This window comes from Dermacentor albipictus, chromosome 8 (assembly GCF_038994185.2).
Source record: "Dermacentor albipictus isolate Rhodes 1998 colony chromosome 8, USDA_Dalb.pri_finalv2, whole genome shotgun sequence".
Taxonomy (NCBI): domain Eukaryota; kingdom Metazoa; phylum Arthropoda; class Arachnida; order Ixodida; family Ixodidae; genus Dermacentor; species Dermacentor albipictus.
The window spans coordinates 85,147,659-85,219,747 of NC_091828.1; the positions used below are offsets into that span (position 1 = coordinate 85,147,659).

General features: G+C 44.3%; 1 protein-coding gene across 1 annotated transcript; it reads right to left on the reverse strand.

The window, feature by feature from the left end:
* Positions 1-9,653: 9,653 nt before the first annotated feature.
* On the reverse strand, positions 9,654-38,383 carry LOC135898587 (A disintegrin and metalloproteinase with thrombospondin motifs like). Its single transcript, XM_070522881.1, has 7 exons — positions 38,258-38,383; positions 30,571-30,620; positions 27,367-27,475; positions 20,430-20,567; positions 13,958-14,096; positions 10,658-10,774; positions 9,654-9,773 (listed from the first exon to the last, which is right to left on the reverse strand). The coding sequence occupies exons 2-7, from the start codon at positions 30,611-30,613 to the stop codon at positions 9,738-9,740; spliced, it is 582 nt and encodes a 193-aa protein (XP_070378982.1). The 5' UTR covers positions 30,614-30,620; positions 38,258-38,383; the 3' UTR covers positions 9,654-9,737.
* Positions 38,384-72,089: the final 33,706 nt, after the last annotated feature.

Sequence of the window (72,089 nt, forward strand, 5' to 3'; positions counted from 1 at the left end):
GGAGGGCTCGTGCCAGTTGAGAGTCCCGTGTACTCAACAGACACTACTGGGTCGAGTGCGGCCACGTGATGTATAAGCCATTGCAACGAAGTAGCAGCCAGGACACTTGGAATTGTGTGGGACGGTATGAGGTTCGCAGTTCGGTGCTTCAAATACACACTTTATGCTATCATTGGCTATGTGGTTGGCAGCGTATCGGTCACTTCGTGCCTCTGCTGATGCACCCTTAAGGTTTCGTGAATCTCGGATAGCCTAGTGACATGCAGAAACTGAATGCAAATAATCACATATAATGTTCTCTTTGATGATTGCTGCCGCGTTTTTTTTATAATAAACAATGGTAGCCATTTAAGTAATGCGGCGCCTGCCTAGTGTAGTCTAAAACCCTTTTAGATACATAGAAAATTTCTGGGTACCTCAAATACGGCATAAAGATAATTAAGCTGCTCCGGTTGATTCGGTGGTTTTATGGACAACCAAAAGTAATTACCTTCTACAGAGAAAGCTTGATTGAATTATTAGTCAAAACGTTCTAGCGTGAACGGGCATGCAATTGTCTGTAACGGTATCTTAGTAATTGGTATTTATCTGAAAATAAAAGCACTCGATGGTTTCGAAATCCATTTCTTAGTTGCACGTAAAGGGGTACAAAAGTTATTGTAACGGAATCCGCTCATATGCTTGCATGCTTCAATTTGAATCGGTTGGCTTTGTAGCTGATGTGTCAATTTATAATGAAATAGTACTCAACTTTCACAAGCACCTTTCCTGTTTCTTTCTTCGAAACCTCGTACGAAAAATGCGAGGAGATTGAACTGCGCATTCCTGTTGTATAATATTCGCGAAATTGGGCGTTTTCTATAAGAAGTGAGATTTTCGAAAGGTATTCATATTATTTTTATATACATGCCTTTTGGAAATTAACATAATTAATAAGTTATTCTTTTCCGAAAGGGAAATATTTAAATAGGCAGTTTTGGGCACAGTCTAGTGAAGGGCTTTGTATATATGTGGACCAATTAGAGTTTTTCAACGCGCACGGAATGCACGGTGCCCGATCGCCTTCCGTGCAAATCGGAAGGCGATCGCCGTGGCCGCAACGGGATTCGCCGCCTCAGGCTCAGCATCCAAAGCCATAGCCATTGAGCTGCTGCGGCGTGTGAAAAGATTAGTTTTCATGCAGATTGTAGTAGCTTCCTGAATCGTAGCTCCGTCTTTGAAGTAGAATTCGCCCTGATTCAGGAATTCAACCAGGGACAAACGCCTACGCAGCGAGGACCCCCCACATTTTAGGTTAACGAGCACGCTAGCAGATAGCGGAACGCCACCGAAGCAAACCAATTTCTGTTTTCATAAACCATCCTTCAAATCGCGGATTTGCTTGAAACTGATTTGTCATATCAGTGTCCCTGCGCTTACAGCTCCAAATAACTTGCCCTCGCACTGCAGTCATCGAGGTATCTGGTTAACCTGAATCCTACAGTCATGCCCCAAAAATGTCCCGATCCCGGGTTCAAATGCTCGACCAGGACAAATTTTGCATCAACTATGACACTTCCTTCTTGAGCAACCCTTGCGTGTTTATTTTGTAGCTTCGTGCAGCTGTAAAGTACTTTATCTTTCGTATTTGTTTCATATTACCCTTTCATATTATATATTTTATATTACCCTTTCATCAGGATTTCTACACGTTCGGCATGTGGGTAGAACTAATTTTCTAACGTTGTGTAAAGTAGCCAGAAAGAATGTAGGTATATGATTGACGAGGACAATTTGTAGTTCTGCGCGCTATCATTGTTATATGCTCAATATAATGAAGAGCCAACTAGCTGTGGTGCAAGTGCTTACTGGCATCATGCCTCGTACATGTTCTAAATGAAGCCTTCGGTGTTTTTCTGTGCAGCACAATATAACTGCGAGCTTCATGTATGGGACAACAAATTGATAGCGGCTTACAAGGTACCATACGGCGGCTCAGATGCTGTTGCCTGCGACCAACGTTTTCACGATATTTGCGGACATAACGCAACAGAGATCGTATTCTATCCTGAGGAATGTCGAAATGCCTGAATAACATAGCAGGTGCAAGTACGGCTTCTGGAATCTGAAATATGACGTGACACGCAGATATCTTTTGTAGTGCTCATGTGTGTATGAGCAGGTAAGAGAAATAAAGCTTACTCTAACGATATATGTGGCGATGTTATCTCTAATTTCTTGCTCTTAACACTGATAAGTATAGTATGAAACGCTGAAGAACGTATTTCTTTGTTTCCTTTTTAGTAACTGCGTGGTATCCACGGATGAGGAGCCACATCAAGGTGAAGGTGCCATTTTTCTATTATGTTTTCTCTACTTTTCCGCTAAAATGGCAACCTTACCATATGCATCTGCATTGTGTGATAACACTTTCAATAGGAGAACAGTAAGATATCGCGCTTGCTAATTAACTCTCAACCTTGTAAGTTATTTTGACTCAGACAAGATCTACCTTCTCTTTGTGCGTAAAAGTAAACCAGTAATTTCCCCTCTTTCACATTCTTCAATGGCTAGGCTGCAAACGATGATGCTAATTGAGATAAAAATTTATTTTTTCCCGTGTGTTTTATGGCGACCAATGGCCACCTAGCCTATGTGAGATATTTCGGTGTTGTCACATACAAGCGATCCTCCTAGCTATCTCTTCGTTATATTAAAAATTTCCGTATGCTACTAACAATATCGTGCGAATTTCGCCAATGCTTTCATCATCTTTTGGATGCCCCTACTGAATAACAGTTGACATGGGCGTCAGCTTCGAACACCACCGCTTCTGGAAGGTGAATGCTTCCTACTATTCGAGTAGGGTGAACATCTTTCCGTTGTCCTGCTTGAGCTGTGACAACTACAGATTTCTTCTGGATATGATAGCCTCATAATGTTGGGAATATTTTCTCTGTAGTGGGAAAGATAGTCAGGAGCTATTGAGAGAAGCCGATGAAGTCCGGCAGTCCGGAGATCGCGGGCTAGTGGCTAATGCTCTCGGGCCAAGGCTGTTGTTGCGTAGCCCTGCTTCTAAATAAAGCCCCTTATAGGTTGGTTGAGGTGCTGGGTAATCTCCCAGTCTCTCAATTTGGAACTGTGAAGCCATACCTTACCTTCAGCCTCAGCAATGCCGTAAGAAACCACGACACAAGGTTCCCAGACTCAAGTCACCGTATGTCCTTGCCTACTGCTTCAGCGTCACCAAAGGATATTCAGGTGGACTGACGACCAAGACGTCGATGACTGGTTAGCAGCTTAACATAGCGTGAGTGCAGTCAACAAATGAACGATATGACTGGGCTGACCAGCGAAACAGTTTACTTGCCTGGCGTCGCCAGTCTCTGGTTCCAAAATCAAAAAGAGGATATTTATAATGGTTTCTTTCAAGGCAACTTCTTAGGAAATCTTCGGTGGCACCTGGGCGACTAAGCTCCGCGCAGAGCAGCAGCGTTGTGAACGCATTCAACCTCCCGGTGAGAACTTCACCAGTTACTGAAGACGTCGCCGGTTTGTCTAAAGCTCTAATCTCGTCTATGCATGAGTAGGATAAGATGAAGCACATCCTCAAAGGAAGACCCGATGGCGCATTTCAAATGTTATTGGCCAAAAACCCACAAACCATCACAGATGTTGTCAGCTTGAGCCAGAGGTTTGACGAATTGCGCAAGCAACGCCCCCAAACTTGAGGGCTTCTGCAACAAAATGACTCGATCGCAGCCTTCACTCTGGGCGGCCAGAATACTCTGTTCACTCAGATCAAGCATTCTGCACATGAGGAGGTCGCCCAGCAGAACTCTATTTTAGGAAGCACGCCCGAACCAGCACAGGCTCAACATCTGGCCCTAGTCAGGAGACAAGTGATACAGGATGAACTCACAACCACTTTGGATTTCGCTCGAAATGACCATCGTGGTTCAATCATGCGCCGTACCCAGAGGAAAGCGTATAGGTAACGCAGGAGCGAGGGCTGGGACGGCTTCGACTCCACCAACAAGTGTGCACTTTGCACAGCCGGGCGCGGTGTCCTGCGCTTTATGTTGACAAGGATCTGCAGAAGGGTCATACCTCACTGCGCGCTGTGACCTCACCGCTTTTTTGTTGAAGCGATAGAGTGCACGAACGTCCATTCGTTTGCTGCTGTTGCCGCACTTGCTCACAGCAAGTGTTTTGACAGCAAGTCTTCCCGCTCAACAAGTGTGATGTATTCATGTTTGCTTCTGCGCGCTGACATCATGCTTGTTAGTTCAGTTAGCAAGTGAATGTTTCTAAATTTACATGGCCCCTTATACTACAATCTTTAATTCCTATAGCTGTCTCCTGATTTCCTATCGCAATCGATGCTTCGTCTTTCGGTAGAAACTGCGCCGAAAGATGACCCAATTGTCCTGCGGATGTAGAAGAAAATGATGAAGTGCTCAGCATACAAGAGGAGGACGAAGGGAGGTCAATCGTCCGCCATCTTTATTGTTGCCGCCTAATTTTTAGTTTGCTTGTACATAGTGTAACTAAACTCGTTTTTCTGTAGATGTCCCTGGAACATCTTGGTGTAGGTGCGGCGTACATCACGATCCCATCACGGAACTTCGCAGATGACACTTTCTGGGCCATTCGACCATGTCGAATGTAAAATGTGAATCTGAAATAATAATGCGAAATTAATTATCGTTTATGTGCATGCTCACGAAACCATTAATTAGAACCACTCGCTGCTCCCGATGTGGGAGTAATGAGCAGCGCCTTTAATTGTGTACACAATGGTACGCATCATACGTCTTAATTAGAAGCCAGAGATTCTCTTGCAATTAAAAAATTATTTGGCACATTTATTATTGTGTTTTTTTCCTTCTGTGAAGCACTCATTGGAGCGCTTTTGGGAGCTATTTGAGATGTTGATTAGGCGGACTACTTGCCAGCCAAGAATACAGTGCAGGCAGGGATTTGTTAAATGCAAAGAACTGAGAGCCTCTGCGTGGAATACTTGTTCATCAACTGGCGGATGTGAACGTATAAAGTTAATCAAGCAAAAGCCCCTTACTTTGATGGCTTCAGCAAGCATAATATTTATAAGGCAAAACAAAAAGTATTTTTGCATATAGTAAATTTCTGGACTTAGGATAGGTGCACAAGGAGGCACTGTCTTAGTCTTCCCAGACGCATATCTACTTATTTTGAGACGAACACAAGGTCCTGTGAAGCGCGAAAATTTTTCTTACTTTAGCGTACCTTAACTACTTCAGCAGGAAAAAAGGTTGAGTTTCATGTGGTTGCTTCATTGTGCAAGTATATGCACAGCCGCATACAAAATACACATGCATGGAAGGGATATGTAAAACAGGAGAGTGCCTTTCCCAATTTATGATTTGCTTCTTTGTCTTTTTCGTGCACTGCTCTACCTGTGCTTATGCTTATATCAATTTTGATGCATCATATTTATCGCACCGGATTTTTGGTTTACATCCGAAGCCATGCTATGGTTTATTTAGATTGCATTTCCAGCAATCACAATAACTGATCATGTAATTATGGAAGCTGCTCCTCAGAAGTATAGTGTTCATACCGTAATGCGGAATGAAAAGTTGCATATATGACAATGAATTTGATGCGCAAGATTTTAATGCCTATCGCCGTTGCAGTTTTGTACTCATTTGCCACATACTAGATAATATCAGATAAATTTTATTTATTTGTGAGAAAGTGTAACGGATCCATTCCAACGGCACCAGGAAACTATTTTCGTGAGGACGCCAACAAAATAGGAAGTATAATACGCCTCTGCAGTGCTTGGAGACCGGGCTGGGTATTGCTGCAGAACGACGACAAGACACGCTTAGAAACAATGGGGTGCCGCGGATACGTGAATATGTTTATGCGGAATATGTATAACCAAAGCTAGACCTACGGCCTCACATGATAATATACGACACATTTCTAAATGCACTGTCATCTCAGTCAGAAACATCCATGCGTTGTACATGAGGTTGTGAAATGAAGTGCTGACTTAGAAAATGGCACAAAAAGTTTCTTGCACATTTTATCTACTTTACTAGAGCCATGCTTGGCGGCTCATCTGGTAACCTCTGCCATAAAAGTGCATGCGTTTTGTGCTAGAAATTCCTTTGCCGGGAAGTAATGTGGCGTATGTTTCTCTTCAATCGTAGTGTCAGCACTTCGTGAGTTTGCGTGCGTTCGTTCTATGTTTAACTTTCCATTGTATACTTTATTTCTGAGAAGATGGAGCCTATTACTTAAAACCTAACTCTACACTGATACTGATGAAACTTAAGTGAATATACTTACGTTTTATTACAAGATGTGCTGTAAAGTTTGTGGGCATCATTGCAAACTGGGTTTATGTGTGTCAGCAAGTTTTCAAATTGTTATTCAGTTTGTTGTGTGACTCACCAATAAACATTCTGACCTTTTAAGCGAAAAATGGTATATTTGAGTAACTAACCGACTACAGATGACACCACATTCACTAAGCATACGTGCAGGAGCTGCCTATGAAGGTAACAAATATTCCCCACATGTAAGTATTGCGAATCCCTTCTAGCGTGACCATGGCGCTGTACCATGAGCACTTTGACGTCCAAGTGGGTAGACAAAAACGGATTTAAAATCAACCCCTACAAAAGTTCTTGTGTTGTTTTGACAAGAAATAGAGGCCCGCTTCCAGATCCATGTGTTCAACTGCATGGACATCAAATAACTATCAATAAAGAACAGACATTTCGAGGTATTATACTTGACTCCAGGCTTGTTTTCATTTCACACATTAAATATCCTAAACAAAAATATCTAAGCACAATGAACTTACCTAAATTCTTTACCACGCAACATGGGCTAGTGACAGGAAGTGTCTGATGAATGTATGTAAGAGCATAATTCGATTTGATAACTCTGTTGCTCCGAGCGCACTAAATATTTTAGAGCCTTAGCACAATCTAGCTATCGGCGTAGCAACTGCTGCTTTTAGGACAAGCCCCATTGAAACCTTATATGCAGTATCAAATGAGTGGTCACCGCATGTGCAGAGAACTCAGAGCCTCACATAATTTCTAAAAATATACTCTAACCACGAACATACAAGCCCCGCACTTGGAGCTTCGCTTAATGCATGCCACTAAGCTATTACCACCTTGTGAGTCGCAGGTGGTAGAATGTGACATATCCTTATTAGAAGTTACAAAGCCCGCACCAGAAATTTAAACCCGAATGCATGTCCTAGAACTCCCGCACAAGCACTCCTGCACAGAGTTTTACAAAAACGCTTTGAAGTCGGAGGCCGGGGGGTCCTATGCAACCAAAGAAGAGGTGAAGTGGTGCAAACAGGACAAAAGAGTAGAGAAGTGGACAACACGTGCGAGCACCGTCCAAAAGGCGGAAGTAGACGTTTCAGAGCTACGATTTGTCCTCCCATTCATTGAACTACGCAACACCTTCGAAATCTACCAGCCATGCAGTCTTCCACGTCTTCAAGAAGGTCACCATGAAATTAACTTGGCAGGCGTGGTTTTTGCAGCATTTAATGAGGAGATACCGGAGCAGCCGTCATAGGGTTAGTCGTGGCAGTATGGGATGAAGCATCCATACCTGCCGTCTTTGTCGTTGTCCTTTCAGGTAAACGCTCAAACTCAGAGGCCAATCTCAGGATCCTCCGGATGGCGCGGTGTACTGGCGTGAGATCCTGCATCGGTCTAGCGTTCCTGCTGCGAGAAGGGGTCTGTTGCATGGGTCAAGATTGCGCAGCACCTTCTCCAGAAAAATTAAATATACAGACCTCCTTCAGGCGCTGTGGGATAATAATGAACACTTGTGCTGCCAACCATACTGTCAGCATAGGGAGAAAGAAAATGAACTGCAAGCACAAAAATGCACGCGGATCCCAATGACCAACTTTTCATTTAGTGTGGCTTTTACCAGTGCAAAGCAATTTCCTAATCATTGGCTTGAGTATTACGTGTCTAGTTCTGTAAGCATGTCCACAATATGCAAGCGACACGGTGATAGAGTGAACTATTCATACTTCCGCACTGTGAGATTGCTTAGCGGTTTCATATATTGTCAAGCCAGCAAACACCGCTTTCTTGCACAGCTCTTGGTGCTGCTTCGAATAAAGAAAGCTCTAATAGCCGTGCGTGTGCGATTTATTTTCTACCAGATCTTATGTGGGTGTTGGAAAGCACAGCTGGAAAATGATGGGTAACAAGAGGCTTCAATAAAGCAAGCCTCATAACTTCGTGACAAAAATGCGCTATCTATTTCAAATTGTTGGTTTCTTTATTCACAAATAACATTTTGTTTATTTACTAACAGGAGCATATATATGTAAGATCAATCTGATGAACAAAAATCCAAGCCATCCACTTGCATAAAGATGGCCTTATACGGCTTGTCATCAAAAGTTTGAGCAACACTCACCCGATCAAACATTATTTCTAATTTACGACAATGGCTGTCGAAACACCCATATTGTGAATAGCTGTGGGGGAAATCCACCTGCTAGCAGCTGAAATACAGGATACAAGGCAATAAATTCATGTGTAATGTATGTGTATACTTCAGGCAGGTAGTAGACAAAGTTTCTTCGGAAAATTGTTACAACATTGTCTTCAATGCCTCTTCTGAATAATATTAGCCTCGCAGCTTTCTCGCTACCAACCACATTGACGAATTCTGTCATGACACAGTACATCTTATAGTTACTGCAGTTCCTTTGCAGCTCCTTAGTACCCGCAGTATCCTGGCTGCAACTTAATTGTAATGGCTCGCCGTCAAGCGGCCATGCTCGACGCGGAGGTGTCCGTTTTTAATGGGACGGTGTCGCTTCTATATTACATGCTCTACATACTTATTTTGTCATACAAAGTGCCACATATTCAGTGACCCCAATTGTCTACTATGTCAAGCAGCAGCAACGGGTATGTTGCCTATTAAGGCGCATACGAATTGACCTGAGCTATCTGGGTGGCAACAAGGCAGCTAGCGCATACCTAGTGAGCCAGGTTAGTTGACAACGGGGGTGAAAATGGTTAAATACGTCCACCAGGGGCCTCATCTCAACGAAAGGCTTCGAGAGTACAATTGTATTTCGTTGAGCTTGGTGTTCTATACCCTGGGTATTTATTTGCGTGATTGTTGGTGCAGCGGGGGGCCGCCGTAAGGATGTAAGCGTGGCTCGCTACATTCCGAAAGGTATCAAGGGCACAGAGACAGGGAGGTGGGGCTGGGCTACTTTCGTAAGCACGTCTCTGGTAAACACTATCGACGAATTCCTCTCACTTATTCCGAGATGAGGAAGACTCGACAGTAAAAGAATGGGCATGTTGGAAAATGTTATTAGCGCCATTTCTTCGTTTTCGATGCTTTCTAAGTATTTTTTTCACGCTTGTTCACTGAGATGGTTTAGCAGTTCCACTTTACCCGAGCCATAGCGCCGTTATCTGTTACCATGCATGCGGCTGGTGGGTAGTACTCGTAATACTTTTCGATCAATGAGTTTTTATGAAGTATCAGTTGTGCTTTGGTACAATTAAAGTGAAATGAATGAGGTGCCAATGCTGCCACAAAACAAACAACAAATATAGGAACTTCCAAGCGCAGATGAGAAAGTAATGCAAGAAAAAATATCACCATCAATATGTGTTTATTTTATCCAAATCATCGCAGCACCGGGCAATATTCCGAAGGTTCCTGAAACTCAGGGGCATGTTTCACACGATAAATTTACACATTCCTCTTTGGCATTCCTGGAAGAAAGAAAAAAAGGAATACTTTGCACGAAGACATTTCGCAGTGCTATACAATGCAGTTATGAAAATCACAAGAACATACTTCAAACATGATGTTACTTGTAATCACAATAGTATGTTCAAGGATAACAATTCAAGTTTATTCAGCTAAAAGGACCATGCACCAAAGCGCAGAAAAAGAATAGAAGGAATAGTGTTACGAGGAAATTGAACAGCATTAAATATTACAGAGCAAGCGCTTGTACTGTACGTTGAAAATTATAAAATAAATCTTGAAATGGCACGTTTAGGGGCACGTTTCTGACTTCAGTATAAGTCGCACAAATGCGTGGACACTTAGCACTTTTTATCAGTAGTGAATGTGACAATATTATTCTCAAATTGAACGCCGTTACGCGGTCCTTGGAAGTTTTATGCTGTGCTTAACGTACCACAGGGGTACGTGCTGCCTGGGGCAACATGTACTAGCAGCCTGCGTTGCCAGCGTTGCATGCCACTGACGTCCTGTGCGAAAGGAGACCGAGAACACAAGAGCGACCACAAGGCCGGCAGGCGTGAGCAGCATCTAAACTCAGGGGGGTGAGACAGATAAAAAGAGAGGGAGGGGAGAGAGAGATGGAGAGAGAGAGAGTGATGCGGACCACGTACTGGTTTCCTTGAGCGAGACGGCAGTACCGGGACGTGCGCATCACGGGACTCCCTCGCCCACGATAACCCCTCTTTCCCCATGGCGTCACGTCACCGTATCTGCTCCGTGGAGGCACTCACGTGATGTGGCGTCGCAGCCAATGGGAATTTAGGTGCCGTTTCGCTGCCACAGACGACGGCTCTTTCGCTGAACGGGCCGTTTGATCATTTCACATATATGCTGAAAAAATTACCTTACAATCTCCGTTTTGGTTGCAGCCCATTCCATCTGGAGCACTTGTTTCGAACGATGCCACCTCTTGCGTTTCGTGCAGGATTACGTAGCAACTCAGCGTGCACCAGTAAATCACCTGCGTCAAAAATAGATTTCATCTAACAAGCTGAACTCTGTATGAACACGGTGAATCTTTCAGAACACACTATCTGAGAGTGGCATCGAAATAATTTTTAAATACACCTTTTTTTTCAAAAAGAAGGCTATGAGCCGTATAGTTTGCCCTTCAATTCAAAACAATGCACTATGCTATGGTCATACAAAAAATGAAAAGGGCACTATCGACCCTATGCCTATAGCCCAATATCACATTGCCCTTATGCAACCTTCTAATCTCTTCATGAAATGTGAAAGAATATTTTGTCGCCAATTTTCTTGGGGCAAGGTGGTATTAAGGGCATTTGTACTTGAGGCAGGGCCACAAAGATAACCTGGATATTGAAGTAGAATAAATGACATATTTATTCAACTATCAAGGTTTGAATGCTTCACTGTCTTCACTGTAAAACGCGCAACTTTGGGTATTACAGAAGGGCTTTATTTTCACATATAAAACGAGGTGCAACAATCACTAGTAGTTTTCATTCAAAATATTCCTGGTTTAAGGCCAAAAATTCTTTTCCACACTGCAAGATCATCCTCATCATCAACATTGGTCCATATTTATTTACACTACCAGAACGAAGGCCGCTCCCACGCCCCCAATCATACTTGTCTTGCTCTAGCTGATTCCTACTTGTGCCAGAAATTTTTGTTAATTTTATTACCCCACCCAATTGTCTGTCATCGTAGACTGTGCTTACCTTCATTTGGCACCCATTCTGTGACTCTAATGGCCCAGTCGTTATCTGCGCTACTCAGTACGTGCCCTCCCCAGCTCCAATTCTTTTCTCTCAATGTCAACTAAAATGTCGACTATACTCGTTTGCTATCTGATCAGGACACCTTTATACCTGTCTCTTAAGGTTGCGGCAAACATTTTTAATGCCATCTTTGCTTGCGCGGTCCCTAACTTCTGGAGTCACTGCAATATGCTAATGACCGAAGGCTTGTGCTACCTCGTATTTACTGCGGTAAAGGGCTTTTGCGTCATAGCAGAAGTGAGGACGTTAGTCGAGACATATCCTTTGAGTAATTTCATCGTCTTGCGCAGAAGGTTCGCCGTAGTTGTTGCTAATTATTCTTAATCTAGTTGTGAATACGAAGATGGTGGCCACGCGCGCTTCAGAACTGTAAGAAACTTTCTCGCAGACAAGTGAATTGCCGAAAAAGGACGTGCTAGTTCCTTTATTCTGACGCGTTCTAAGTGCACCTAAATCTTGGAGTGATAATGCTGTTGTGATTCTTATTGCAAGACATCAACATCGCTAAGCACCCCCCCCCCATGGGTAATCAGAAGTTAAGTGCTGACTTCGAAGACATCTACAACGTAATTATTATGCATAATTTCAAAAACTATTAGCCTAAATATGCTACCATACTTGCCGCTTGTGAATTAAAAGCATAGAAGTTGTGTGAACTGTGAATAGATTGCGCAAGCTGTACACAATATCCTGAAATGCAGAAAGCACTTCGTGGGAAGTTCGTTTCGAAACAAGAAAAACACTCTCGTACACAAAGAAGCGCGCTAGTCACCCAGCAATGTAGATTGGAACATCCCGAATGACTTCATCCCATTTAATTACTATGGAAATCGCATACAAGCTTAACCCTGCCTTTGAAGTGCGGAAAATAAAATTAAAATTTTGTTATGGTTTCCATGTCACTAGAAATGCCCGTACTTGGAATTCGCTTTTACCTGTTTGAAACATATGAACGCGCAAAAGCCAGTAAGCACACTGAAAAATAATTTCACGCCAGCACAAATATGAAGGTAGTTCCGTTACGAATCTCATGCCTTCGTCAAAGGTAATACTTTGCTGCCAAACAAAGCAGTGACGTCATCGTCATCGCATAGTCGTTTTTGTTGTTGTACCCACGTCATCAGGCAAGCCCCTCAGCTTCACTTTCCCGAAGGGGTGAACAGACCCAGATTGCTCACCATTAGGACCATTAGAAGAGGAACTGATAGGTTCTTGAAGCTATGTGCATGCCAGCGTTTTGTTCCCTCATGAAGCCCACAACAAATTTCCCGCGCTATTCTCAATGCCGATATCCTCCATCAAGCAGATCACAGTCGTAGGTCATTCAACCTATTCTCGAAGGAAACACGTAAAAGCGCTTTTAGCCCATGCGCCCTCGCTAACCTTTTGTGCTTGGTAACTTGTGCGTTGTATTGCATGGCCCACCGTATCGGAAAGTGGTGACGTCTGTTCATGTATTTTGATTGCAATGTCAGATGATGATCTGTCGGACTACTACGATGTTGTGTGCAACCCCAAAAAGAAACATTGTGGTTTAAACATGTGTGTGTCGCAGTAGAAGAGCTCCTCAGAAACGCAAATATTGCTCAAGTATTGAGATTCTTGTAAACTTATGTTTGATATGGCATGCATAGCTTGGTCATGTGTGGCCCAGAACTACCCAGATAGTTAGACATGCGTGCCTGATACAATAGTTACCATTTGTGTACGAATAATAGAAAGGAAATTAAAAAGAAGAAAGGAAAAGCCCCGGTCATGCGGCTCGTTTTTATGACTTCGGTTTCAACGAGTTCGTATACTGCATTGAATTCTCACTCTTTTTGTCTAGTAATATGAGGCTAACTTCGCCTTACGCAGTAATACATTATGTCATATAAATGCATATTGGTTGCATTTTAAACGTTATTAGATGAACGCGGCACTAAAAACAAATGAGTGCTTTCCTTCTTGCGGATCCTTTACTCTTAATAAGAAAGCCCATCGAAAGTTGGAATAGAATTCCCTGTCCACTCACACATAGTGAGAAATTCCTCACATAAATTAACATCAAAGACTAGCAAAATAAGCTGACTTTCTCAATGACCGCTTATTGGCGCCACACGTCTGCATACTGACTCGCTTAAACCGAATTTTTCGAAAACTAAGGAAACTTGCAGCACACTTTCAATGCGAAAGTCAAGACATGTTGAACAGGTTTTTTTAATATCAACGCATTCCTCAGTGTTGCTCCGTCTTCGCGGTGCCTTCTCTTCTCGGTTGGACATACAAGCATATGGTAGAATGTGTAAGTGTTGCCTTCGAAAACGTTGTCATCAATAGGCACACGCTGCTACTTCGTTTGATAATGGCTATATTATATTCATCAATGGTAGTAGAACGCAGAAATGGATTCATACCGTAGCATTCAAAAAGTCCTCGTTTTCCCGCTTTTTCCTCACGCACTGGTCTTTTCTCAGCTGCTCGTCTCGTTCCTGAGCAGCAGGACTGGCAGGTTCAGGACATCTACGGCGGAATAGACAGCTGGCAGCGGATGTGCTGCGCGATGGTAACTTGTGAAACAGTGTGTAGCAGGATACAAACAATCAGACATACGATGTACATTGTATTTGAACGTGTGAATCGTGACACATATTTAAAACCAATTTCTGAAGTGATTCATATTTTCATGCACAATTGCAAGCATCGGGCTGAAAATTTTGAGCCTGAAATGTTATGACGAAGCTCACTTTGCCTACTTTCACTACTTTGGAGAGGTGTGCGTCAGGTCTCCCGCAATTTCGACGGATATATTTGGGGATCCACGATGTGGTTTAGATATCTGTTTCTCTTATACTCATCATGTGAGCGTATTTGCCACGTTTGTACTGCGTAACAAAAAGTTAATTTCTGATTAGAACCTGAACATATAATATTGGCTGACTCATATTTCTAATCACAGAAATCCGTTATTAGGATGCTGAGTCGCAGTATGAACATATTCCTATTTACTCCATTTTCTTTGATTTAGCCACTGACTAAATGCCTTATTGAGCATACTCCTTCATGTCCTCTCAAGAATGTTCATGCGTCACTAGGATTTCTCCATAGAATCTGAACCTTTATAGCCTCTCACAGATACGTGTAGAGACACGGTTCTGCTAAAAGAACCGTGAATTATATTTGACAGATTATTTATGTTTCTTTACTTCATATCACGTTGGCAATTGGTATGTGTGGGGCACAGAGGGATTTGCCAGATCTTGTGCAGTCTTCTAGTTTGCGCAAGTCCCACAATAACACAGGCGGGCTCACAATACGCAAACACTGCTTGGAAGTTGTCAAGTAAACTACATTACTTTAATACTAGGGTCGTTGCTACGCATGCTTCTCACACTGTGCATTCACATGAGTTTGAATTACGGCTAAACCTGTGAATGCATTGCATAAACATAAAGAATGCATGGCAATAAAGTTGTAATATTCATGGTCGATAAACGGACATTCCATGAGAAAACTGTTGCACATGACGAAAGCAAGCAAATCGGTGCAAATTGCCATTACTTCTAAACCATTAAATGAAGTGCTTTATTTTAACTATGCTTCACAAATATTCCACGTTGTGCGTTCGATGTTCACAACTTTTTCGAGTATCTGTCGGCAGTTTAGTGTTCAGGGAAAAGCACGAATTGTTTTCTTCCTCTGCTATCAGTCAGAGAATGTGCTACATACAGCACTTATGGTGAAGAGAAATGTTTCAAATGCAGCTACAAAATCACCTAAAAGGAAACATGTTTCTTGTTCATTCTGGAAGGACAAGATTGGCTGGGCGATTCAGACGGGAGCATGATTCCGCCCAGTTTAGCTTACAGCTTATTGGTAGTAGCTTGTGAAAATTATGGACTGGCAAGCACTTTCGCAATCTGTGAACTACTATTTTTGTTCTTGCACCTGCATGAGCACTGTCATGCGAAGCACGAAGGGAAAATGTGATTAGAAGATACTAGCATAGGTAACACCATGTTTTTTTTTTTGCAGTGTCTCACTACACACATGCACATTCCCGTATACCGTACCGTACATTAGCAATGGTTACGTGCCAAGACCGATATACGCAAAAAATTTATATATATATATATATATATATATATATATATATGCAACCATGCTGCCGCTCCGCGTTGCAAAAAAAATGAATAAGACAAATTGCTAGTATTCACAAGAAAAATTCGCACACGTTAACCGCACATGCGATAATGGCAAAGTTCGATCAAAATGATACCTGAACAGTTTTACCCAATGGATGGGCAGCGCCAATGGTCGCTTGTAGAGGTGCGCAAACATTTAAAACTTTCTAATAGTCAGTATATTATTCTCTGTTGGATTCGAACCTCGAATTGAGTAGTCACATTTAGGAAATGCGAGTTTTTCGAACATTTTTTATACTCCATGTCGACTCTACATGACCAAACGTGAAATTAAAGGGAAAATTTATTAACTGTATTTTATAAGTCGCAGACACAAGCTACTAACACACCCTCGGTTGCGCAAGGAGCAGCAGGTTTCCGGCTAAGAAAATATCACAATCGAGAGACGGCATTTGGCTCTGAAGCACTTCTGTCCTCTTATTGGACCAAGTGTGAGTTCGTTTCGTTGCAATGTGCTTTTTTAATATTTCATCGTCATCGAGAAATATATTGCGACAGCAATTATTTGGACATACCAGACGTTTTTATGTTGTCGCCGTCGGCGTCGCCGTGATATGTCGTAAAAAGTGCAAGGGCGATAACACCGTCGCCGCGCGCCCTACGCTGTTTGGGCGAGTGAAAGCGTGCGAGAGGAGCTGACGATCGCGGCTCAACTACCCCGCGCGAAAGGGAGGAGAGCGGGGAGGAAGTGCACCGTCTTCCGTCGCGGGTGGGGAAGCCAACGCTGCGAGGCACCGGGTGTAGGGGAGAGAGGGGAGTGGCGTTCTACTCCGGCTGTAACTGCGTTTGTGGCGGCTTCTCGCAGTCGCGCGGCCGTATCTTGAGGGCGTTCTGCGTTGGGGGATAAGGGCACATTCACACCGGCGACTGACAGTGGTCGCGCGACCAAGTTGGTCGCAAAGCGACCAGTCGCAAATGGTCGCAAACGGTCGCCTTCCGTGAAAAGCGACCATTTTGGGCCAGTCACTCTCTGCGCGATTTTTCAGTCGCGCGACCATGGTCGCAAAACTGATAAACCAATCAGCGGCGCACCGGAAGTGATCTTTCGTGTGTCTACATCCGGCCTTCTGCGGTGTCGCGTTCAAATTCCGCGTAGATTCCGAGAGTTCTCGCTGAGAACGATAATCACCGGGATTGCGACTTGCGGGTCGCGCTCAGCCGGGCTTGCCAGTGTGAACATCCGTCGCCTTCGGTCGCATTTTGATTGCGAGTCGCAAATGGTCGCGCGACCTCCTCAAGTCGCCGGTGTGAATGAGACCTAAGTCTAGCAGTGTCGACGGCTTGTAGCTTTGTATGTGATCTCGGCGCTGAGTTTGCATTGAAGCGATGCGTAGCACGAAGGTCACTTCGCTCGCTGCTGCTTTTCGATTGCTCATGCCCGTGTCTCGGCAGCGAGTGTCCAAGGTCATCAAGAGTGATTTGGTCGTAGTTGCTATGCGCGCTGGCACCATGCTTGTTAATTTAGATAGAAAGTGAATGTTTACGTGTATACGACCGAGAAAAGTGTCACCTTTACTTCGTATGGCTTTCAACAAGTTTGCTATCACAATGGACGCTTCGCCTTTCTGGCGAAACTGCGAGTTTTTACCTACTGCCCCTACCTGTCAAACTTTAGGAATAGTGCTTTTTTGTTGAATATGCCATCACTGCAGATAATAAGCATTCCCTGTTTAGTCATAATGGTCTACTTCTATGTTTAATGGCCTAGACACTTATTGTTAACACACAAGCGCATTAGCTTCGAGGGGGCGTGTGGTTGCTAACAAATTGTGTACTTGTTCCAAACACTCCCTTAGTACTTCTTAAAGCATGCTTATGAAGTCCACTAAAATTATGGAAACTTTCTAGGGATATACACGGATGTGAAAAATGTCTGGTTTCAATTGTGAGAAGAATGAATTATTCAGAGCCATGTGCGAAATCTCCAATACTCAATTTGGTTGCACTTGTTTCTGGTATAATTTTATTCGTATTTGATTCAGTGGTAAAAATGGCTGTTCGCGGTGTCATATATTCTGGAACTATTTATTTTGTTAATAATACCATCAACGTTAGGCATAGTGGCCGTTTATTTATATCTTTACGTCCTCACATTAGGCTCTACGAAAATACCCCTGGGCTATTTGTTGTTATGTACTGGAGCATTGTTGGATATATTTATTATCTGGTGTTTATGTAAACACGTGCTTTAAGGAGCACTAAAGTGGGCTAGGCTACAGCGGCACCGGCACCATGTTTAATCACTGCTTGTTCTTCAGCAGTTCTTCGGCTTCCTTGCTGGACCCCCCCCCCCCCCCTTTGCGGCGTCACATGGCTTGGAATGATCATGAGATATGATCATGCTTCCATTGACAAAGTTCGTTATAACTGGGATGACAGTTCAAACTCATCAGTAATGGCACCCACTCAACGTGTTTCTTCAGAGTCTGGCCATTTGACTTCCGTTCCATTCACTTCCTGAATTCATCCTGGTCGTTTTGAGAACCTTGTTGTCTTGAATATAAATGCTCGTAGTATAGTTAAAAATTTCCTGATTTATTGTCCCTTATATCTATTCATTCCCCCCATGTATCGGCATCACAGAGACTTGGCTGCACAATGGTGTTTACGAATCTGAGTTTACTCCACCCGGTTTTGTTGCCGTGCGCTTAGACATGATTAGCGGTAGTGGTGGTGGCGTGGCACTGCTTATCTGTTTGGATCTACAATTCTCAGTCTTGCCTTCTCCTCCAGAAACAGAATCCGTGTGGCGTAAATTTACCTTCATAATCGGAGTATTGTGATTAGTGTTATATATCGTCCCCCTGGTTCTACTCTTGATGTTTTTCATGCTGCTGAAAATTTCATGAGTGAGATCAACATTGCTTCGTGGAGTTTTATCTGTATGGGTGACTTCAACACCCCTGGCATCCACTGGCCATCATTGTCTGCAGTCGATCGTGACACGGCTATTCTAAATCTAATCAACAGAACATCAAGAACTAATCAACATTTCCTTGTCCTTCGGTCTCAACCAGATTGATCCTAGTGCAACCAGAATAAATAGATTAAATTCCGTCCTTTACTTAGTTTCTCTAAGCGCTAACCTAGCAGAACGTGACCTTTCTTGCGAGGTAATTGATGGTATTTCAGACCATAAAGGCGTTTTAGTGACCCTCGCCTGTCCAATTTCTAAATCCCCCTACACGTTTACTAGTTTTCCTGATTTCACTCGTGCGGATGACAACTCAATTACTGATGCCTTATCTCATCATTTCGATACGTTTAGTGCACTTGCAGACAATCAGGACGTCAACTGCCTTGCTAACTACTTTGAGCGTCTTGTCAAATTATGTATCGAACCTTCTATGCACGTTAAAACTTAGAAAAAAAATTCTAACACTCCATGGATGATTCGGGATATCTTGCATTTGTCTCGTCGCGTTCGGAGGTTAAGGCGTTCCAGAAGAGGCACTGATCCCACGGTGTTGTATAGATTTGTTAAGGCAAAGAAAGAACTGAATCTTAAGTTGCAAAATGCCAAGCATTTCTTTTTTCACGTTCGCCTGCACAATTTCTTAAGAACTAACCCACGAAAATTTTGGTCTTCTATTTTACCTCGCGATGCTTCATCCAATTCTTTCAGAGTAGATAATGACGTCGCCGACGACCCGGCGGCGATATCCGATGCATTCAACAAGTATTTCCAATCCGTGCTTGTTTCCGATAACAACTTTATCCCGACACTTACCAATATAGTTTCTTCTGACCGTTTGACTAGGGTCTGCAGGCAACGCTGCGGGTCACCGCAGCGTTGCCGGCCTGCTTGCGTCGTCCGGGACGTAAATTTGAGGTTAGGAGATTGGAATGAAAATGTATTGGAATATTTTTACGTTATAGCGCCCCAGCTAAATTTATCTAATTCATCAAAGCAAAACTGGTCATAAAAATGAGCTTACTGGGGAGATCATCATTGTGTGTGGCATGTTATTCTTACAAGCTGCCTATATTAAAATGCGGCAGTCTTGTTTTTAAGACCAGAGTGTAAGCTTCATCAGTAATGACTGCAAACAACGCGGCGCACTACGTCACGATTCCCTTGTAGGGATTTCTGGCTATTATCGTGGTATTACTATCAGAAAATGCTACTCCCATCGGCCTAAAGAGATAATTTTTTCAGCTGTCATACCCAAGCTCAATAATTGAGTGTAATAAGTCACTTCTTCTGTATTCAGTGTAATTATTGTATTTCAAGTTGATCCATAAGTTCTTTATTGGCGAAATCGCTGTGTTAGCGGCGCACTCTTTGGCTCTCGGTGTATTTAGTAGGATCTTCCACGAGCGATGTATATGCACAGGGATTCCGAGCATACAGTAAGTAATAGGTTAGCATAAGTGTGGCATGTGCATGTTAGCACGAAGAAAAAACAGCTAAATGCTTAGACTAGTAATTGGAGCTAAGAGGCACACACTGAAGCGTTTTAGCAACACTCAATATGGCATGCTTACCGTCTGACCAGGCATACCGTATTTATAGGGTGCTTTAAGAAAAGCTATGCTTGGACTTGTTGGTGTTTACCAAAGGAGAAGGCTAAAAACATAGACTAAACAGTAACAGCAACAGAGCAGTTTCAAGGCAAAAGACACAAAGCAAAGAATTCTTGAATATGTACCGCGTACGCCAGTTTGTATTGAGACAACTCACGCCAAAAATGTCTTCATTGCTGCCTTGCTGCATGCTGAGTACACATGTCTTTGTTTATAAAGATAAGGATTCATTATATATCCACCACCTGCCGGGCAACTTGTTGAGGTCTCGCTGCCATCATGAGGGGAGCCTAGGCTGAAAAAGTGTTTTTTTAGCACAATTGGAAGATTGCCATACGTATTTGAGGCATATTTTCAGTGTTCGCGCTGCGCTCCTTGTCACAGGTACATTTTTTAAAATAGGTTGACTAAAGCAGAGCGCAGCTAATGATTGTCTAGTTATTAGACGGTGGGCCATGTGGAACCCCTCTACTGCAACGAAGGTAAGTGGAGGTGGGACAAATGGTTGGGAAATGTCGCACTTTGTTAATAAAGTGCAAATAAAGGTAAACACATAAGTCTAACTTGAAGAATCAGAGGACCCAAATAAATGTGCTTGCTACAGAAACTGCACGAAAATAATACAGCTATTTATGACGGCAAGATGCTGCTTTTCGCTAACTTCATGATGGCATCAAGGGACACGCATGAGAAGGTAGGTGGTTGTCATCCAGTTTGGCTGAGCGACTTGAGGTTTCTGTCATTTCGTATTTACGTCAAAGGGTCGTCGGTCGCCAGTTAAGCCTTTATATTCAAAACAATGGCTCCTACGTAAAGCTTTGCTTGCACTGCCGCTTTTCAAGTTTCAAACTTTTCAAGTTTCAGTGTGACAGAAACATGGGCCAGAGCGTTTCGTTAACGCTGCAAATGCTGTTATTTTGAACGTACACAGAACAGATCAGTCTCCTAAACAAGCATTTGTACATATCATGAACTGCCATATTGACTGAACTACTGACCGCGCATGGTGAATTGAAAAAAAAACTATTACAAATATAATAGTATTGACGCGCAAACGAAGACGTTCTCATTAGGACCAGCTTAGGGAATATTGAGAAGTCTAGAACGTAAAAAGAACTACATTGTCTTTAAAAGGCCACATAAATATGAAGGTACGTGAGTGGCTAACCTTTCAAGCATAACCAAATGGAATTTTTGCAGCAGAACCTATTTTTGTAAGACTTTATAGAAAAAAAAGTTATTTAAGATTTATCAATATATCAGCGCATTTATTTTTGTTCATAAAGATGCATTGTTTTATCAATAAAAGCGTTATTCTAAATATTGCTCTGTAAACTATCCAATGATATGCTCAAATTATGCGTAAGTTTAAAAGTTATCCCAATTTATATGATACCCAGGGACGACAGCAAAATTGTTCAGCAATGTGAGATGAAGTGACCACGTTTATTTTATTATTATTTACAACACTGATGTTGACAAATTACTTAATTATAACAATGTCAGCAGCCCAAAACAAATTCAAGCAACACTGCAAGCACCTTTTGTAGTTAATACGTTGTAAATAACGCCACAATGACTGCATTTCGCAAGGCCTGGAAAGCTTCTGAATACATAAAAACGTGTTAGTATTAGTAGCGTTATTGATGCGTTCGCCTGAGAACTGTAATACAGATTTCTGCACAGCATATACTTACAAAGAATCAACCGATACAGGTCTAGAATGGCTCAATTAATTTACTATTGAATAAAGTCAGTTCAGATTGGTTAGTTTAAATATACAATCACAGCGTTACAGCATGCACCGAACTCGAAATGCCATGCTTCTCCACTTCTTGGGGACTAACGGTTGGGAAACGTCACAGTTTGTTAGCAATTAGGTGCAGCAAAAGGTCAACAAGCTATGTCTATATTTCTAAAAATCAAAGCACACAGGTAAAAGCGTTTCCTACAAGAACTACATAAAAATCATACGTCTAGTCTTGCTAAAAAGACACAAGTTCTCGCTAATTGCATATTGACAACAATGGAAACGCTTGAGAATGTTACTAAACCGCGTTAAGGTCCATTCAAATTGAGCAACAAGTTGATACAAGCTGTCTGCAACAGTACGACAAATGTGATGTCGGCGCCTGAGTGAAATTGGATTACCGATAATTGTGGGGAAATATGGTAATAACAAGCACCGAGAGCCTGTTCGTCAATATTTCTGCAACATACTCTCGCACCAATAGCCAAACTGAACAATAACCTTTGCCAACGTCTCCAGTACTGTGGAGTGAAAAAAGGCAAAGTTAGAATCACAGATTTACCAATGGTGATTGTTTTCTGCCTAATTCATGTGGAATGTCGCACAACGATGCCACTTGAAGGCGATTACTTATTAGAATATACCGTCCTCGCCAGTTTTTGCTCATGAACCCGAGTAAAACGCCGTTTATCGAAATGTATGTCTTACGTATTTCAATTTCCCAAAAGAGAGCGATGTAATTCTAGTAACTTGCACGTGGACGTTCATAGGCCATGCCTCGTTGATATCTGCATGTTAAAAGTAACATACGCTGTTCGGAAGTGTTCAAAGTGTTTTAAGGTATTTCAAAAGAAGTGGCTTATATTGGTGTAACAAGGCGGCCACTAGTATTTCGGTAAACAATGGGCACGGAAATTATATGGGTAATATTTTAGTGTTCACGTAAAGCATATGGACATTGTTTTCGGAGAAAAAGATAATGTCAGCGCAACAGAATCCCAAAGAGAAGATTTCTCGTCACTGTTGCTTTCCTCCGGATTTGCAGGCTTCTTTCTTTCCTATTAGGCCTAAATTTGGAGCCTAATTCCCTGCGTCAGATTTATCTGCCCCAGCGATGATTCCAAGGAGCTAAAAATGTTTCAAATGAAGCTCCAATGAACGACGTGACGAGCGCTGCTGAAGAAACAGGCCAAAGAAGCAAAGGCAGTGCTTCGATAATTAATATCACCCTGATCAACTTGCAGCCTAACGCTGAAGACTTTTTTTTTTTCGGCTGAGATTCATGCTACTCAAGGGGAGATCCTTTCTTTTTTTCTTGTTGAATTTCCGAACAGAAACCATGAGATGATCTTGTGTTTCGTTTGCGTAGCGTGGCTATGGTTCCTTTTAATGCAACCTGTGTAGATGTTCCATTAGCCACTCGGCTATGCTGGCTATCCACCGCAGTAGCCAAGAGGATATACACGTATGGAGTTGTGCTGTTGAGCACGACTCCAAGGGCTGAATTCCGGCCGCGGCAACGAAATAAAAATTAAAAAAGTATGTGCACCGTGCATTTTGTACACGTATACGTAACCACCCTGGACAAAATTAAACTGTACTCCCTCACTACGGCATGCCTCCCAGTCATAAACACTTTGGGCACTTACTAACCTAGAATTTCAAAGAATTTTATACAATTTCATGTGAAGGATCAAGCGTCTGGAAACGGGGCAGCAGAGCAAAAAGCTGATCCTTCGCTGCCACCCAACTCATCCTGTTCAACGGATGCCATTGCTGCAACAGATTGCTGTTGAGCCAACTCGAAGAGCATTTTGAAACTCTGAAGACGAATGTTGTGTATCTTTGCGCAACTTGGTTTAGTATTCAGAGTCCCATTCGACTACGCGCGCAAAACTAGTTGATATAGATGGTTTGAATTGGGATTAGACCTAAGCCTACAGCTCGCTACATCAGTTTTAAATGCAGAAAATGAGAGCGAAGTCTACATTTTGTCTTAGGTTGCCTGCGCTGGCGGGAATTTAGGTGGGAGACGTCATCGTATTTCACTATAGCGAATTTTATTTTGTCTTAAGTTGAGTGGTGTGAAGATGTTCGCAAATGGTGAAGGAATGAGCAACTGTTTATTTATGATACAACATAAACATTAAATTCTTATTATGTAAGTTTCCATCTGAAAACTCCCCCTCTGTACCGTACTTGTTTTCTCTGCTACGAAGGTGTAGCCTAGGGGGTGGGTGCTCTTAAGAGTCTGGTATTTTACCTTTTCTCATGCGACGAAGGCATTTTTGGGATTTTGAAGTGTCAGCAGTTTTACATAGACATCATAAAAACGTTAAGTATGTGGTGCTTTGAATTTCCGTGATGTAACTTGAGCTAAAGAAATGTTCTTTGCTAAACTAACCAACAACTTAGCTCCTCTAACTGTTGTGGAATGGCAGGATAAAATTCATTATATTATTCAATTCGCCTTTACACTTGTAGATTGTCACGTGTTTCCATGATCATTTCCTTTACCCTTCTAGCTTCCCGATAACATTATGTCGCGCTTAAGCAATACGGGGATGTTGGGCTCATAATCCTAGGCTCAGCAAGCTACACTGGTCAGGTGTTTCGAATGCATTAACGCAATACGACGCAACAATTCAAGCAGTGGCCTCGTCCAGTGCCTAAAATGATGCAACTCTTTGAGGATCGCCGCCGTACATAGATATCGGTGAAAACGAATTCCTAATTGTTATGGTCGCATATATAAGGCGACGTCCAAATGTTTAAAAAACGCGCTTCTTCTTATGTGGGCACCACATAGTCTCATCCTTTAAGTGCTTACCTTCTAAGACTTCAAGAAATATAATTCAAGTCGGCTGCTGCCTCTTGTCTTCAGCCAACATTATTTTTTACAGTGCTCTACGGAGGCTGGCACCGCGGCATTGAGGCGATATTCTTAATTTGCCTAAATGTTTGCTGTCGCGTGCCCGCGCCTCTGCTTTCTGACTTCATAATTGGCATTCCTTACGCTCCGTTTCGACTTACTGCTTTTAGAAAAAAAGAATCCTTGTGTTGTTTGTTATCATTCAAAGTGTCACCTACATTGCTCTCCTCGATCTACCTAGTGCAATACCTTTTTTTTTTACCGGTGGTCGCTTGCGAACAGGCTGTGTTACTGCACCAACGTCTCTTTTGCGAGATATCCGAGACCTGGCAGAATCTCGACTAGCAGGGTGACCATTGATTACCGGAAGTTCCTCAGTTACTTTCATTTTCTGCTACACAACACCGAGATCATTTGCAGGCACGAAAAATAAATGCCTTGATTTCGTTAGGGCTCTTGTGCTCTGGCCGCATTCTCCTGTTCATTACCTATTATTCTGGTTTTTATTCCCATTATTCCCTATCATTGGTTCGGACGTAGGTCGGAGGCTGCGTGACCCCTTCCTTTACTGGAATCGGACCCTCGGCGATACATAACGCCACATGTAGGTAGTGGGTCGAGGGCAAGAGTGTGTCTAGTCCAAAATAAAAAAGAAGACGCGCGTCTCTTCCCTACTTGCGACCCAATCCCGACGGGCATGTGTTCTAGGAGACAGCTGCTCTGCGGTTTATTAAACTCCCAACAGTTCTTCTGAAGGGCTGTGGCAAATTGGTGGAGGTGCTCGGTACACGCCCTCACGGATGTTGCAGACCCCCTCCAAGGATCCGCACTACAAATCCAGTGACTGTCGGCACTCCCGTGCGTCGGGCAAGCCACAGGATCAGGGGACTAGCCCCGGAAGTCGTCCACGCTACGGTTCCCCCCACTTCAACCGGAATGACCACCGCTTCCGCTCAACCCGCCCCAATCGATACGGTGAGGACGATGTTGAATCGGTATACACTTGAGAGCCAACGAGTCCCGACGACGTTCCATGGCGCAGTGTTCGAAGACATCGAAGTCTGGACACTGGATATGGAGCGCGTGGAGGCCTTCAACCGTTGGGACGACGCGGCAAAACTGAGACCCACTTACCTCTACCTGGAGGCCGCTGCGCCTACATGGTTTTGGAACCATGAGCAGCAACTGACGTCGTGGCACGAATTTTGTCGTCGGATTCTGGAGATTTACAAAAATGCTGATCGCCACGAATGAGTGGAACGAGCGATTCAGGCACGCATCCAGATGCCAAACGAAATTGTGACAACATACATTGAAGACATGACGCGCCGCTTCAGATGAGCTGATCCAGGAATGACGGAGGAGTGACGTCATCTGGCGCGTGGGGTAAAGGCGAAGCTCTTTGCTGGTCTCATGCGGAGCCCACCGAAGAGGGTTGCCGACTTCTTGTCCGAGGCCGTGACCAAGGAAAAGTTGCTTCTGCGTTCGTTCAACCTGTATGAGCGGCAAGTTAACAGAATGTCAACTGCTTACATTGTTGCGACCATCGGAACCGACAGTGACTCTCTGCGAGAGCTCATCCGCTCTGCATTGCGTGGAGAGTTGCAAAAGGCAGGCGTCACACCAGCACCGCACCCTACGATAAGCTCCCTTACAAGCGTTATCGAGTACGAGCTGCACCAGAGCCTCCCTGATACCTATTGAATACCGCCGAGGGACCGACGCGGAAGCCTTAAGGCACCCGGCTTCCTCTGCGCCACTGTTCCTTCGTGCTCCTCCTACGGTGTCACTTCAGTTGGCGCAGCCGATATCGTACTGAGACGCTTGGTACACGCCGCCGCCCTTTGCTGATGCCGCTAAAGTTTCCCATCATCCGGAGCAACTGGTCCACTACATGAACGATGGATGCGCGTCCCCTGGGAAGTCGGGTGTTTGACGCACCCGATCGCCCACCTCTGAGCTTTCACTGCGGTGAAGCTGACAACCTGTACCACCAGTGCCCAGAACGGCGCCTTCGACTTGACGACCGTGGCGATAAGGGTAGAAAATGAAGCGGGAGATAGTCCCTAGTTGATTCAAACCTATGTAAAACAAAAATTGATTCTGTTAATATTTCAAAACTTTTTCAAATTAAGTTATTCCAATTACACTGCGTACTGAAAGTTACCAATTGTGCATAAAACTACACACTATAAAAATGCGTCGCTTTATTGAGGCATAAAAATTGTCTGCTCGTGTTTTACTTCGAGCCGCCACTTGAGGCCACCCCAACAAGAACTGCCGGACCATTCATTAATAACGTTTCTTTTCTTCTTCTTCTTCTCCTGTTTTCTCGAAGTAAGTCACTCTGAATAATCAGCACAAATTGCGAAGCCAGGGAGCACAATTCCCGAAAAAAGATATTCCTCAAAAGGTGAAGTAACTGCAGGTAAGAGACAAAAGTTATCCAATAGCAAGTCTCATAAAACTTACCTATGTCCTAGTTCATGAACAGCAGCTAAAAGGCCAGAACCATGATGATCATTGTCCGCAACAAGAACAACATTCTTCTTTGTGCACGCTGCTTTTCTAACAGTTACTCCTGTTTGGAAAACATGAAACCAATATTTACATTTTAAAGACAGGCGTTTGTCAATTCTGTCCTGTGAGATGTGGGCTGAAAATTATTACATGTTGTTTATCAGTCGTTGTGGATGCTTCTTTTACACATATGCGGCTTTCACACTCGGGAAGTATAAGATTTCGCCTGCAGAGTTTTGTTCTTTCCTCATGCTTAACTCTGCCTTGTTTTCAGAATGGTACCATTCTCAGGATGCAATTCAATCTCCGAATCTCAACAGTATCCTTGCACACCAACTGGCTGGCTAATGTCACTGGCAAAGTGCCGCTGTGTTTTGCCACAGGGTATGGACCATACAATATGCGCCCACCTTCAATGAAGCTCACTGACGCCAGATTGGGCAGGGGGCATGCGCCGCCCTTCGTAATATTCACCGTGACGAATAAAAATGTCATCATTTAGCGCACATCCATGGTTAGATAGTTCTAACCGCATTGACCCTTAAAAGGCACATCAGCATATTGTTCATCTAACGAAGCCATGTGACACACCAAGAGGAAAGAAAATATGAGTATGTGCCTTTAAATACCACTTTATTTAGTTAACTGCCCAACCCTGGTCCTCACAATAACGTCGACCATCAGCTTCTGGTTAGAATTTCGGTGACGAAGCCAGCAGGCTTCATCGACCTATTCTTTGTCCAAGTGGAGCTCATGTTCCCACCACTGTGAAAATTGCTTGCTTTGTTTGCACGAGCTATCATTTTTCATGCGCATAGATGTATATTTCAAGAATACACGTAGACCTTGTCAAAGTGTTTTTGCGATTAGATATCTTGGTGGCAGTGTACAATGACACTTCACGAAATTCCTGAGTGGCCAACTCTGAACACTGGGGCACGATTTCCGTGTACTACATCAGACGTACTACCCTTCGTAGGCCTTACGAGTTCCGGGAGACAAATGATTTTAGCGAATATTATTTTCCGTTGCTCTTTCCATATTGCGGTAGGCTCTTGTTTCGCCTTGTTTTAATAAAAGGAAACTAAGGTGTCCCCCAAGATGTAGTTGGACATCTTCCATTGTGCACAGCAGGCCGTTCCTGGAACTTCTAAGACACGATCACTTTCTGTTTCGTTCTTCTCTGCGTTTGCTCAGAATACAAATACATTCATAGCACTGATATAGATTTACACATGCCAGCCAATAATGGGGCGATTAATAAGTGTTACCATTCTTTGAAGCAGTGAATGACTCCAATTGGTTGAGCTGTCGTGGTACATGGTTTTGCTGTGTCAATACTTCAAGGAATTTTGTGATATCTTATCAGAAATAAAGACGAATTGTTCTAAGGTCAGCACCCCTGTTTAAAACTGGGCCAAGGGCTTCTTTCAAATGCTATACAGAGCAATCAGCATGAGGGCATAAAATTTTATTTCCGCGTGACAGCTCGCAGTTTATTGGGACGTCATGTTAAACTGCACTATCGCCGGTGCCATACTTCTTTTTCTATCAGTTTTCACGTGATAGTTTAGACAATGTACAAAATGTGCGTTTTTCTGCCAGCTTCGTGATTTCTCAACTTAAGTTTTAAAGTTTTGACTTTGCAGGGCAAGTGCCAAGGTCGTTTTGACATACACTACGTGAGATAGCCATGGATACATATGAATGTCTACCACATAGTCGCAAAAGAGGTGACAACTCGTCTTTCTCTAGTTTATGCCCATAAAATATCCGTGTAGAACACAATCGTCATGTAGCAAGATCACGTCGAACCGCGGACGTATACATCATGCCTTTGGTTCCATATGATCATTTTAGACGAGTTCGCCGGCGGGCTGCTGTCGTAGCGTTCAAGTACGCTCGCAACATACACACAAAACTGCTAACTTTACATGAACACGCTAGTTCACCTAGTAATGGTTTGAGAAGCCTCATCAATTCCGCAATGTCAGGTACCCGCAAATTGCTTCGCACAACATAAATTCCCAAGTTGCATGGAATCTGTCCGATATTATATAATAGATTTAACATACAATAAATGGAGAGGGTCTATCCCAAAGTTTAAATGATGTTGTATGTGAATTCAAGGAAACACACACAAATCTCCTAAGAAAATCAAACACACATTTCCACCGAACTGTATGCGTTTGTGAGCTTCTTGTAGCTACAAAAATGTTGCCTCTACCTAGCCGTGAACAAAATACTTTTCCGAGACATGTCGAGGAGAACATGGGCACAGCAAAAGAAAGATTTTTTTTTCCAAACTTCTTACCCCTTCACTCAAGTAGGTATGATGCAGCTGACAAAAATGCAGACCCTTAAACGTCTAAGTAATCAACACACAAGAAAACATTCCTTTGGCTGAATCTGTTGATAGATCAACACCTTCACGTAATAATCATTTCTGTAGGCCATGCAAAATTGAACTTCGATGAAACCGAAGAGCTACAGTTTTTTTTTTGGTTTCAGAACCAAAGCTGTGGTCATCGTGTCCACGCCTTCACTGGACAGCAGGATAGCGTCCGCAGTTGCGTCGACGCCAGTCGCTGCGCGGCCGTTATCACTGACCGGGCCGGCAGGAGCACAATGCGCATGGCGTATTGAACGGTATCAACGGCAAAGGCGATGCACCAATTGTCAAGCCGGCGTAGTATGACAACATCAGCCGGACATCGGTGTGGCCGCCGGAAGATGACAATGTCATGATCCTCTCCAATTACTTTTGGCATTATGGGCATGCGGATTCCCATGCAGGCGTAAGTAGGAACAAGTGCCATTTCTTAACTAAAGCATTTGCAAATTATCTATTCTTTATGACTAATAGTAGTTGCATTTAGTTCTCAGTGGGTATAAAAATGTTGAGAATGTGCTTGCCAAAACATTTTTATCAGGTTTCCGTTTTATCCAAGGAATTTACATTTCTGTCCCAGCTTTTCGTAACACTGTTGCAGGTGTCACTAACACAGAAAAATTATCCCTACTGAGCTGATGTTCAACCGCCATGATCTAATTGATACTTATGTGTTCTTACTATAAAAGCCAATCTTACACTTTCTTCACAAAGTATACAATCATGATCCACTTAACATCGCGAAGTAGAAGTGCAAATCATACCTAATGCAGTTGCGCGGCGGTGACCAGGAAGCTGACGAAACATTTTCCTTCTGCAATGAGAGAACGCACGCAAGCAAGAATTTTCAAAAATGTGACCCTGTCAACGCCGCAAATACCATCGCTGTAAGTGTGAGAAAAAAATTATGAAACTATCCTGTATTTCTCTAAATCCAGTTTTGCAGAAACATAAATTCAGTCGGTGAAGTGTCCGTGTATATTTATATCCTAATCAACTTTCATTTTTCGTTACAATTACTGCATGATAATTCATATTTCTGACTTCTGCATTAGTGTTAGTTACTTAGCATCGGCGCTCAATAGCGCATTCTGATACGCGCCTCAGCCTAGTATCAGGCACTTTTAGCGGTGCTTTACTGTTATATTATTAGCATTTGCATAACCTGTTCGAGGTAAGAGGCAGTGTTCATGGCGGTACTTTTGATGCAGTGCCAGCCACAGTATTGCCCTTTACGTATTTAGGTTCTCGATCCCGCATATGTGAACTATCACGGTGCTGTATCACGGTATCAACATCTGACATTCTTATCCTGGTTGTATTGTATTGTAGCAGTGACGATGAAGAAAGCATCAATACTTTGAGTGACCAAAGTAGCGCTTTATTTACCACTCTGCACCTCATAAAACGAATATGTTTCCGCATGGACGGTGCTGGTACCGACGTATGCCGAAAGCTTGTTAGTGCTTTGCTGACATCCCGAGCGATATATGGAGCGCGCTGTTATGACCTGCTTGCTCGGCACTGGACACAGCTAGAGGTACTCCACAGATCAGCTCTCCGTGTTATCACTGGGCTCCCGAAACACACACGCGTCGAGGAGCTACATCGCTATGCGAAGTTGCCTACCCTCCGTGCAACCATCGAAGCATCGAAGGCAGGACACGAGGAACGCCTGAAGCACACCAGACAAGGCAGGACTCTACTGGCCTACATGGGAAAGGATATATCAACTTTGCCACAACTGCCATCCGACATCTCACCGTGGGATGACATTGCTGTCGTCGACACTACACCAACGCCCCGAAACATGGGTGCCCAACATGTGCACCGCCGAGCAGCATTTGCTGCGCGTCATGTGCAGACAGTGGCAGACGCACCGCCAAGTCATGAACAAGTGTACACTGACGCAGCTTTCGACCCACGCACCAGCGAAGGAGCAGTCGCCTACCACGTAGTGGGTTCTTGTGAGACACATTCTACCTTTACAACTGCTGATGCTGACGACCCAACGGACCTTGAACTCCGCGCAATAGTCTGGGCATTAGATAGAGTTTCAAGCACCACGCAAGCAAAACACATCGATATATACACCGACTCTCAGTATGCGCTGCACGCCTGCAAGTCGCGCCACACATCATCATCGGTAGTACTCCTCGTCAAGCAGGCCTTCAGGCGTGCGGAGGCCCACGGGGTCACTGCAACACTTCATTGGATCCCTGGTCACCAGGGCATCGAGGGAAATGAGAGAGCCCACGAGGCGGCGCGCGCCCTTCTTTCCAACCGCGTCGTCTCCCGGGATCCTTCAGAAGCCCTCACAACCAGCACAAGCAACACGACAAATGGAGCCCCGTATGACCCAGACAGAGCTCTGAGAGCGGCAGCCAACCGACGCAAGAGGGAACTCCGTGCGAGTGTGCCCTCAGACCCAGACCCACTTCCAGCGGGTCTTCCCAGGTCGTGGCAGGTGTTGTTGCATAGGCTCCGTTCCGGCTTCGTCCTCACACCGGATGTGCTGCAGCGGTGGCGACAGTACCGGCCACGCCGGGAAAGACGCCCTCCATCTCCGTCTCCCAACTCCCTTCCATCGCAGGAACCCGGCCATCCCACAGCCTCCGCGGACCAAGAAGCGCTCCAGACGCCACACAGGTGCCCTGACTGCGACATGGCTACACGGCCATCCGCAGCCCATCTGTTTTGGGAGTGCCAGCGACACGCTCAACAGCGGGACCACCACTTGAGGGCGGTGCGAGTGTCGTCCTACGAGGAGTGGATTAGACCGGCAACTGGCTCGATGGATTCCGACAGGGCCATTCTGGACTCACTTTTGGCTTTCGCCAAGGACGCGCAGCTTCTAGGACGGCTCTGAGTACGCCTCCCCCCTCCCCTTCCTATTCCCCATTATAGGCCTTCGCGCCATCCCTTAATAAATACATTTTGTCATCATCATCATTGGGCGAATCTGTGCCCTCAAAACAGGCTACATTTAGCAACGACAGCGATGAGCACAACCGGCGATCGACGTAAAAGATCTTCCGGTGAAGCGCGTCGGCTTTTACATATGAGTCATCGAAGGTTTTAGAGTAATCGCTAGTGCCCGCATGTCTTCCAGAAATTTCTACACAATTCGCGTCGCACATGCAATCAGATTACCCAAGCTTTGGTGACAAACGACAGTAGATAAAACCAAAATCTGGAATATTGGTGTAGTTTGGAATCAGGATTCGCTGGTTATATTGCCTTGTCAGCACATCGAGCGTTGTTTTCATGCTTGTGACCTCGGAAGCAAATTTAGCAATGGTCTTGAGCGGGTTGCGTATCAATCCCACTAAGAGCTCTTGGTTGACATCCCTAATGAACAAGGGAACTTTTTCCTCCTCTTGCATGCCGCGGTTGGCGTGTATGAACAGACGAGTCATCTCCCCCGTGAAAATCGCTAAGTTCTCTTTGGGCAAATGCACTCGGGCTTCTAGCAGAGCTTCGGCCCTTTCCTTGCGCAAGACGCTCGTAAAGGTCCTCAGGAAGCCGTTACGGAACAGGTCCTATGTTCTCAGGGTCGACTCCCTGTTCTCAAACCAAGTTCTGTCAGCGTCTTCATAGGCAAAGTTACGTGCCATAGCTTGTCGTCGGAGTTCCAACTGTTCGCAGTAGCGATTATTTCGTACGTCTCCAGCTGAACTTCTAGGTCTTTAGCCGATTATTCAAGGAAGATCGGTGGCTCTCTGGGCCTTTTCAGCACGATGGGGGACGCTGGGACTGCCATTATGGTTGTAGCCTTGGCCACAATCTTATACGTTCTCTACTCTAGCCTGTGTTGTTGTAGGTGCTTTAGCCTGCCTCTTGCACAATGGTCTGGGACGTCGTTGATGTTGATGTCCGAGCTCTGATCACGGCTGGTCGCGGCCATCCGGTGCAAGGATGCAAAGCAGCTCAACCAGATGTGACGTAGAGGTGACGGAAAGAACACAGCTGCAAAAGTGTGAATGACGAAACTAGCGTTTTATTCAGTGAACATGTGCCCTCAGAAACAGGCTCGACTCAAAGAACAGCCATAGCGGCGAACAAAGTCGGGGATAGCCGAAAATATGATCTCTCGGTCAAGCACGTTGGCTTTTATGTGAGAGAACTTTTAAATGCCGCTTTTATATTCGTTTTATGCACGTCATCGAAGGTTCCAGAGTAATCGCTGGTGCCCGCGTGTCTTCCAGAAAGTTCTACACAATTCGCGTCACACACGCAGTCATATTACACAAGCTTCGGTGACAACGAAACAGCAGATATAACCATCGATAACATTCTAGCAAGTTTGGATACATGCGGACGCATTCTGCGCTGAGCGATAACATTTGTTAGACGGTGAAAAGCGGTCACCCGAAAAACATGGAGAAGCACACGTGTCATTATGACGTACCATTTAAAAAATTAATTATGGGGTTTTACGTGCCAAAACCACTTTCTGATTATGAGGCACGCCGTAGTGGAGGACTCCGGAAATTTCTACCACCTGGGGTTCTTTAACGTGCACCTAAATCTAAGCACACGGGTGTTTTCGCATTTTGCCCCCATCGAAATGCGGCCGCCGTGGTCGGGATTCGATCCCGCGACCTCGTGCTCAGCAGCCCAACACCATAGCCACTGAGCAACCACGGCGGGTTTATGACGTACCATCGTGGATGGGGTCGACCGCCTCCATTTGAAAAGCTTCTACCATGAATTGTGGTACCGTACTGTCAACCACAAAAGTTTACGAACCACGAGATCTCGTAAAACGTTACATTTCCGAGAAGCTTGTTAAATTAGCCAGTAAAATTGAACAGCAACTGTTATTCGCATTTACTAGCAGCGGCAGGAAACGCGAACACTAGACATCGTTTTCTGGCTGCGTATGTATTCAATTTTCCTCAGAAACCGTGGCCTCTAAAATTTCGCGGGCGACGGTACATGCCATCCACTACGGCGCGCGCCAGCACGCTACCCGCAAGCACTGCGTTACTGCGGTGCCGCCCTGTGCTAGTGGCGTGCTACGTAGATTTTTCGCGCTTTTGAGTTTCTCATCTTTCCAATGGAGTCAGGCTGAAACATGCATTCAGAGCACTCTCTGGTTGCGGGTGCCTTGAAAGTCTTGCATTTACTATACAAGGCAGCCTCTTACTGAAGTTGGATTTACGTAACCTCCCCCCCCCTTCCCTCTCTTCTTATGTAGGACTTCTGGGCTTTGAGCTTCCCTCTTTGTTTTAAGACAATGTTTCCTTTCTCGCAAGCAATTGGCTTGTTTTGCAGAATTGAAAATAGGATTGCAAACAAAGTAAAATATATGTAGCATACAGACAAAAGAAAATCAACAAGAAACGAAGGATAAATTCGTTATTACAAATAAAAAGAACTAGACACAAGAAAGCGAAATCCTAAAATCCACATTGTTTTTTGGCTTACACAAAACAAAGGGGAATAACATGTGCACAATACATTCAGCGTAAACAGCCTACAGTTGCACATCTGAAACGAAAACAGAATAAACAAGAAAACAATATCATAGCAATAAAACTTTATTCGACGTAGAAGAAAGATGTACCTGCTGCTGCATTTGTAACTGAGTGACTCATATTAGTATGATTAGTCTGATCTGGGTCCCACGTACTTGACATGTAGCCAAGCTTTGATGAACTTGGGTGCAGAAAATTTACAATCGTTATTTTCAATGTGCAAACGCCATTTAGAATATCGAAGGTTTTGCCATGCCTTAAATAGTATACGCTCAATCTCTGTACACCACATGGAATTGTACATGTAAAAAAGAACACTTCAGCGACAATACCGACATGCGACCTGTGTGCTGGAAATAATGAATCGTGGGTTAGGAATTGGAAAAAACTCTTGGTGCTTAGGTTTGTAGACCTTATTTTCATTTACCAAACGCAGCACCGCTCTGTTAAATATATATACCCTGTTTATATAAACCTGGAAGTTTGTGTGCCATGCCGCATTGTACAGGGTGTTATATTGCGGTTAGCATTTAGGAAAACTTCACGCACTTTCATGAACCTTTATTTTGGGTGATCAGTTTGTTTTACGGAAAGAAGACAAGCTATGGCAGATAGCATAATTTTTGTCCTTCAGCTGCTGTAATCGAAGACGCAAAGATGACTAGAGAGAGAAATTGAAACACATGTTAATCAAATTAGTAAAATTTACTATCCTCCCTAATTAATTACTTTAGAGCATTGTGACCCATTGCACACTGAAGACTGATAATGCCTTTCAGCAGCATTCGTTCATGGATACAGTCATTTGACATTTGATTTTATAAATAACTTTTTATCCAACTATACAAAATTGGGCGCCACAGCTTGCGCGCGTAACAGCTTTGAATCTGCGTAACTGTTCGAATGATTTGCATTGCACGACATGAATAGAAATTAACTGGCCATTTACGCTGAGAGATGGTGCTAGCGACGTAGACCAGATCTAACGTAAACACAAGTTATATCGACGTTGCCGATAGCTTTGGTACTGGATGAAAAAAAAGGAAGAAAGCCTTGCCTCTTGCTGCGTCAAACGGGCTGCAATGGCAGCTAACGTGACTGCTGTTTTTGCATTTGTGGTCGCTTGGCTCACCCGAATGCCACTGCCTGTCGAGGATGGGCCTAGTCGTCTTCCACGGGCCACTGCATTGTTGGCGCGCTCTTGAAGTCGAGCCCCGGGAACATAGCTCGACCGGTGGATCCGCAGCGGATCACACTGTTATCAATGCACGGGGCAGTCGGCCACTTACTTCTTTTATCCAGCGTTCGTGCGCATACTAAACAGCGGTCACCACGCACATCAAACTACCCTGCACGAACTGCAGGGTAGTTTGATGCTCCACCACCTGAAGAGGGCGCCACTCTACCGCAATCGCTCGGCTTTGGACCAGCGGACGGCTAGGGCGAGGCCGTTGAGTTGATCTGTACGCGCTTCCTCACAGATATAGGGGTGGAAAGACAGATTTAAGATAAGCGCCAGCCACCTAGTTTATACTGGGTGTCCCAGCTATCATTCGCCAAAATTTAAATACATGCAATTGCCCCATTGCTGGACAAAAGCAAGGTATTGTTGCTTTCCGTTTCTTCGATATACTGAGCTAATTTTTTGCATTCAGCCCCATTACATAATTGGCCTTAATTATTCTTTGAGCTTCTCAAATATTACGATTTTATTAAACGTTCAGGCGAGAACATTCTACAGCAATATTAAAAACTCCCGATACAGCTTTCTGTTGCTCAGTACGTGCTCCTTGAAAATGTTTCCTTAGTGTGGAAGAAACCCGTGACTACAGGTAAAACTGCTGCGCGACTGGCCACTTGAGGCACTTTGTGCTCGAGGCATGCCTTCTTACGTCTCACAGTAATTACTGAAAGCGTTGTTTTGTATATAAAAAGTACTCTAAAGAGTGGTAGTAATAGTAGTAGTAGTGACTAGTAGCGCATACAGCCACTGAAAAATTTCGTCATATTGCCCATAGTAGTGCAATATATGGTTACGCGCAGTGCACTACCTTGTAACAGACGTAGAAGACTGAAGTGCTGATCACGTGTTAGAACCGAAGTTTCCTGAGAATTGCAAACGTGGCTGTTGAATATGGCTAAATGTGATGCGTCTGTACACTGTAAGCGAAGTTAAACCGGGCAGTGACTAGCGTGAATGACACAGTTTCACAGAAGCTATGCATTGCTCCTTCTAGTGGCGGTGTCATAAAAACATCGCAATGTAAGCATGCGTGAAATCTAAATTGGACGGCCAGAAAGCACCAAGGTAAAGGTTTTCGTGTTTTGGTTTCTTTCTTAGCTATCCATAATAGGTTACAGGAACAAGAGTCTGAAGCATCACTCGCCGTGGTTGTTTAGTGGCTACGGTGTTGGGAGGCTAAGCATGATGTCGGACGATCGAATCCCAGCCACGGCGGCCGCATTTCGATGGCGGCGAAATCCGAAATCATTCGTGTACTTAGATCTAGGTGCACGTTAAAGAACTACAGATGCTCCAAATTATTCTAGACCCCCCCCCCCCCCCCCCACTACGGCATGCCTCATAATCAGATCGAGGTTTTCGGCACGTAAAATCAGTTTCCTTCTTATTGTCTAAAGCATAACTTTTTTTTTACATTAGGAAAGAAAAGAGACGAAATATTTTACATGCATTAGGATGGTTTTCAACAAAAAGTATTCTTCATATCCGGTGATTCAACGCGTATCAAATGACTCACGCTCTATAATAAAAATATATAGTGCGGATTCATACAAGACAACATCTAATGGTTCTTCTCTCTGCAAAACAACTGTGCGCACATAGCCGTTACTTTCCGATGCAGTCTAAAGCCGCGTGAAGCAGCGAATTGATGTTTGCGGTTTGCTTCGACACAGAATTCTGGATGTGCAGGCAAAATTCCACGGTGGGAAAGAAGTGTTCACTTACCCCGTAAATACTACCACCACATCAACTTCGGTGTTTATTTTTTCTTCTGCAACATATTTATGAAGGTTTTGTAAAGTTTCCTTGCAATTGACCTGGCCGTTATCCGACAACCTAATGTAGCGTTCGTTTTCCTGAAAGTTTAATTCTGATGAGTAACCGTCTTGCGAGTTTACAATTTTTACGTTGTATATTTACCGCCTCAGTAGCTCTGAATCCTTTGACTATGACGCACCCGGGAGGTTGTAGCTGCTGCAGAATTTTAGACGCCTGCAAGAATGAATAATCAGATAAGTCATGCCTGTAACCCTAAAGTTAATGAACGAAAACCTTGCGTGTAGATTTACTTTCTCACTGTTTTTAAACATTATGCGGCTTTTTTGACAATATGCGCATCTGCCCTCATACCAGGGTGCTTAAATAATTTCTATTTTAACTGCAGAAATTTTACGTGCAACCTTCCTGACATGACTACCATTCACAGAACCACGTTAACAAAAGCGATACTTGTTTCTGTCTTAGAAACAAGTAAGACTTTTCTTGGCACCTGCGTGCTGGTGTTGCGTGGATGAAGATTTTCCATTTCACAAACTTTACTCCACCTAGCGGGCTTCGATCCACTCAAGTGATTTGCCATGAACGTGTACTGTATTGCATTACTTAATCTATGAACTCGCAAAATGACTGCTTCAAGCAAGTTTGGAGCAGGCGTTTCTCGAGCACCTAAGTGATGCGAAAACCTCAGACCATACCGAAGCTTTGCAGAGGCACTGCGTCTTTAGTTGCATGTATGCCACGTACGCAGTTGGACCCATCGCTTTCCCAGATAGAGCATCGCGACTTCTATGACTGGTATGTAAGGCAGCAGGCATCCCTATCTCAATACCTCATACCTATACAGCAGTCCAAGCGTGGAATTCCACACCATGTACTCCTGCTCGACGTAGCCATCAACCAGCCCCTGTAGTCGCGCGGCGAAGCGCTGTAAGATAACCACAAGATTTAAGATATGGCCCAGTTCAATGTCAAACGCTCGGCCTCATTCCTGCGGCGCATAGCATAAACTGACATAGATGACACCCAAGCCTGGAATTCTCCTCATTCTTCGACACCAGTGCCTCAGCCGACGATACTTCCATAGGTCGCCCCACCATGACACGCAGTGAGGTGCCGACTTGGCCCCAGTATTGGATTCTCTTTTTTGACTCGGAGGACATGACACCCCCCGTCCATGTCGCAAAACGTGATCCTACCGTGAGTGCAGCTCTTCACACGGAGGCGCACAACACTTTGCCTCCTGCGACACCAGAGCTGTTGATCGAAAGTTGGGCCAGAAAAGCCGCTGACAAGCCACAAAAACGTCACTCACAGTCGTCCGATGTTCATCTCATCCTGCCGACTGCTGAGACCTGTACTGACACATCCACCGTCAGCCTCTGCTGCGGCTTGCTGTAACTTGAGCAGCCTCTGTTACCGTGTGGCTGTCGCTCTGCTAAGAGCGACCACTACTCGACGATGAAATCACGCTTCCATTACCCCTGCTTGTCGCCAACGGCGCTCTGTGGCCCACCCCATTGATTTTGCGATCATAATTGGATCCGAAAACCAAACTTCAAAGGCGACGTTGTTACACGTTATATCACACCGCCTCCTACGATTACCACAATGCCGACAAAGAAGACCTTCTCTAGTCGGCTTGACAGACGCGCTTAAGATTTCTGCAAGCATCCACCATATCCACATTACACTTTCCATATTGTTATCGTTCATCACCATGAACGGCATCTTCCTGACCTACCAAATTGCTCCAGTCTTGATCCGTTCAGCGATTGTAACTGACTATGCGATCATCAATACCTGAGCATTCGGCTGGCATGCAGTAAGATGTGTCGAACGGCACAGCACCTGCACGTGCGCTGGTGATTATCGACGGTAGTGATTTCAGCCTTGAATCAACACACGGAAACAACGTGTTGCCATGGTTGAAACAAGGTATGTATGAGGCGTGTGCGGCAGAATGACTCCTCTCTCGTGCTTCTAGAATATTCTGTGTCATCTACTGCAGCCACCATAAGGCCTGCGCTTGGATTGCAAAATACATGCGTGCAGATGCGTCATGCGGTAACAGGGCTCGCTTCTCGTTCATCTTTCTTCACACACTGCGCCATGTTGTGGTAGCGCAGAGAAATCCGCGCGTGGACTCCGAGACGAGAAGCTCGGCCCGCCGGTACTTGTAACACCCAGAACTGTGGCCTGGTTAGCCGCGCAAAGGCATGTACTCCACGACGTAAACCAACGAGACAGTCATTGAAGAGCTGCACATCGCCAGCACATTCACGATGTAGCTCGGTAAACAGTTCGCATAAAAGTTCTTCATTGAAACGCGGCACACATCCAGGGCACTTGTACCTCTTCGTGCTAAAGTTTCCGGTTGCCGTGCTTTAAGATCCCTTCTGTAGTAGGTTCTCTACCGCTCGGCACCACAAACATTTTAGGAATCTTTTTCGTCATTAAAGACCGGCGCATTCCCAGAGGCAATACTTTGTTTAACAAATTTGTGTCAATGACGTTCACTGAAGGGCGGCGCACGCCATTTGGCCCATACTGAATGAAGCAAGTTGCCATCAAAGAGGTCCATTAAAGACTGGCACAGACTGATGGCCCAGTATTCGAAGTCGTCGTGAGAGATTCATGGAACAGCGCTACCTGCACAGTCCCGAGTCTACAATGGCCCACGTATTCCCTCAGCACAGCAGCGAAATGCGCTAAAGATTCGGCCAAGAAAGGAGCAGTGAGTCAGGTAACTAGTATATAGGCTAGAAACATACATACATACATACATACATACATACATACATACATACATACATACATACATGCATACATACATACATACATGCATGCATGCATGCATGCATGCATACATACATACATACATACATACATACATACATACATACATACATACATACATACATACATACATACATACATACATACATACATACATACATGCATACATACATACATGCATGCATGCATGCATGCATGCATGCATACATACATACATACATACATACATACATACATACATACATACATACATACATACATACATACATACATACATACATACATACATACATACATACATACATACATACATACATACATACATACATACATACATACATACATACATACATACATACATACATACATACATACATACATACATACATACATACATACATACATACATACATACATACATACATACATACATACATACATACACTGAGTCGACTACTGACGACTCAGTGTGTGCATTGGAAAGCTGCGTCTAGTTGCAGCAGTGCTGCAGTATAGGAACCTGGCTGCATTTCGACCAGCGGATTTCGCGATAGGCAATCTTGGCTATCGGAATGTTCTATTAAAGATACCTTTAATATTTCTCCCCTTTGATCGATACCAATGAGCCAACTTCACATGCGTTCCTCAAATGCACTGCGTATGTGGCGCTATTGAATTAACGTCTTTCACGCCAACACACTGGAGCGCTGAACTACGAATGCAGAGAGTATGTGCCACTCTGCAGTGAACCTCTCGACCACATGGCTCACTGAGTGTGTGCCACGAACCACTGGATTTACAGTGAGCGCTCACACTCACCTGCACACCAGGCATCATGTCTCAAGGGCAACATTCGGACTTCCTGCCATCGCCACAAGATGGGGCAGGGCGTACAAAAAAATGAGGGAGAGGATCCCGTCTACCGTATGATGCATATCACAGCGCATGCACTGGCGCGTCATCCATTGGTCAGGCAACGCGCAGGCTTCACGGCGACGCTGCTACATGACACCGAGGGTTCATAGGGAAGCCCTAGGGAGAAGCCCGCTTGCAGTACATGCTTTATATATAACGTACTTCAACTGCGGCAATAGGTTGTATAACTATATTGCTTTAAGGCTATGGGCATTACCGTCGACAGTAATCGTGAGGTGAGCAGTGTCGGATTTTCTTCAACTGCGTTCGCCCTAACCGCGGATCAACGACGCCAGCGGTAGCGCAAGTCCACTTGCTCAGAACAAATACCACTTCAGTTCCGAACAAGCAAGCTTGTTTGTCGGGCTACACTTAGGCTCAAATTTGAAGTCCATTGGAAGTCCCGGCCCCAATCAGCTGTAGTGTATTCCTTTACATCATGCCTACAGTGGTTAGGCTCTTTCTCCGGCCTTACCATGGTATTCCACTGACTGTCCTAGGGCTAGACTACCGCAAATCTGAGCCACTACAAAAGAAGGCGTGTTATTTGCATCCTCGGACGCTTATAAGGGAGAGTTGTTGCTTTAGAATGCAACATCGGGCGCCCATAATGTTTATTATATTTGAAATAGCAGCGTTGCTGACCTTTGTCCCTGGTGAAAGTAGGAAGAAGAAAACGTGCGCTTTGCCTACTGGCCTTTTGAGCAAACTCGTTGGCGTATTTCTCGACGGTCTTTCCGTAGCGTTTAAGACGATTTGCGAGCGCACTGTCAACTACGACGTACGCCTCTATTGTGAATCTTGCCGTGTCTTCTCTGGATTCTGTAAAGAATGAAAAATGCCATTGTGCGCATACAACAAAATATTTTCCTGTGAAAGAAATTGAATATTTTACTCCCACGTCTCGAAATGTAGTTTAGATCCGTAAGTTTTTTACTGCCTTTCTAATAATTTTAATTCCTTGCAACACTGCTTAAGTTCCACTGCCGTTCAATGAAACGCATTTGGTAGCCAGCGGTATCTTTCGCTATCTTTAGTGCCGTCATCGTGGTAAGTTATTGCGGCTGCACCTCTCATAAGCGCTAACAAGCTCAACAGAATACTGTTCTATCGAAACAACAAGTTAAGGAGCCTATTACAATGAGAAAAACGGTTGAATAGGACCAAGAAATGAAAGCATTTGTGGAATGAAAGAAGTGTGAAGATTTCTGACATGTAGATGTTTTCTGGTATACTGTCTGCAATTGCATAGCGGAATTGGAAAAGCTGCATTGAGTGAGCTCTCGTGGTTGCAAACACGAGAGCTCACTCAATCACTCACTCGCTTGTAGGGATGTGGGGATGCTCAACAACTAGACTGAGTCAAACACTCAAATCTTTAGAAAGAATCCACCGGCGTTTTGCCCGCTTTGTAATGTTTAGCTGCGCCAGATGTCACAAATGCTGGATCGGACATGAAACAGCTTGATTTTTCTTTTCACAGATGGCGCTACCAGCAAAAAGCCACTGTGATATTTATTATTTAAAGAACATGATTTGCTTCAAGCGATGCTTACCAAAACTAGTCAGTGCAAGTGACTACAAGACGTTGCACTACTCTAATAATCTGCAGCACTCATTGTGAATTAGCGTTTACATGAAAAAGAATATCAATTTGCACGAACCTGACCAGCAGGAAAATTTGCTAAATGTACTTCTTCCTTGTAGACTCCTTGAGCAAAATAAGAAAATTTTCTCTGCATGGAATCGCTGAGAAGAGCTTGCGGCTTGATTATTGAAGATTTTAGAGTCTCACCTTGAATAGTTTCGCATATTCTTCGGTTATTGCGTGACCACGTATAACCATAAATTGCCACTTTGAGTTATAAATAACTTACGAACTCTTCATCAGAGCGCAAATCAAGTTCACATGGATAAGTGCACTAGCCTAGAAAACCACTATATATTGTTGTTCTGCGTTGAAGAGGAAAAAAATACCAATTCATAAACTTTTACTGTTTTGCACCTTTTTTATTAGCGCCTACAAAAATTTACTGTTTGCTTCGGACTGAGTGCTTTCGACTCTCCAGTTTCCACTGGCACCGTATTGTGACACGTATCAACGATTTGACATGTGCGCCACAGTCTCGCTACCTGTGTTTTCTCATCGCAATGCGTTATTGCGCCTCCTCGCAAGGTGCCAACAGCTGGTGCTGATGACCGGATTGTAGAGCTACGTGTGCGCTGCAACTAGGCAACGTCTGGCTCAGCAGACCACTGGTCAAAGAGTAGCGAGAGGCCACAGGTCGCCGTCGGCGCCCGGTGGCTAGTTCGTTCTGGAGAAAACGACGCAAAAAGTCTTTGCCGCAAGGGACCTCCATGCGTGCTCTTGAAATGCGGCCCAGCCGCTGCGCTGCCATCACCCTCGACTACGCGCTGCCGAAGATGCGGCCTGGCACCTTTGCCGCCATGATTCCTCAAATATGTCCTGCCGAAAATGTGGCCCGGTAGCTTGGCCGCGAAGACCCTGAAGTGCGTGCGGCGGAAAATTAGGCTCGGCGACTTCGCCGCGCGGACGTGCGAGCAGATGAAAATGAAGCCGAGGAGCTCCTCTGCGCACACTCTCACGTACAAGCAGACGAAAATGAATGCCGGGAGCTGCGCTCTATAGGATAACCGTCAACATAGACGTCATGGATGGGCTGTTCAATGCTGCGGACGGGAACCTAGCCCACACTAAGGTAGACAAATCGGGACTCGCAAGAAGACTGTGGTTGAGGTTCGACGGATGTGCCACAGGAAGACTGGCGTGACTAAAGGTGACTAAACATACAGGCTACAGGTTTCTCTCATCAGCGAGCCCATCCCGTTACCCACTGTACTCGGGAGCAACGTTCAGCCCGAGTGGGTGCCAATTGAGAACACGGTGGCAACAACGTTGGACTGTAACGTTCACATTACATGTCGCAGAACACAGTATCCCATGGTGTAGGCTACCGGAATAACGGTCCATATGCATCAGGGTGGCACATACCCTAGCCTTGATTACGAATACAACAAACGCCAGCCCTATAAACGTGTGTACGTGGCGCTGAGTCGAGCCACTACACTTGATTACCTCTACATCACGAATGCTGAAGACGACTTCTACTACGCTGAAGACGTTTTACTACGCCGCCGAAACCCAGGTCGAGCCCTGCGTTACGAAATCCATAGAATGAAACAACCACTGGACACTATCCTGTAACGTTGCTTTGCAGTGCTCGAAATGCCCCACCAATTTGCCCCACCTGCTCTCTCGCGATACTTTTTCTCCCTGCACACAGGCTTGACGTGATGCACGACTATATCTTAATGTGGCTATCCCTACTCTCTTTCTCCGTAATCTGGGGTTGTCTACATAACATACAGGCTACAGGTTTGTCTTTTCAGCGAGCAGAACTGCGCACCGGGTCTCCGGCGTCACAATAAAAGAACGAGGAAGTCAGTTTGTCATTCACACTCGTAGGGGCGGCGGACGTAGACTTTGCTGACGAGTGTGCAGTGCTTGATTCCAAGGATACTGTGGTTGCCTCAGTGTATGTCTCACCAGGTGCCCAACATGGGAAGATTGCGGACTTCTTGGCAGATACCTTCATTCCTCAACATGATGTGCCCCAATTTTTACGGGTGATTGCAGCATAAACAGGAAGAATGCCCACAGCACCTGGTTTATACACTGTGTGTATGAAGACTTCAGCATGAAAATTGTGACAGATACCCAATGCATCTATTTGCGCACCGACTCTTTTTCGGACTTTGTATTTACAAACACCGCAGTACCTTTATTGGTCCACTGCATTTGCATCTCGATCTACTTTTCCGACAATAAATCGCACCTGAGTTTGTTTTAATAAATGTGTGCAAAGGTTGTGGAGGATTGCTTGATTTAGTGACACTCTATCAAAGACGTACGATTATTGTAGGGTGAATGTGGATTTTTCAAGTGAGATAGTGTGGACATGTCCTTTTAGGAATCCCCAATGCGGCAATTCTTGAACAAAGCAGGTCGTGATGGAAAGAAGAGTGAGGTGTGAAGAAAGACGTGCTCTATTTCCCCTGAGCAGGAATGCATGACGGACCCTTCTAAAGTAAAATATTAGCATCAATATTTCTCGCACAAAGAAAAACACAAGATTCAGACCTCCCTTCTCAAGTAGAAGAAAAAAGTTGTCCAATCTCATGGCTTCCAATGATGAGAGTCCAATAAAACATTCATAATTTATGAAATGCCTTTGCATGGATTCGAGAGCAGTGCAAGACTTGGAGAACATAAAGAAGCTTAGAAGCAAGAAATATATGGCATGTTTTAGGTCTTGCAAAAATGAAGGGGTGACGTTCCTGCCATGTTTTTACCTTTCGATGAATGACGGTTATCGCGAACGTTAAATGTGGTCCACTTTTACGGAAGTTATCGAGAGGCACACGATGATATCGCAACGGAGACTTATTCCAATCGATATTCGAGAACAAAGAGGAAGTAACAGATCACATAAGTAGCCAAAACCACCCTTTCTTTATCAAAATTTACACTAGCTCTGGTACTTTCACAGAAACGCAGGGTAGCGTTTATTGCCTAAGTGTGCTTATCGACGCAAACGAAGGGAATGCCATCCGCATAAGGTAGAACTGAAATTTTTTCATCTGTGTACCTGTATTACTTTCTTCTTGAATTGCGAAGCACTTGCTAGCTTGTAGCGAAAGAGTGCCCTATACAAGCGTCCCATCACGTCAGGAGACACGCAATGAGAGATGCACTCTGCGTAGCGTCGACACATGCACACTGTGCGTTGCAGTGGCATAATGTTACGCCAACTGGCACACCATATGACTGTTGCACAGCTAGTGGTATAAGGTAGATAGACAAGTCTTGAGGAAGAAAAAGAAGAGAAAAGAGATGCGTTAGAATCCTAGATGAAAGATTTCGTCGGGCCCCAAAATACACGTGGGCTGCATACCTTATGAATTAACGATTTTTTTTTTCGTGCGACATCACACTACTCCAGCACTAGCGCCGCTGTGGTCACCGCACCTCCCATGCATTGGCCGCAACTGCTGCCGAAGCCACTCGCTCAAGTCCTGCCTCATCAAGGTGTACGACAAGATAACAAACACGACAATACAGAGGCACTTCGAAAACAACAAGCACCTGCCAGATACTATACCTTCGAGATTGCTGATTATACTGACCTGCTTAGCTTTCAGTGCATACATCTTGGTTTGTCATATGCCAAGTTCCCTTTGCACTGATTTCTTGCTGCATCCACTGTTTACGGCTTTCTCAGTCTTTCTCACTTGATAATTTTCAATATCCCTTACTATCACCTTGTTGATCAGTTTTGATAGTTCCCTCGAATTCCGTCTCATCTCTGGCGTTGGACACTTTCAATCTTTGTCTTTTCTTTATTAGGTCCTTTGTTACTTGGGAGAAATTGCCTACGGATTGCCTTAGTGCCTTGCCTAAAATTTAAATTGCTGCCTCTGAAGCCAGCCTGGTTACGGTTTCATTTATTACCTCTATGTCATCTTCATCCCAAGTAACAGCCTGAATTTGTCTGCTTTTACCCTTACTGCATCTAGGTTGGATTGTTTCTTCTTGACCAATTTTACACTTTCGTTCTTCAAATTGAGGTACATCGTAGCCCTCACTAACCTATGATCACTGCATTTTACCCAACCTAACACTTCTACATCCTGCACTATGGTGGAATCTGCAGAAAACATGAAATCAATTTGATTTCTTGCTTCGCCATGCGGGCTTTTGCTGGTCCACTTTCTGTTGCTACGCTTCCTGAAGAAGGTGTTCATTATTCGCAGCTTTTCCTTTCTGCGAATTCCGGCCAGAAGCTCTCCTCTAGCGTTCCTAGAGTCGACGCCGTAGTTGCCAATTGCTTTTTCACCAGCCAGCTTTTTCCCCCACTTTTTGCATTAAAGTCGCCCATACTAAGTTTAGTATTCAGTACAATACACTATAGTGTGCAATTTAGTAGAGTATACTGAACAACCAGCTACATAGGGTAATTCTTCAAGGGCAAAATATATTTAGAAAAATAGTATAATCATAGAGTTTCATGCAATCATAGAGGTAACTGTGCCGCTAGTATCTGCGGGAGATGTAAGCAGTGTAGTTCAGTCAGCCTGGAAATGATAGGTAGTACATCACTTTGCCTAAGCTTGATCATTCTGGCTTTAAATGGCCTTGTGTCTCTGTTAAAAATTATTTAGAAGAGAACGCAGCGTAATAAGTTATTAAATAAACTTTAATAAAATTCTTTGATGGCAGGCCCCAATACAGAAGCCCGATATTTCAACCATTACGCCAGGAACGCATGGGCAAGCGGAACCACTGGAATTAGCAGCAAATGTGTACTTACAGGCTTATTACCTTCTTCATTATAAAAAAAGTATCAATTGATTTGAAATTTATTAGAATATCGGCCAGCGAAAGCGTAGTAAGCCAAGCACAAATCATGAAGAATACACAAATCCACCTACTACCCATCATTCCCATGGTGAATGAACGATTGCAGTGCCAGGCTTCGCTCTAGTAATTATAGAAAACTCTATGGATATAAGTGTGCTAGTACTGCCTTAGTACCTCTTACAAGTAAGGAAAGAGCCCAATTTTCTCAGGCAGATGACAAGTGATCACGTATCAACACGCTTGTGTGACCGATACGCGGCGGAAACGCTATGTATCGGTTCTTTTTCTTTCTTTTTTTTCCCTACACTACTATATAGATCATGCAGAAAGATGAATCCATTTGATACTGCGGTGAAGTACACGTTTGTATCCCTTTGTCAAGTTTTTCAGATCAGCTGCTCATGCTAGTCTTAGTACTTTGGGATTTTTGCAATAGAATCCGGCAAAATAAGCTCCATGCACGCACTTGGAAACAACAATAACGAATTCACAACACCTATTGCTGGAAACCAGAGTACTACATACTCACGTATTATTTCAGTAATGTCTCGGTTCCTCTGAATATTTGTTCCTTCAAGCCTCTTTCTTCCACTTCTTCTGAACAGTGCGCTAGGTGTCTTAATCAGACGCTTTTCATATTCCATGAAGTTCTGGGAATGGACCTGTGTCAATCATCAAACTACACTTTAAAGCCATCAGACTCGCTAACAAAAAGAATTAAAATCCGGAACTAGCAACTTTTAACTCACCAGGGCAAACTTTTCGGCCTCGCCACTGTGTCCTCCATCCATTTTCCTCTTGAGCGCGCTCATTTTTGCCATTACTATGAATGCTCGGCCGCATTGCAAGTAGTTAAAAAAACACCAACAAAAGCTTAAGAAACCTCGTCGATAGAAATGAGTCAACTGGCCTAAAAAAATTCCATGTCTACAAATATTAAGCGACTTGCACCTGAATCCTGGCTACGTTTATGGAATTAGGGTGAGCTTAAAACAATGGCATGTCGATAATGACGGAAGGACCTCGTTTATTCGCATCACTTTTTGTTTCAGGTATAAAACCTAGGAATTTCGGCTGTGGCAACTAGAAATGATGCTTCCCGAATAATAGTAGAGAGAATAGAGGTTCAGGATAAGATAACGAGATACTGAACATATTAGCCGGCCTCTACTCAGCCAATTAAAACAGCCAATAAACACCCCGGTGCTTCCTAAAAGAAGTGGGTCGTAGAGCGAATTAACATCAAATTACCACAAGCTTACCAGACCCTTAAAAACTAACTTTTTCTTCCACAACACACCAACTGGTGTGGTAATAAGCCGAATTTAAATTCAAACGTTATATATACTTGCTTAATTACTTTTCTTCTCAATTTATTCAACACCCTCATGATTGTCAATTTTAAGATGCTATATCGTTACTGCTCAATGCAAAAGGCACTGTCAATGTACCACGCTTGAAGGTAAGGTATGCAATTAGGAAATAATGTCTGCTCACGTCACTGTCGGTCGCTCCATCCTTACGCACGTGTTGAAGCACGGCTTGGCGTGATGGCTGTGTTTCCTTAGCTTTAATAAACTTGCGGTAATCTTGGAGTGCAATCGACTGATCGTAATGCTTGTAACTATATCCATGGACTAGGGAATAAATAAAATAAGACTACAGTCACTACACGCACTTATATTAGGAACTGTACAAGATTAAGAGTGAAAAGAAAAGCTTTTAAATGTCGCAGCAGAGGATAGGCGACAACAAACGAAACGTACAGACAAGTGTAGTTGCTCGGAAGCAGATGCAGCACAATGATAAATGAGAAGGTTATGGATTCCTTCCAGTTATTTCTTGGAGTGTGAAGGATATAATCTTAAGTGGTGCAGAAGACGCAGGACGGCAGAAAAGAGCGGACGCACAAATTCGCAGTTCCCGATAGAAGTTCAAACAATGCCACACACCCTGTTTTACAGCGACGCTGTTTATGGATGGGTTCTGACGGATACCGTCTTCATGGGCATAGACCAACAAATATTCATGCCGGACCCACCCCCGGCAGAGGTGAAGCAGGCGTTAAGCACTCTCCATACGTGAGCCGATCCCAAAGATAGTCCAATACCGGCCCAACTCGCCGTGGAGGCGCAGTTCCTCAATAAGGGGGCCCACATTCACAGCGTCATTGGTCATCCTTCCTCAAAGACTGGAGGGGGGCCCGAATCTTTTTACGCAAAAATATGTTCACACAATGCAACATTTTGCAAATAGCGCAAGATTTAGCGTCATACTTCACACCATAACAATAAAAGAAAGATCAAAGACTCACACAGCTTGCTCTACCCCACGTATAAAACATCTAATTCCCAAATACAAATCGGTGTGGATGTAGTACTAAGGTTCCATGCATAACGAGTGTTTCATGCGAAATGGCTCAGCAGCCTGATCGCTATGCCTTACGGGCCTTGTAAACACATCGGATGTTTGAGCACCCGAAAACGAAGAGCACTAATCACTACTCTCAAGTTTGAAATCTTGGGGGCAATTACAAGTAAAAATAAATACTTCTGTAATCACAGAATTCAAAGGTGGCCTGTCTTGTCCATGTGCAGTTACAAGAAAGATAGTTGCAGATATACTTCCTGTGGTATTTGTTCTCGAAACTCTGATTACATTTTACATCAAGATTCCTGGCAAGCTAGAACGACAGAAAGCTCAGCTAGTTGGTAAGGATTCATTATGCAAAATAGAAGTGAGGCGTGCAGACAGGACACAAGAGTAGATAAGTGGACAACACGCCTCACTTCTATTTTGCATAATGAATCCTGGCAAGCTACTGATAATTTTTGCGAGCCGTGTTGACCCGGTTGCAATAAATCAGCAAGGCTTTAATTACAGGTGATGGTTGCACTGTTTTGGGAGTCTTCATCGTTTTCCTAGAGTCTCGTCACGTTCCCCTAGATCACACAGTAGAAAGGATGCACTTGAATATGCATCTTTGCACCTAACACCGCCGTGGTTGCTCAGTGGCTATGGTGTTGGGCTGCTGAGCCCGAGGTCGCGGGAGCGAATCTCGGCCACGGCGGCCGCATTTCGATGGGAGCGAAATGCGAAAACGCCCGTGTACTTAGATTTATGTGCACGTTAAAGAACCCCAGGTGGTCGAAATTTCCGGAGCCCTCCACTACGGCGTGCCTCATAATCAGAAAGTGGTTTTGACACATAAAACCCCATATTAAAGAATGGCTGTGGCTTAGCTAAGGTTAAGCCCAGAATGCGAAGCATACTAGCCTTTATTTTAGTTGTTTAACCACTGTTTAGCCTGGTGAACTGCTGTTGCTTGGCTATATTTGGTTCAGCTAGACGAAGAAACAACTCATGCGTTACTCTGCTTCGCCTTCAAGAGTGGAACGCGACAGCGCTCCCGTCGACCCGCCAAGGGGTGTAAGAGAATGGGCTACGGCGCAGCGACTACGCGCCCCGCATTGGACGCGGTGAGCGTCGAGCAACGCAGCGTTCGGCGCGGCAACGAAATGTGCGCCTGAGCAAGCGACGCACGGCTGAGCCTCAGAAACAGCTCGTTTCTAAGGCAACACCGCATTCACTAGAGGCGCTTTCCTACCGCTTTGAAGCATCGTACTCGTGGCTCAGTGGTAGCGTCTCCGTCTCACACTCCGGAGACCCTGGTTCGATTCCCACCCAGCCCATCTTGCGAAAGTTGAGCGACGCCGCGAGCGACGGCGCGAGTTGGAGCCCCGTTTCTCCTCTGTCGTGACGTCACGGTGTCACGTGGTATGGCATGGGGTCAAAGGTCATTGAAGGCGACACCGCCGCGCCTGAGGAGCTGGGTTGAGCTCTCGTAATATGCTTCGCATAAAAATAAAATCTTTGCACCCCCTGACAATAAAAGACAACGACATGAACGATAGAAGGCATGTTCTTTGGTACTCTTGAAGACGGCCCTTGAAGCGCGCCGTACCTTGTGGATGTCGTGAAGTGCCAGACCCTGGCCAACTAGCCACGGCCATGGAAATGAGCCATGGAGGCTCTTTTCTTAGCGCGTAATAGGCATGCATAATAAATTGTACCTGCAGTTTAGGCTGAGCACCTACTGTTTTGTGCCGCTTAGCGCCAAGTTGCGATGGGGACGAAATCGAGGAAACTCGCGGGCCTTACATTAGGCGCACCTTAAATATATCCAGGCGGTCAAACATTTACTGGAGTCCTGCACAACGTCGTGCCTCATGATATGGTATCGCCGCATTCGCGCGTGATATTCCGGGGTTTAATTAAGATTTTTAATGATCAGTTTTACTGTGGTTCACATCGCAGTGCTCTTTCTTCGGCAAATACTTTTTCGCCAGGAAAACCGCATATATATATATATATATATATATATATATATATATATATATATATATATATATATGTCACCAGGGCCCCACATCGCATGGTTTTCTTATGAAATGTACATGACTGAAACTTTATAACGCAGGTTTCAATGATATTTAAGTGCTATCTTTGCTTGTTTCTTTCACACGTGGGAAATAATAGATTATACGTTCCTAGAAGACAATCCAGGCAACTTACATCAACTCGAATGACAAAATAAACTTAAATAAGGCAGAGAAGGGTAGTCTTAGTTACCAAAAAACAAGTGCCAGATGAAAAGCGCCTTCGTCGAAAGGTAGTGTGTTCGGCATCCTGTGCACCGTCGATAGCACATTTCTTCTATCGTGAACGACTAACAAAAAATCGAAGCTGGCTAGAAGCAAAGTTCCCACAGCAGAAAGTTGATGCGTTTGGGCACATTCAGTGTCTTTGCAACTGTTGTCGCTTCTTCTTTTAACCTATGTAAGCTGATACGTGGGTGTGCCTGTTATAGCAGTGTAAACGCCACTCACCCACGGTCAACGACAGCTACCAACCTTTACCGTTCATTCACATTACGTTGGAGCTTTCCGCGAAGTTCTATTTGCGCGTCGGTACCTATCGGGCAATGCAGGTGAATCAGAAGGTGAACTTAAATGTTAACACAATTTGTCGCGGAGCTAGTCGATTCATGACCTTAAAAAGTGGCCGGGATTCAGCGTGGCTTGAGCCTAGTTGTACGAGCGAAAGTTCTGTGAAGCGGGGCTACACACGGTTCTTTAGTGCTTCTGGCCGGCGAGCTATATCGGCAGGGTGCCCAGACTCAGTCTGGCTCCTGCGGCAAACAACACGTGACCTGACGTCACAACTTCACAGGTGCCCGCCAAGATTGGCCTTAGTAGTTGTACCTCGAGGAGCAGAGCTTTCGATCTAAGAGAAAGGTTACGGCGGTAAATAGGGGAGGATGAATTTAAAAACAAACGACATATAGCGGGGGCCCGTATATGCCGATTGTGTGTCACTTCGTCCTCGTCTGCTTAGCGCCCTGACCTGTGTTTTTACACTTTAACTACGTCACAATCGCTCCAGAAACTACTTTAACGATTCATGTTGGTAATGATAACGTCGCTACAAATTTTGGTAAAAACACTGTGTAGCTGACTGATGCTTCCTTTCAATGTGCGAGTGAACTTTTTCTGCGTCAATATCAGTTATTAGATGGTTCATTATTGTGTCCCAGGTTTCTAAAACAAATTTAGGAAATTACCGTCCCCACGTTTTCTCTTCTCTCTTATTATGTAAGATACGTAACAGCAATCCGAAAATGTCCTAAAATGCTTTATCAGTAGCATCATAGATTCCAAAGGGAAATATTTGTAATGATTCCTTTCAGTTTTCTTTCTTATTGCATTTTCATTAATTGAGCAAGTGACTGATTTCGGTGATAACGCCAACACAGCTGCAGGAGGCAGACAAAAAATTATAAAAAATATATGTTGGATAATAAAACATACCGCCTATGGTTATGTGTGTCACATTTATCTTTCCCAAAGGTATTTTCACTGGTGTTATCACAGTATATGAGGGAGCATTATTCTGTCAGTTAAGAAGTACTTTTACAGGTTTTTCCCCGTTTAAGCGCTGTATTCACACGCTGTAGCGATGACACTTGCGCATGCTGCTACAAAATGTGCTTTTTTCTGAATATGTTAGACTGGGCTCATGTTGCAGACATATCCGTCATCCTCACTTACTTTGCTGGATATTTGTTGTTCTTAACGGACTATTGATCTTTAGGTTCACATTTTAATAAAACAACTTTACCTGTGTATTTTTGCTTCCACAACGAATGTCATTATTAAAGATGTTATTTTATATTCCTGAAGCTCAAAGAACTGCGTAAATCTAAGAATAGGAGCTACAGCAGGCTATGACATAGCGCGCAATAACCATAATTTGACGCTCAATATACACGAAATAGTTCTTTTTGTTTGAAATATGAAAAAATTGATTTTTTTCTTCATATAAATACACTTTCGTCTTACCTTTCGAGCATTTCAAGAACTTCACAGCAAGCACTGTCAGCGAGAAATTCAGGAAAGCAATGTTAAATTTAGTTACCCACCTCTTTTTCGTACGTTGAAATTTTAGGACATCATCGTTTTCTGATTTCCCCATGGGAACATAATAAAAAATACGGCTGTGGCTTAGCAAAATAATCATGAAAGAATATGAACAGAGATATGTTTAGACTGTCTTGCATAAGGTAAATATATATAACACATATCATTCTGCAAAAATAATAATATATGATAAAGATGCAGCTTAGAATTCCTAATTACTAGAATATCAATGACGATACTGTGTAAAGGCCAGATACGTGAGGTTTCTTTGCCCCCTCGCTTCGTGATTGAACAATAACAACTAAGAAGCGTTATCGTTTGTGTTCAAAGTATTACTTATTCTCGCAAACGAATATTAAAAAAGCCGCAGCCATGAATATTCAAAAGACGGCACGCTACTCTGACACATCTGAAGGGCTTTTCCCTTTAGGCATCCCACCATGAAGCCATGTGATAGTGCAAGAATAATGACTAGGTGAAGGGGAATGCATTAAAAACAATCTAAGCGAGAAAAATTATCAAACACCAACTGAATAAAAATGAAGTGGTAGATATTCTATGTGAACAAAAAAATGACGGCGCATTTATTCTCTGGGGATCATTTGCGACGTTAGTGCAGTTAGCAATCTATATTAACATGGACGCATTATTTAGGACTGTGAATTTTAATCTTATATGAATATTATGGCGATTACGATGGTGAGAGAAACGAGACAGGGACAATGTTGTGATATTGATATGAGCGTTTGCACATCAGCAAAGACAACAGCAGTGGTATTGGGCACCTCGCTGTGTTTGTGCCGGAATCGGCATTGGCTGCGGGCATACGCCATCGTGGTAACCTTTCTGAATGTGAACTAGTCAATAAACCTGCCCACAAAACGTTCGCTGGAGGTAGCCAGATGAGATCCCAAGTACATATCAGTGAATCATTCGTGTGTACTCAACATTGCTTCTGACACCACGTCCGACAGCCAGGAGCAGCCCGTTTCAGCTCCATCAACTGTGCCTACTTTCGGGTGCGTCAGCCGTTGGTCTTACTCATCCGCGTGACACGGGGTATGTTCACGGGCGCGAACGGCATGGATGTCAAAGACTGGCTGTCAATGTACGAGCGTGCAAGCAACATTAACCGATGGAACCCTACACCTATGCTCGCCAATGCCGCCCTTTCGGAAGCACGGCGTGTCTAATGTTTGAAACGCACAAGGTTGGCGCGTGGCCAGGTCGGAGACGTTTGTAAGCAGAAGCTTACATAACCTTACATGACAGCAACCTGTTCGGGATACCTGTTTCACGGTGGTTCACTGCACAGGAGAAACTTGCATCCCGTGCACTGACATTGACAGAAGCCTACGTGCCCTTTATTCAGTCCATTTTATCCCCTTATCAAAACGTGGGCAGATAGACGCTCGTATGTCAGAAGCGGACAACGCGGGCAATATCCTCTAGCACCTCACCATCGACGTGCTTCAGTTTTCCTCTCTGCAAGAAAACCTGGTCGATTGAAGCCAATTATAACGCAGTGTCGGTTCTTCAAACAAGTCAAAAGCCGATGTACACTCTTAGCACGGCAACGTTTAGGTTTACCTTTAGTTGCAAGTAACCTATAACATAAGATTTACTAGATTACTAAACCAACTTGATATTTGTGTTTTTGCTGACTTCCGTGGTGGTTGAGGTTACATGTGTCGAAGCAGCTATTTCAAATGTGACTGCAACGCCAAATGTCTCGCAACATTTAGATTGTCACTTACAAAGAAGTTGTTCGTGGCTCAGGGGACCTATTGTATGGCGTGGAAGTTTGCTGATAATTGTGCGCTATTGCGATTCTGGTATGATGTTTTCAGCCGGTACTAACGACTAAAATGTAGTGTGCGGCCGCGGGACGAGGTAAGGTTGGACTAAATTAAGGTGTCATAGGTGCAAATCGGAATATCTGCTTTCGCAATGCAAAAAAAAAAAGCTTCAACCTTGCACGAGCGCATGCTCAAGTCAACCAGCAGCAATTCAATGATCAATATTATCTACTACATACGTGCCATTATAACGTAAACGCAAGCCACACAAACATTAAACATACATTGAGGAATACATTGTGGCGAACGATGCTGTGGCATAAATTATAACTATAGTTCAGTGTGGTGGAAAGCCGCCCGCTACCACTGCAGACCTTTTAGGCTGCGGTATAAAATCTACCTGCGCAAAAACTAAATACGGATGCAATATGGTGATTGAATATACATTTGTACACAATAATTTGCTTATTTCCTTGTGTGTCAAGTTTTTATTTAGTCTCGTTTACAATAGCTTCTACTTACACAAGACATGCTTTGACAGCAGAACGCACACTGATAGGCTCACACGGGCGCACGCTGGAATACTGTAAAAACCTTACGACCGAAAGAATAAAAGCGTCGAAGCGGCCCTATAACTATGCTGTAAGGGAGAAAAAAGTTTTGTGACAAGACTTACTGTACACTGCAACAGAATGTTTTATGCCATCATGTTCTTTTATTTCTTTTTTTGCATCTCTAACGCATAAGAAGCACCGGTTCCTAAATTGCGGCAAATGTCTGTTTCCTTAGAGAACGCCAGACACGCAATACTTTGGCGTGCTCACTAACTCGCGAGACATGCGGCGCTACATTCACATGACAGCGGGCGACAGCCGCTCCAGTAGGGACCCGTGGAATGATGAACGTGCTCCCACTGTACGAGGCCACAATGGCGGCCGGCCAAATGAGCAGGGAAAAAATATGAAAAAAAGCGACCAGCAACATCTTTAAACTATAGAATATTAAAATCTTAATATATGGTTACGTGACACCTTGACAGAACTATAGCTTGATTATTACTTTTAGTTGCGCTCTATAGATGGATAACATAACCGAACGCGCTACAGCTTCAGCCAAACATGAGCGCAGTCATGTCTCCTCTGCGTTGTGTAGCTCTCGAGAAGCATGCCGGGGAGAGCATCGCCGAAGCGTTCTTTTTGTAACGGTCGTATCGCGCTTTCTTTCATCGCTTTAACGACGTTTTAACGCTCTCTGATTTGGTGGCGCGCGCTGGCCAAGCGTGTGGTGTGTCTGAGTCGCTCGTGACGCGTGGTGCACTTACTAAAACACTGCTATGTTACTAAGTTGCCAAACAAAGTTACTAAACACTAGGTGCGCGAGGCGCCGAAAACAAGCCATGCCGCCGTGGAGCACCAACATGTTTCGTGCGCTACGTGGCCGCTTCAAGGAGACGCATTGCCGATGGGCAATCGTAAAATTTCTTCGCTTACGTGGCAGTGGTGGGCATCGCTTATGTGGCGAATGCTGTAACAAATGGTAAGCAGTGCTTCTTGTCGAATCATTTATCTGTTAGTGTGTGTGTGTCGTATAGAGTTCACACTCAATTAATGCTCGTGCTTAGGATGCACTGTTTTTGTGTGTGTGTGTGTCTGTATCACACCGTGTTGGTTACTCTTAAAGCTCGAGTATACGTTGCACTTTTGTGCGTTCGCACAGCATTAGAACTGGTGTTTTTTGCTGATACGGTAATACCCTTTCAAATTAATTATACACTATCCTTAATCAAAGAATATTAATTGCAGTGATTCAGTTTGTAATCACATGATATAGCGTTTTTACTCTTAAACTGTCACATTCTTCCGGTGTTGTTTTCTTTACTTGAGGGGAGCACGAACTGACTTGGGAATTAGTTTGCATTAGTTCATTAGAATTGATCAATCGTTTTTAATTAATTGATCTTGAATGTTAATGTTACCGAAATTTATTGGAGAGAACATACTCAGATTTTGCGTGTTTAGTTTTATACTCTGTGGCCCAACAACAGTGTTGTTGGGCTCTAACGCCTCATGTGTAGCTTAGTAAGTGCGAGGCAAATAATAAACGTACTAATAGGCAGTAAAGGTACTTGTACAAATTCTTTTTCAGGGAAATAACTTTTTCATTCGTTATTTCAGGTAAAGACGTGCGACGTCCACCGATTCTGACCATCTCCAACTCCCAGAACTAGAGGCATGGTGTCACGTAGCAGACATAGATTTGCAAAATTATACGTACATAAAAACGTATATATTTTGCCCTGTTGGGTAAACGGGCCTTTTCAGAGGGTTATTTGTTCGGCTCTCTTTCTTTCTCGTTGTACCTCGCTTTCTAACAAAGTGATCTTCAAGCTGTTTGCATCGGTGTCCGATCGCATTCGGTTAGTGTTCGTGCCCCTTAGTGTTGTTAGTGTTGTTTACCCCTCTCCTAAATTGGAAAATGTCTCTGGTAATCTTCCTACAAAAGGCGGGGAAACCCATCAACACTCAGAACCTTAGACCCATTTATGTTACTTCCTGTGCGGGAAAGCTAATGGAAACTGTGGTCAAGGATCGTCTCTCCTTCTACCTGGAAGAGCGGAACACTTTCGCTGACTCCGTGTACGGTTTCAGACCCAAAAAATCTGCGCAGTACATATTCCTACAACTACACCACGAAGTCCTCGCTGTCACAGAACACTCTCACGACGACAAAATCATTCTAGCGCTTGACGTTAAGGGAGCATTTGATGAAGACAACGATAAGATAACGAAGTTATCTTAGCTCACCTCAGTTCCACTAACTGTGGCCAGCGTGCTTTCACCGCTTTCACCGAGCAGACACTGGCTGCTGGGAATAGCGGGTTCTGGCCCTCCAGCACCACTACGGCTAAGCACCAATAGGTTCCGCCCATACTAATACAGCCGACCCTTTTCCGTTGTCACAGACCATCACGCGCTTTGCTGCTCATGCTCACTGAAAGATCCTACAGGAAGACTCGGTCGTTGCGCCTCATGCCTCCAAGAATATTCGTGTTCTTTCACCTATAAATCTGGCCGACTACACAAGGACGCTGACTGCCTGTCTCGCTACCCCGTAGACGAGCCTGATGACGCCGACAGTAGTACCGCCGATGGCATTTTCTCTGTATCTGCCTTCGCTAACTCGCAGATGAGCAGTACCGAGAACAATCGCTGCGAGCACTCATCGACCGTCTGCGCTCTACACCTACCGACGCATCCTCCCTGATATGTCCTCCAGGGCGGCATTCTGTACCAAAGGAACTTCCTCCCTCACGAATCTGATCTTCTTCTTGTCGTGCCAAAACATCTACGACAGACTGTGCTCTTTGAGATGCATGATGCACCCACTGCAGGACATCTTGGGGTAACCCGCACGTACGACCGCGTCCGCCGCCGCTTCTATTGGCCTGGTCTCGCTCGCTCCGTCGGACGCTATGTTGCTGCCTGTGATCCCTGCCAGCGTCGGAAAACACCTCGGGTGCTACCTGCCGGTCATCTCAAGCCGATCACCGTCCCTGTGGAACCATTCTTTCGTGTTGGATTAGACCTCCTCCGTCCCTTTCCCACGTCATCCTCTGGGAACAAATGGGCAGCCGTCGCAACTGATTACGCCACCAGATACGCTATCACGCGGGCTCTTCCTACCAGTTGCGCCACTGACGTCGCGGACTTTCTCTTGCGTGACATCTTAGTGCATGGCGCCCCGCGACAGCTGCTTACTGACCATGGTCGTAACTTCCTCTCCAAATTATCGCCCACATTGTGCGTTCCTGCTCCATTCAACACAAGCTGTCTACCTCATACCATCCTCAAACCAATGGCCTGACAGAGCGGCTAAAAGGTACTCTTACCGATATGCTGTCGAAGTACGTTTCCAAGGATCACAACGACTGGGATATTGCCCTTCCTTACGTCACATTGCGTATAATTCTTCCCGCCACGACAACCTCGGATGTTCTCCATTTTATCTACTGTACGGTCGCGAACCGAACTTGCCCCTAGACATCGCATTTCCTCCTGCTGCGACCTCAATAAGCGAGTATGCGCGCGACGCCTACCATGCACACCAGCTTGCCCGTGCTCGACTGACGGCCACGCAAACCACTGAGCAACGTCAGTGGTCAGCAGCGTCAGTGGTCAGCAACGCCAGCCACCGTGACGTACGGTTTTCGCTTGGTGCGCTCGTGCTCCTGTGGTCGCCCTCTCGCCACGTCGGTCTTTCAGAGAAGCTCCTTTCGCGATACACAGGGCCCTACCGCATGCTGCGCCAGGTAACGCCTGTGACGGACGAAATTGCTCCTCTGAGTTCAACCTCGTCCTCTACTATGGTATCTAGTGATGTCGTGCACCTCAGCAGGCTCAAGGCCTACTACACTGCTTTCGAGTCCGGCCTTTAGTCGCTTCATCCCGGTGCTGTTGCCTCGGGGGGTAGTGCTAGGGAACAGTATTGGCGATGACAAAGAGGCGAGCAGTGTGAAGACGCCGACGACGATGAGAGGCTAGCGCGGGCAGTTGCCTCTTGGCCAAGGGTGGCGCATTTCCTTGTAAATATACTTGTATAGAGCTGTTGGTCTGCGTCGTCTTGCTACGTAACACTACTTATATATAAATATATATATATATATATATATATATATATATATATATCCTATACGAAGCCAAGAAACAATGACACCAAGGATAACCTGGGGGTAATGGCTTGTAATTGCTAATTGATTGAAGTGATGACAGGGGATGAGGAAACAACTTGCCGCAAGTTCGAAACGATACCGCCTCTTCGCATTACGCGCGCGATTCTCTACCAACTGAGCTACTGCAGCGCCGTAACTAGACCTAACCCTGGGAGTGTTAGCTAGTACGTGCCATCACTTTATATATATATATATATATATATATATATATATATATATATATATATATATATATATATACACACTCGAAACAACTGCGCACTCTTAGTACGGTAACCTTAACTAAAGGGGCATATTCTTCCAAGTTTGTGCACCTGTGACCTAAGAGGTTTATAGTAACGTTTAGTATAAGAACGCGTAGTTTTCTCTGTTGTGACCTGTCGTATAAGCATGCAGCCTTGCAAGTCTTCCCCCGTGTGTCATTCTGCGCATGTCCATGAATATAGGACAACTGACTCTTCGGCCGTCCGTCACACTTCGCCGCAGGGCCATAGCCCAAGTTGCTGAGCAGCACTTTATAAAAACTGTTCAAAAGGCCTGCAGTCTAGTTCAATGGCCGGCTGGAGGAGCCATGTACACAACTCATGGGCATGCGCAAAAGGACGCGCCGGTGAAGACGTGCAAGACTGTTCCTGTACGAAAGATCACAAAAATGGTTCATAAAAACGGCCGGAGAGGCTGCGTCCAAGCTTCTTCTGAAGCATAACTGCGAGTCGCCCTAGTTGGAACAGATTCATCTTAAAACTTTTTGTGTGCAAACAAACGGGGACGAAAATTAGGGGAAACACAAGGATGATGGTTAGAATGCGCTCGTCCTTGTGTTGCCCCTATTCTTCATCCCTCTTTCTTTGCGCACAAAAAGTTTCAAGCTTCTTCGTTCAAGTAAGCTTCTTCGACATGACTCTGTCTAAATTTAACAAATATGCACGTCTTAAGGCAAAATGATATTTTGTTGCTGTGAAAGCTTTATAGCGGCGACAGAAATGATAATTTGCGCGATAGACAAGAGAATAATTTGGGGACAAAATTCTACTAATTTGCCTTTTTCATTTTTTAGCGGTCGTTTTTTTAGTGCTGTTTGAACAGCACTACAATAAAAACCATTAACCGGGATTGGTTATTTACACGATAATCAGTCAAATATTGGTAGTGTTCATATTAATGATTGTTGCGGAAATTCTGCTGCGATTGGTGTAAACTTGTTCAGCAGAAATCAACATTTAAACTCAATTTATCTAATTTTAATATCCAAAGACAATCCGGATCACAGCGTATAAATCACCTTTGCCGTCTTGTTGTTTTTTCAGCGCAGGTCATTTCATTTACACAAGGAAGCTTGCAGCAATTAGTATTGAAGGCACGATGCATCATAAATGTTGTACCTTTTGAATTAAGCCGCCACATACACTTGGTTATTTGAGGATTAAATCTCCAAAACTCAGAATAATTGGTGAAATACACAGTGTGCTGCTTCTGTAGCGGTAAATGCGCTGTATAAAAGTTGGACCCGCAACATATTTATTTGCTGTGGTCCATTTTGAAAGGAAGCTTTCTGCAAACAGTATGATGCCGTCAGCCCATTATAGCGAGATTCTAAACAAAATTCTAAACAAAATTTATGAAGGTATGAGGCGGCAACACCCACATTACGGAAATTAGCGGTATAGCTGCTGTGAGTAGATGCTGACACAAAACATTTAGCGAAAATGTCATGATTATTTAGCATCATCATCAGCATCATCAGCATCATCATCATCCTCGTTACGCCCACTGCAGGGCAAAGGCCTCTCCCATACTTCTCCAACTACCTCGGTTATGCATTAATTGTGGCCATGTTGTCCCTGAAAATTCTTAATCTCATCCGCCCACCTAACTTTCTGCCGCCCCCTGCTACGCTTCCCTTCCTTTGGAATCCAGTCCGTGACCCTTAATAACCATCGGTTATCTACCCTCCTCATTACATGTCCCGCCCATGCCCATTTCTTTTTCTTGATTTCAACTAAGATATCATTAACTCGCGTTTGATCCCACACCTAATCTGCTCTTTTCTTATCCCTTAACGTTACACCTATCATTCTTCTTTCCATGGCTCGTTGTGTCGTCCTCAATTTGAGTAGAACCCTTTTCGTAAGCCTCCAGGTTTCTGCCCCGTAGGTGAGTACTGGTAAGACACAGCTGTCATACACTTTTCTCTTGAGGGATAATGGCAACCAGCTGTTCATGATTTGAGAATGCCTGCTTACTTTATATGCGTGTACAAAATAAGGTCACTCACAATTTTCCCCCCACAAGCGAAAATACATCTTGTCTTGCTAAGTTCTTTTTTTCGCGCCCGTAACGCAATAGTGAAAAGACTTTCGAGCACAGCACTGCGTGGCAGCACACATTTCTACAGCAGCACCAGGCATTATGGAAATAGACATTAATATTGAAGGTTCCCGCACAATAGGCCTAAATAGAAATACATGTAAGTTTATACTATCACAGAGAAGACGATCTTGTCCCTGTTGAGAGCACAATCATGTCTGTTTGCGGCCAAGATGTTGGTTGCTAATTCTCCAATCTCCTTTTTGGGCAGTAGAGCCTACAAGGAGAGAAGAGTAGTCTTATAATCTTATAATTAGTTGTTTAGGTCGCACTGCAAACAGCAATTAACATATTATGAAGGAGGCATAAATAAACCTCAAACAAGTAAAATATTACCAAACACGCAAAATCTGAGTATGCTCTCTCCAATAAATTTCGGTAACATTAACATTCAAGATCAATTAATTAAAAACGATTGATCAATTCTAATGAACTAATGCAAACTAATTCCGAAGTCAGTTCGTGCTCCGCTCAAGTAAAGAAAACAACACCGGAAGAATGTGACAGTTTAAGAGTAAAAACGCTATATCAAGTGATTACAAACTGAATCACTGCAATTAATATTCTTTGATTAAGGATAATGTATAATTAATTTGAAAGGGTATTACCGTATCAGCAAAAAACACCAGTTCTAATGCTGTGCGAACGCACAAAAGTGCAACGTATACTCGAGCTTTAGGAATAACCAACACGGTGTGATACAGACAAACACAAAAAAAAACTGTGGATCCTAAGCATGAGCATTAATTAAGGGTGAAGTTTATATGACACACACACACTAGCACATAAATGATTCGACAAGAAGCATTGCTTACTATTTGTTACAGCATTTGCCACATAAGCGATGCCCACCACTCCCACGTAAGCGAAGAAATTTTATGATTGTCCCTCGGCAATGCGTCTCCTTGAAGCGGCCACGCAGTGCACGAAACAGGGTGCTGCTCCACGGCGGCATGGCTTGTTTGGCATGGCTCCACGGTGGCATGGCATGGCGTGACCAAACATCTCCGAAGTGCACAATGCGTCGGTGGCGCCATCTCATTTCTGTTGCACAAATCGTCAGCTTCGAAGCACGGCTTACATGTTCTCTGTCTCCGCTCGGGGCTCGTAAGGAAGGTTTTGTCAGGGCGAGGTGGTGCGGGTACGGTTCATTCATGTTACACAGCGCCAAAAAACACATGTGCGAGGAAGTGCACAGGACCAGCGCTGTTTTCTTATTCTTCAGCGCTGCTCTTGTACACTCATCCGTCTGTTTTTGGCGCTCCTTAAATGAATGACCAAACATCTCCGAAGCGCACAATGCGTCGGTGGCGCCATCTCATTTCAGTTGCACAAATCATCAGCTTCGAAGCACGGCTTACATGTTCTCTGTCTCCGCTCGGGGCTCGTAAGGAGGGTTTTGTCAGGGCGAGGTTGCGCGATGGCTTCGTCATCTGGCGGTAGCAAAAAGTAGCTTGTTTTATGAGGCAGGCGGTCGCTGCGCGAGATGGCGCCTGTTGTGTTGCTGATTCAAGTTCACGTTTCAATCCACTTGGAAACGGCCTTGGGTGCGCGACGATTTGCATTCGACAAACGCAGTTGCACTGAATTTTGAATTTAACCTAAGGTATGCTTTGGCAGAGGATTACCGTACATTGCTAATTTGTGCAGAAAGAACGATTCTGTTTCGAGTGCAATTTTAAAACTGCGTTTGAGAAACTGAGGTCGTCTCTTCAATTGCCCGCAACCAGACAATTTTACGCAAATTACGTGTGATGTGCGTTTCGCAGCGCAGCTACGTAAGCAGGCGGCAAGAGAGGCTGATGTCAGACACGGGCACATACATATATTGATAAATATTATACAGATCCGCCGCACACCTTGCACTTAACGTGAGGCAAAGCTATCGCGAAGTGTTTAATAAAATACTCTGAATTTTGCCATTTCATTGCTGCGTCTCTTACGACTGATCATGGGTGACTTTCTTGTATTCACGTCTTGTTAGACGGGTTCTCTTTTCTTTTTTTCTATTATGTATACTTTTGTCTGATTGACATATTGTTAATCTGGTTCCTTTTCGCGTTATGCATTTTTTTGCTCTTTTCCTGTGTACGCTCCACTCCTGCCGAAGGTCTTCTGTGAAGGCTGGCAGTTTTCTCAGATACATAAATAAATAAATAAATTGACTAGCTCGCTCGAATGTCCTCTAGCGGGCGTGTGTAACGCAATGTGACAACGATAATCTACCTTGCATTTCTGTATTTATTTTTTATTTATTTTAAGTATACCACCCACTTCATGACCAATACCCTGTTGTGGGTACTCGCTATGGTGCAGATATTATCATCATCATCATGAACAAGTGGCGATCATCTTAAAGTGGCAGTTGGTGTCGGTACGGCGGAAACATACGTGCTGTTGTGGCCTATAATAGAAGCGCAGGCATGATAACAGTTATGAGTTGCTTTCTTGAAAAACTTGTGCTTCTTGTTCACCTACATTTATTTCAATGAGGGTACTCAGCTGTCATTTTCTTATGACGCTGTAGTTTCGTAGAAAACAAGGCCGGTTCCCTGGGCACCTATGACGACAGAAAAGACGCTGGTGCGGTTCTGCGTGCGAGTTATTTTGGCAGGACTGCTGCAGCAGCAGCCACCGTCTCTTGCTTAAACTTTTTTCTAAACACACCACCGCTGCGTACTCTCGTATGCATAATCATCTTTGTATATACACATCTCATAGCATCAGTAAAAGCCATGTGAAGCCACATAATTTTTGTACATAACCATCGTACACACTGTATATATTGTGTAATGTGACAGATAGTTTACGTGTAACTGTGCGTTTCCGTGGGTCTACGCGGTTATATATTAGTGAGTGTGGACTCGGACACTTCTTTCAACACGTGCCGTGTGTACAATGCTTCGCACTTTCTATGTGTTATCGTCCTGGTGGAATTGGGCCGTGATTGTGACTCAGTGTTCGTATATTGTTTCTTGTTGAAATAAACATTTTTCTAAACAAAGCCACCGGTGCGCTAAATTTTTCAAAATGTCGTGATTTGTTCACTGGTTCACCACAGACACGCCTGAGTGCCCTTAATCGTCTTCAAAAGAGCGATTCTATTCGTATTTTAAGCCTTGATTACATCTATGATGGCATATCAGGATCTATGTGGCTCTGAGTTCTTGAAGATGTAAGGCGAAATATTCAGGATATTAAAGAAGATACTTAGCACAGTCTCTATACTGCGGCCGAGTGGGGTACGTTTGTCACGTTGTACAGCCACTACTGTGGGTTACTAGGTCCTTGCAGTCCCTTCTTGGTTCCTTCTTCCAGTCGGGCAGTACAGAACTGGACTGCTTCGCGGCGCTTGGTCAACCACGCTCTCGCGGTGGGTTCGCGTTCCCATCGGTGTCTGTCCGCTGCCGGCTGCTTGCTCTGCGATTTCTGCTCCGCCTGTTAGAGCGTGATTATAGTGTGCCACGCGTGTAATCGCCTGCTCTTTCCTTGGCGCAAAAATTCATGACATCTTGCCGGGAGTGCGCTCAAATCGCAGATAATTGTCTTAAAGGCACCTGCATTTCACTCTACGGCCGTGCCATTTTGCGCCACATACAACAGGTAGGTCCAGTTGTAGGTGTTCTCCGAAACCGCGTTGTTGATATAGTGTCAGCCTTACTGCTTCATCTAGTTTCCCCAGCGGGCCGCGAACCTTCCGATTCTGCGTCGTGGGGTTGCGATAACAGCTTTATTTCTGCCTGGTCACCTAAACGACTTCATGTGGCGTCTATGGTGGCAAGAGCTTCCAACTCGGGACAGGCTTGAGCGGTGGGGGTGTAGTGCCATCTTCGCGGTGTCCCAATTGCCCCCTTCAAGAATCCAGTAAACATGTCCTGCTGCAATGCGTCGTTGCCATGGTATTCTGGAGAGCCATGCATGCTGGTTTCCGCGGCCTTGGCGTTAACCGCTTTATTACATCTGGTCGGTGCTCACGGGACCGCACCGCGCGACTTTCAATTGCTGCGGGGGTCTCTTGTCTTTGGCGTAACTGGCGCGAGGAAGTTGGCGCGGGACATTGTCGCCGCGCTCTGTTTCCACTTATGCAGAGGGTATTCTCTGAGCTACTGTCCTTGCTCTCAGAGGAGTTGTTCTGCGCTAGGGAAAAAGAGCTCCATCGACAGTGGTCATGGCGTTTCATGTCGACGGCTGATGGGCGCGTAGGGCTTAATTTTCAACCAGTCTGGTTCATGTAGCCTGGCCATCAGAAGTGTTCATTGAATGGCCATAGAATGTAAAATGCCCGTGATTTCTGTGTGTGCATATACATGATCATTTATGTATATACACATCTCATAAGACCACTGCAAAATTGTGTAAAGTTCCTCTCTCACGTCATCATTGTACATAACCAGTGTGTGCATTGTATATATCTGGACATAAATTTGTATGTGACAATGTGTAACTGTGCGCTTCCGTGTGTCTGTGTGGTTATAGGTAAGGGAGTGAGGACTCGGACCCGTTGAAAACGGGCCGTGTACACAATGCTTGATACTTCGTATTTATTTAGTTTTATTTATTTACATTTACCTTACAGGCTTTCTAGAAGGCATCGTGTAAGGTGGGAAATACAGTAACATATTGGTATGGTATCGGGAAAAAAAGAAACATCAGTATAATGAAAGGAAAATTCACGCAACACGGAAATATAATGCGACATTAGCAAATACAATATATGGAGCAATAACGATAAAGGGTAAACAATAATATAATAACATTATAAACGTATTTCCATGTATACAGTAGTAAGTATAGCAAAAATTAGGATCGCTGATATTCTTTTATTAACTTCTAGAAAAATGCAGAAAAGAAATTAACAGAAGGTAAGACGTGTTAGATGGTTGAAAAGGCATATTGACCGATTAGAAGATTGCGAAATGCACTGTGTTTAGATTGGCAAGCGATGTTATCTGGCAGAGCGTTCGATAAACGGACATCACGGGGCAAAGCTGAAAAACTAAAAGCGTGTGTGTTGACATAAATTCGGGTTTAGCTGAACTGATTGTTGAGTATTTGTGACGTCGAGGATGCTTTTTTCTGGTCTTATAAGGTTAGGCGAACTGTGTGAATGAATGCATGAAATAATAATAGAAGGGAAATATCACGACGAGTAGTTTGTGGTTGCAACGAAAGATCGACTTTTATTTGGGTTACACTGGACTGGTTACTATAATTTTTTTTTGAATGAAACAGCTCGCTCTATTCTAGATGCGCTCCTGGAGTTTGATGATGTATTTTTGACGAGGAGATCATGTAGAAAAGGCTCACTGAATTTGTGGCCACACAATAGTTATGTAAGCTAGTTTTCTTAGTGGTGAAGGCGAAGTTCTTCAGTTGCGGCGCAGAAGTCCTAATGATCTGGAGGCGTTAGCCTAGATGGAGGTGATGTGGTTAGTCCATGAAAGATTGTGCTTAAGGAGCAGCGCTAACTACTTATATTCTGTAGTGTCGTCAACTATGTTACAATCCAAATGATAGGAAAACTGAGAGTTAATCGTTTCTCGAGAAAAGGAAACCACTTTGCACTTCGACACGTTTAGGGACATGAGGCACGTAGCGCACCAATCACTGATATGTGCAAGATCGTTTTGAAGTGCCGCGTGGTCAGCGGAACAGTTAATCGAACGATATGCAATACTGTCATGCGCAAATAATCGTACAGAAGAGAATATATTGTTCGGTAAGTCGGTAATGTAAATTAAAAATAGAAGTGGTGCGAGTACACTGCCTTGAGATACACCGTAGGTGACGTCAGACAGGGCAGAGGAAAAGTTAGCAACAAAAATGAACGGTTCGCGATGCGTAGGAAAATTACGAATCCTTGATAGGGTTAGTGAGTGAAATTTCATTGCAGAGAGCTTTGATATCAGGCGACTATGGGCTACACGATTGAATACTTCTGAGAAGTCCAAGAAGACACAGTCAATTTGTTTATTACTGTTCATATCAAAGCGCAAGTCTGACGTGAATTCTAGTAGTTAGGCTTCGCAAAAAAATCTTTTTCGGAAACCATGCTGTTTCGCGTAAAAAAAAGTTATTAGATTCAATATGAGGATACATATGGGATGCGACAATGTGTTCTAACATTTTGCAGCAAATGCACGTTATTGATATAGCACGTTAATTTTATCTTGAACTCTTGTCACGTATCCTAAAGACAGGCACTACCTTTGCTATCTTTCAGTCTGTAGGAAGCATAGCAGTATCTTCCTGGTTAAAATGTGGCGTCATCGGGACTAAGTGTTCGTATCGTCTCCTGTTGAAATAAACATTTTTTTCCTAAACACTGTCAGGAAATTCTGCATATTCCTTATTACGTTATTGTTCCTTAGTGTTCCTGTATTACCTGTATGTACCTTACTTTGACTAATAAAAAATTGGAGGACGCTTAAGCTTCGCCTTCAAGAGTGGAACGCGATAGCGTTATCGCGCCCCGTTCGCACAGCCTACTCAAACACGCTACGCCAGCCAAACGCCGCGATCGGTAGAGATAGCCGGGCCCCGACGCGTCATGAAGGCGGACGCGGTCATGGGGCGAGTGGCGCGCCATGTGTCGGGGCAGCGCCGTACATTGCGAGGAGCGGGTCTTCTGTGGTTGCCGCAAGATGGCTCGGCGTGTGCGCAGAGCGCAGAAGAAATGTAGCGGAAACGTACTTCTCTACTTGTGAAACTGCGACTTCTGTAAGTTACATGGTCATAATTACCAATATACACTGCAGTATAACTTTCTACGGCACGTTTCTAGGGCAACACCGCATTCACTAGAAGCGATTTTGTCCCGTTTCGGTGGAATGAACTCGTGGCTGAGTGGTAGTGTGTCCGTCTCACAATCCGGAGACGCTGGTTCAATTCCCACCAGCCCATCTTGCAAGATATTTTTTATTTATCAAGTGCCTTCTGGGATTGATCACTCACGGCCAACGCCGCTGACGCCGACGACACCGGCTTTTCTGCGACACGAGCTAGTTAACGCTGTCGCGTTAAAAGGGACGCCGATGCGGGACGCCGGACGACGCCGCCTACGCAGGATCGCGTTATAAAGAGGGAAAAGACTTTCTGATTTGCCCTCGTACATCAGCTCAGGATAAACACTATTGTGCGTTTGCATAACGCTCATGTTGCGAGTGGAAGGCAGAGCGCTGCCGCTACTCCGCCACTGAAGCGATTGAACGAGGCGTTGGCATGCACGCACTTCACTTCGTCGTTTCTGCAGCCAAACACAGTCGGATTTCTAAGCAAAAAACTTCAGCCCTTCACGCGCCTGTCTCGCTTCTTTTGTACGTACTTGTACTATTTGTGATACAATGAAGAAAGCTTCAAGATGAGGTATCAGTAAGCCTAATTTCAACGCTGGTCTCATCCTCCAATTCACGAAAGAATACCTGCGCACTAAAAAATATAGCAGGCTTAAGGACGTTTTTTTTTCTCCTTCTTGCCTGTAACTAACCACCTAGCCGCCAAGAAAAGGCTGTTTAGGGGAACTAACACACGCATTTGAAAGAGTGACTTTCTGTAATTGCATCCTTTCGCCCCAGTGTGTATGTTGTGACAATCCACATGAAGTTTTATTTTTACAGTGACGCCTTTTATTATATTACTGCTCTAGCACGTCGTACATTCCCTGAAGCAATCCCGAAGTGTTTTCCGGTATCTTTGCAAGAAGAAGGTCTTCGAAACAACGAAACCGCGCAGGTCGGGTTTGAGCTGCAAGTTGCTATTTTACTCGTTACCCCTCGACCCGTACTTCGAAGATACAACCATCGGGAGAAAATGCGGCAGCTTAAGAGTTTGGTAGCGTGAAGACGCAAGTAGCAATCACTGATGCCAAATAATATGCTTTCAAGGATGTATTGCGTTTTCACTGTTTGTTCACCATTTGAGCGTGTTTGTGGCCTTCCAGCATGCTAGGCGATTTACTTCTCAAACATTTCCTAATTCCTGAGGTTCGGAATGACGCTTCAGTACTGCGTGGTATTGCGTGGACTGTTACTGTGTGGTAGCGCTCGTGGTACTCTCTTGGGTGGAAGCCAGGATTTGCACTGAAAATCTATGGGGTCCTCCTCGTTGCTTTATTCTGAAGTGCTCTCATCTGAATACATTTGCTGACCAATAGAATGAGAAATGTTTTTTTCTACGGAACGAATATCATCTTCTCATTCACTCAACGCACATGGGCGTCCTCAGTAACGTGCACGTTCGGAAAACGTCGTTA

Coding starts and splice junctions, on each gene's coding strand:
- LOC135898587 (XM_070522881.1), bottom strand. CDS start 30,613: ATGTTTCGTCAGCTTCCTGGTCACCGCCGCGCAACTGCATTAG. Junction 14,097..20,429: donor GCAATGAAGACATTTTTGGC/GTGAGTTGTCTC, acceptor ACCATCGCGCAG/CACATCCGCTGCCAGCTGTC. Junction 10,775..13,957: donor AGGACTTTTTGAATGCTACG/GTATGAATCCAT, acceptor TTTTTGACGCAG/GTGATTTACTGGTGCACGCT.